The 62,500-nt window shown below is 47.8% G+C and overlaps 1 protein-coding gene across 2 annotated transcripts; it reads right to left on the reverse strand.

The window, feature by feature from the left end:
* Nucleotides 1-8,443: 8,443 nt before the first annotated feature.
* LOC119461416 (uncharacterized) lies at nt 8,444-34,889 on the reverse strand. Of its 2 annotated transcripts, none has more exons than XM_037722712.2 (7): nt 34,714-34,889; nt 17,883-17,960; nt 15,526-15,948; nt 13,405-13,701; nt 12,453-12,763; nt 11,144-11,371; nt 8,444-8,764 (listed from the first exon to the last, which is right to left on the reverse strand). In XM_037722712.2, exons 1-7 carry the CDS (start codon nt 34,726-34,728, stop codon nt 8,644-8,646), a joined length of 1,473 nt encoding a protein of 490 aa, XP_037578640.1. In that variant the 5' UTR covers nt 34,729-34,889; the 3' UTR covers nt 8,444-8,643. The 2 variants fall into 2 exon arrangements, with proteins under 2 accessions (XP_037578640.1, XP_037578639.1); XM_037722711.2 differs by having other exon boundaries at nt 15,526-15,990; nt 34,714-34,888.
* Between the last annotated feature and the right edge of the window lie 27,611 nt (nt 34,890-62,500).

Raw genomic sequence — 62,500 nt, forward strand, 5'->3', positions numbered from 1 at the left:
TCGTTGATGTATATATATATAAAGAACGCAGAAGTGAAATATTTCCTGTTATTGTCTTTATCTGTAAAACGCATATGCCTATGACGAGAGAAACGTGTAAACATTAGAATAATAATCGGTAAATTAGGGCAGCTATATGATGGTTAGCGTACCGAATTCTATATTATAATAAAATTCGTTTGATACCCACTCACCAATTCTAATAGACATGTTGTTATATCCAAGCGCATTGCGTATTCTGCCCAACCCAATTTTTCATGTTTAATCTCGAACAAATGTAATCTATAACTGTTTGCTCTTTTTTCTCCACTTAATGAATTTGGCGATTACTAAAACGTGCGTCAGGAATGAATGGAATCTATAAATTGGTAGCGATTGGACCTGCTTGGATTACCGCAGGAACATCTAATTGGACTAACGTTTGGTCTTCTCATCTATAACCGAGTGAACTGAATTTATCCACTGCCTACAACCTCAGCGATGCATTTCTTACTTAATAATAATGCTAGTTATCTTGAAGAATTATTGAAGAAACACTGTTACATAAAGGTGTTTTTCCGAGCGTGGAAGATGCCAGCGAATACACGCAAAATTACCGCGCTACTGGCCGCTTGAGGCCAGTAGCGCCCACAAACCTGCGCCCACAAAAGCAAGTTGCACTCAAAGCACAACAATAGCGGAGAACACAGTCGGCGATCGTCAAAATCTGATCAGCGGCGAAGCGCGTCGGCTTTTATACATGAGTCATCGAAGGTTCCAGAGTAATCCCTTGTGCCCACGTGGCTTCCAGAAAGTTATATATTATAGACAATTCACGTTGCTCCTACAATCAGATTACATAAACGTCAGGGACGACAGACAACGGATAGAAGCATCGATAACGTTCGAAAAACTTCCGATGCATAGAGGCGCTTCCTGCTCCGAGCGATAACAGTTAACATTTGTTAGCCGATGAAAAGCGGTCACCGGTGAAAGATAAACAAGTACACGTGGCAGTATTCCTGCAAAACGCAGAAAGCCCAAAATATCAACCAAAATTTCGCCCCACAGCAAGAAATAGGATTCGATGCTCCTGACATCAATAATTCGAGAGGTGTTGGCTATAATATGACAAAGTAAGGGCTTCCTGTGAGAGTGCTTTTGTATATAGTACAATGGCACTGTGGGTGTTTCATCTACAGCACACCCGAGAAAGTTTAGAACAGGGAGGCCAAATTGGCAAAGTATTCATACTGGTAAGACGTCACCGATTAGCTCTAGTTTTGTTCTGTTGTAATTTTCATGGTTGACTTTCTAAATGCCGTAAGAATTCGTGCGTCGATACTGCGGCGCATTTAATGGACAGGGTTTTCAAGGGGCAGCTATAGCTTTATATCCTCGCTTGTAAAGGTCGTACACTGACGTTGTTGATATGGCTACTCGTCTACGTAAGCCCAACATCCGTGCGTTACCGTGGACTGCTTACTTATACATCGTGACGCACCGAGACGTTTTCAATGGGAATCATTTTGCTAATGATCACATTTTTTCTCTTAACTTTTTCTGAAAGGTCAATAGAGTCGTGGAGCGAGGGTGCATACTTAATTGCTATTGGGAGAGATTTTCATGAAAGGTGAATACGTCAAGCACGAGACGAGTATTGTGTGACTCAAGCAGTGCCGATTAGGAAGAATAAATACCACAAAAACAAATCAATGCAAAGCATATGTGCCTGCGAGGCAGATAGGAGGTTTAACCTCAGTCAGATTTGTTTAGAGCTGATGCTTAAGCTTACTCTCGGGACAAGTCATTCAGGTTAAGAGAGGGCGATGACGGAAGTGGCAATGACATCTGCGACAATTTCATGAACTGATAAAAAAAGCGAAGAGAAATAGCACGAGTCTAAGAGTAAAATAACGCAAGTTGCTAACGAAACTAGCATTCCTCTCATTGTTTGCCTGAATCATTAGTCAGACACCAGTGAAAAGCGTCATCATGTCACATCAGCTTATTTCGCGTTCAGCTAATGCTGTCATACGTGAGGACGAAAGAAGAGGATGAGGAGGAAAGAAGCTGACCGCCTTTTTTGCAAGCACGAGCTCACGTGATGGTCAGACACCTCCCGTTCTAAGTAGTTACTAAGGCAATAGTAACGCCTGAGCAATGCGGATGTTACAGTACGACGAGGGAAGTGCGCTCTGTCTAGTCTGCGTCGCTTGAACGCTGTGGTCCCAGTAACTGAATCAAAACCTGCACTCCCATTCCACGTTATTCGTTACATGGTCGTTCACGCAGTTAACGTCATATTTATTACCAAAGTAAAAAAAAAACTCTTTGAAGTCTACTCAGCGCTAATGTGCCAGGAAGGGAAGAATATTCCACGTGGATGTCGTGGGAAGGTGTCGTGGGAAATATTGCTGATTAAAGCGGAAAACGATTGAAATGAAATGTGAGCGTTACCTGTTTGTGTTGCTTGCATCGAAATTGCCTTTTATTTTAAAAAAATCATCCTTACCAACGAAAGACTACATACAAACTCATATAACGCTCTTATATGAAGATATGTGCTTTCTGTTTTGGCCGCTTCAAGGCATTAGGTTGTGTAAACTTTCAAGACGGACATATGAACATTACGTAATTAATGTTTAGTGGATGAAGATAGCTGTGTCATATTCCCGAGCTTGGGTAAATTACATTGTATTCATATCTGCAAACAGCTGTGCAGAAGCCGCTCCTTAGTGGCTGATACAATTATTCTGACAGCACATTTAACAATTTCGATAAACGATCGAAGTAGGGGGCGTTGGTGAAATCACATGATTGTAATCCCTGTGTTTAATGACAGGGAAGAATTCTGTAGTAGCCAATACACAATTTTTTTATTAGCTGCTCTAAATATGGTGCCCAGTGTGTGTCGTGACAAGTGGACGGTTCTTCCTCGACATTTATTACTGCCAACTTGTTGGGTTTTTGTGTATTTGAGGAACAAGAGGCATGTATTAGGAGGGGTACATTGGTTTGAGGCAAATGCTATATACTTCGTCTTCGAGTTTAAAAGAACTTAGTTCCAAACACGTTAAGGTACTTTTCAGCTCACTTTCAGCAATGTATTCTCCTTTCTGTAGTGACTGAATATAAAAACATCATAGCTGTATAAATCGCGCATCAAATAGCAGGAAACTATCACAGTAATATACAGTGTCCCAACTATCATTCACCAAGATTTAAAAATATGCAAATGCCACATAGTTTGGGGAGAACCAAGGCAATCTTGTTTGCCGTCACTTGGAGATACTCAGATTATGTTTTGCATTCTACCTAATGACATATTTAGCCTTAATTAACTATTCATTTTCTCAAATATTATAATTATATGAAAAGTGTCGACGAGAAAATTATAGAGCCCCATGACGCTCGGTACGGTACGGCAGCTTTGCGACGCTCGGTACGTGCTACATAAAAGTGTTTTTCCGAGCGTGAAAGAAGCCAGCAAATACACGCAAAGGGTCTTAAGCGGCCAGTAGCGCGGTAATCTTGCGTGTATTCCCTGGCATCTTTCACGCTCGGAAAAACACTTTTATGTAACAGTGTTTCTTCAATAATTCTTCAAGATAGCTAGCCTTATTATTAAGTAAGAAATGCATCACTGAGGTTGTAGGCAGTGGATAAATTCAGTTCACTCGGTTATGTTGTATGTCTATCTATATAGATATAGACAGACATACAACAAACAGGATCTCCGGCTCCACTGCCCCCTCATCAATCGCCGCTCCTTCACCTTTACGCTAAGGCACTCGCAGTGCAGCGTCCCCTGTCATGTCTTCACACTTCATAACACATCTCCTATTCGCACGACACCAGTAGACCTTGTGTTTCCATATCTCTACGCTGATGTCCTTCTCACAAGATGAGGCACGTGCTGCTGTTACCACCACTGCTGTTACCGAAGTTTGAGACACACACGGTTACAACTGCGACCATCGGCGGAACAGTGGGCTCATGTTGTGGGCGGCGCGAACCTGTGATGTCAGTGCTTTAAATGCTATCAACTGCAGTGACGTTAACAACATTCGACATATTTGCATGATCCGTCGATGACCGAACACGTCCTCAGACGCTGCGCGAAACGCTCTCAAGCAGCGCGCGATGACGCTTAGAAATTCTAATTGAATGAGTAAAAATATGTCGCTCTTTTCTACACATGTTTGCTGTATTTTGTGGATTTTCTTGGAATCAAGGGCTCCGCAAAGGATTGCGTACTGCCTAATCTCTGTAAGAATTCCTCTAACCTCTCCTCGTTCTTTTATTCATGCAAGAGCGTAGCGATATTGGGAGTCCAGCGATAATGTAGTCATTGCCGACATTGCCAATATCACAATTATTCGCCTGACCAATCAATCAATCAATCATTAAAAATATTTTTCTCCACATAAGCTTTGTAGTTGTGATCAGGAATTTATCGTGATAATGAATGCGCGGTGGTTACGGCGAGAACCATGCGAAGACGTTCATACGGTATATAGATGTGGCCTATGTATGGGGTCCTGACGACACGTGGGAGGCCTGCGTAGGTGCACACGAAGTAATACATATATAGCCGCCTACGATAACATGACTTGAACATCAGCTTGGCAGGTCAATTGTACGGCGTGCAAATGCAGGCCATGCTCCAGGAAGCTTTATTCCAGGCAAAATATAAATAAACGGGCATGCAATTCATGGAAGCTTTGCTACATAATAGAGCCGCTGTCTGTGACTGCGATTTGGTTCCACCGTAGATGTGTATTGTTTCACGATGCATGGTTAACATTATGTGGTGTGAAGGATAACACGGCGTAGTGTAAACCTTCTGCTTGTCTGGTTTAGGTGGGAGCGACGTTGTGAACATTTCTCGTGTGCTGCTGACCTGCACTTTTTCTGCTCCTTTTTACACCGATTGTTGTGTGAACAAATAAAAGAAAGAAGAACTCCCATTTATATCGTTCGTTAGTTCGAGGCTGGCATCGTGGCACACTATAGACGATCTCGGTTGTTGTGGAGCCAAGATATTCCATACTTATTTTATATATATCATTGTCACCCCATCTGTCCAAAGCCAAGTTCCTTCAGAATTACACCATCGACTGTGCCGCAGAGTTCTTTGGGAATGCAATGTGAATCGCAATCACCTTACATTCCTTGCGCTCTTTATGTTCAACGAAGACAGTTGTTGGTAAGATTTTTAGCGTCAATAGACAAACACGTCTTCCATCCGTCCACTTTCGAAGCACGTTGAGGGAAATGCGTAATTTAGGCCATATGACACAATACGTATAATCGAACAATGAATTCACAAGCGCGCGTTTTTGTCGCGAAAGTCAGTGCGCAAAAAAATGAAAACCTACTTCGTGGCCTCCAAAGGTATATTATCCTACACAGCACAACAGCCGTGGACTACCTGTTGCGGAATGTCGGCAGAACCTGACAGAGTCATTATTACTGCATTGTAATTCCGGGAAACCGTTACAACAACACAATAATGGTCTGATGATGATAACTGCTTCCGAGCGGATGATGTACCTCTCTTAGCAGGACCACTGAATAATTTCCAGTACCTACACAGTTGTACGTCATTATAATTTATCGCATGTATTGGCACATAGTCAGATACAGTGGCATTTCCATTCCAGCCTTTCAGTAGCAGTGTCATTGAGTAAAGCCTATCGTCTCTATGCATGCGTAAATATGCACGTTGCCGATGCTTCGCTGTCTGATATACGTTGTCTGGCAGAGCAAATAAAATTATTGAATGGCAACGATGGGCTATTGTTGGAGCAAATGTAGAAGGGTGCTACCAACGTTGTTATATACTGGCTAAACTGGGCCCCTAGCTGGTTATCGTCCGCCACCTTATTAAGAATTTTGACACGACCTTCCATGCTGCCAAGGATAGTTCACTGAATTAGACAGTGGTGACGGTAGTTTTCAGGGATGCTGGGTACTCTTAAACGCAATTAACAAAGTCTCAGTGAAGAAGCACGGTTGTTGCAGTGGGTGGCAACAACCGTGCACGAGTACGCCAAGTCGTGCGGACTGAGCTGCGCTCCCTAGAAATTGGGGCTGCTCATGATCCAACGGGGAATATCAAAGACGGAGCTGCCGCCGAACGTGATCATCACCATCGACGGAACGGCCATCAAGCCAACAGAGCAGATTAGGATTCTCGGCCTACTGCTTCAGAGCGACGGGAAGGCACATGCCGCCGTCACAAAGATCAAGACCACAACCGAACGATACTTAGTGTGCTTCGTAGGGTATCTAACAGAGACCGCGGCCTTAAAGAGGATGATGTCATGCGCTTGGTACGCGCGTTCGTCGTGTCACGGGTTTCCTACTCCGCCCCGTATCTCTAGCTGACGAAAGCGAATAGGGACACCCTAAACACGATGCGTCGTAAGGCAACGAAGCAGGCACTGGGCATGCCCATATACTCGTCCACGCAAAGACTACTAGACATGGGCGCCCACAACACGGTGGAGGAGCTCATCGAAGCCCAACTCTCCAGTCAGTAAATCCGGCTCAGTCACACGGAACACGGACGAGCCGTCCTACGCAAGATAGGATGGCAGATCGAGCCAGTACCCATCAAGGCGGCCCTTTCAGAAGACTGGAAGACGACCATTCAGACCAACCCTCTTCCTCGTAACATGACGCCGGGCAAGGACGACGAGAGGCGCACCGCGCGGGCCAGAGCCATGGCCCGGAAGCTGGAAGATAACCCCAGGGTCCTCTACGCGGACGCCTCGCTCTGAAAACACAGTGACCGAGCAGCGGTGGTGTTTACGTCAAAAGACAGGCTGATCGTCAGCGCGTCCCTGAAGACAACAGACCCCACAGTTGCCGAAGAAGCGGCCGTGGCCCTCGCACTCGCACAGCCGAGCGTGGACACCGTGGTCACCGACTCAAAGACAGCCTACGGAAGCTTCCGCAGGGTGATAATCTCCTCCGAGGCCCGAGCCATTCTACCCAAGTGCAAGCCTCCGGGAAGAGCCATAGAGCTCGTGTGGGTCCCGGCTGACTCGCAGGTAGCAGGCAACACCATCGCCGACTACCATGCCCGAGAAATGTCAATCCGGGCCGAGCACGAGCCGGAAGAGCTACCGCACCCGGTTACCAGCTTTCGGGACATTACCCGGATGTACCGAGAGGAAAGGTGCAGACTGCCAGAACCGCAGCCCAAACTCACCAGGCAACCACAGACCATCCTGCGTCGAGCGCAGGCGGGGTTGCTTGCGCATCCCGTACTGATGAACCGCATGTACCCTGCGGAACACGATAAGCTCTGTCCTTTTTGCAAAAGGGAAAAGGGCACCCTGCCGCACATCTTGGCGGAGTGCACAGAACTCAAGACCCCCCCCCCCCCCCCTTTCTCCTCTTCCCGACGACACGCCCAATCCCCAACCCCTTGAGCGATGGGATACCTTGTTATCCAGCCCCGCCCTACCGATTCAGCTCGCACTGACGGACAGGGGCCAGGCGCTGCTGGGAACATATGGGTCCCGTAACTAGCGAACCACCCCGTCTGGTGCCTGCGTGCACCACCAATATATTTTGGGCCCAATAAAAGTTTATTCATCATCGTCATCTGCTTCCACTCGTGCATAAACCCCCTCGTGAGGAATGTGGCGGTGTGTGCGATAGGTTAATTATGTGTTGTCTCCTTCGCAAATACCGTTCACACTGTCCTCACGTGTCTCGACAGCATCGCTAACATCGTATTGCTTCTTGGAGACTGATATCCTGCGCTATTATGTAATTAAAGCTTTTACCTTTTACGGCGAAGATGTTGAGAAGGAACTTTAACTCGTGAGATCCGATCTAAATACATGAGAACGGATAAATTGTTTTTCTCGGCAACCCCCACCGAATCTGATGACGTTTGTTGCATCTAAAGGAAAATGTTAAATTAAAATATAATCGCGAATAAGGCAAATTGCACCGGTGCATACCAGCGCGTCCTGATGCGCCGTTTTATTCAGTCATCGTCGCCCCAGGGCACCCCGGTGCGCACCGGTGCGATTTGCCGAATTCGCCATAAGTAAGGTCATCGGGAGGCTTATTATTGTCGCTGACAAAGAACCTCGGCCAGAATTCACAAAAATTGTTATGCTAGAGTTGTTCGTAAGCAAGAATTTCAGCAAATCCGGATGCAATACATATTATTATCTAAGGCGGCCGGCCAATGGCAAACCGCACTTACGAAAGAAAAGCTTTGTGAATATGGCCGCTCGTCTTCAAGTCGGAAGCAGTGGTCTATGGCATTGAGGGGCTTTATGTACTATGTGGAAGCAGCAGCGCACACGGAGTTCGAAGGCAATATGACGACACACAGTCGCGTGTAGCACGCCGCGTCTCCCAAAATATGCAGCACTGGTGGTATGGTATAAAAAGTTCCACGGACAGCACACACACGGAGGACACACAATTGCGATGGAACACAGCTTGTAAGTACAGCGTTGCGAGTGTACATGACGGCTGTCCAACGACATAGAAGAAGCGTGTTTTCTTTTATTGACAAAGCTGTTGAAATAGGGAGGAAGGGTAGAGTAGGTATAGCTGCCTGGTTCGCGAGAGATCCTGCCTTGCCGAGTCGCCAGTCGGGGCCCTGCGTTAGTTCGAGGGCGCTCAGCCGTAGCTGGGCCTCTTGAAGTCGTACGTGTCGTCGTCGTCGTCTTGCAGGTCGTTCTTGGCGTAGCCTCCCTGGGATCGTGACGGGTAGACCGGCTCGGGCGCAGATTCAGCGGGCCTGCACGTGCCAGATGATTAGAGTTTAGCGCATACGTCGGAGCTCTAACTTGAAGCGGGGTCAAAGGAACGAGTTGAATGAACTTTGGCTGCATGGCAGCTAGATCATTCATTGGATGCGCAGATAAGGGAACGTTTTAACCGAGAGGTTGCATGCCAAGTCCTTGCGCGCCCAAACCATGGGAGATTTATCTTGTCCGTAAACGTAGCAGCCTTTTCGGAATACCAGGTTACCGGATCGGCATAATCGTTAAGGATGCAGTCCTTTCATGATTTTGCATAGACGAAAACGCTCACGCGATACAAAAATTATTCAAACGCAGTCTAGTTGGACAAATCGTTCTAAGGTGCCGCTACTGTAGCCCGGTAAGAAGTTTGCGAACAAGTTAAAGCTTTCTAGTGATATATATATATATATATATATATATATATATATATAATTTCCCGGTATCTTCGCGTTTTTCTGCCGTTTCTATGCAGGTAGACTTCACAAAAATGGCTGGGTTTAGTCACTGTTGAATTTCAAATCAGTGTGATCCTAATTTATTTATGCACCAGCCCTGAACAAAGGCTGTAAAAATACGCGACGTCATGAAGAGTTGTGCGGGAATGTGATCGCGGCGATACCACATTATCTCGCTTTTTCTCGTTCTCTCTTGCTTTCCAAACCTCCATTACCTGTAGGACGAGCATATAGGGAGCGTTTCATCCCTAATCAAATCATCTGTCTTGACCTACATTAGCTCTTTATAGTGGTTCGTAAAAAAAAGACAGAGACGACAGAACGCCCGATAACTATGCACGTTATGCTCAGTTATCAGTTTAATTAGCAAAACAATATTCTTGTTCTGTTTATTTGTGAACTCTAGGCACCATGCCTCGGTGCTTCTCGCATGGATTTATCAGCCAGAGGCCTCAATTTTGCGCCGCTAACTTGTACCCGTCAATCCTGTGAGATAGGGACCCCCCCCTGTGCGTCCTCAAAACGTCATTCTCTTGCCTGCTCTCGCAATATCTATTTTAAAATGCACCGGGACATCGTGCAGCTACAAAAAATCATAACTTACGAAGTGGATGTATCGCTTAACCGGGGCTCATCACATCCCCCGCAGAAAGTACGTCCTGACTCCTGAAGCATCGGGCGAAACCCCGAGTCCCCAAACGGACACCCCGAGTTCGATATAATCAATGTCCTGTTCGCTAAATGAAGGGATTATTTCACATATATGAGCACCGCTGAGTACGTTTCACGTGTTCGATATAGAGGTTAGTTCACTTTACTTTGGTTTGATATATTCGCATTCGCCCCTAATGGTTTATGTTGAACAGATCTTGAAGCGCACCGGAACACAGACTACAGCTTTTGTATTCAATAAAAAGTTTCAGATGTGAGCGAAGCGCTGCGCTGTCTGCTTTTCTGTAAAGTTTTGTATGTGTTCCGGTGCCCTTTAAGATGTCTTTAAAATCAACTTCAGCCAACTAGCCCGACTTGCCACCCTTGTGGTCCCAAGTAAGCGTCCGTGGCAATGCACGAGTAGATTTCAAACTTCTTTTTGTGTTGTTCAATTGGAAAGCACACCTGGGCGACAGTTTTGCTGTTCACAACTTGTTGGGTGTAAGAACACGGATTTGTCGGTAAGAGCAGACTTGCGGTATAACAGCTAAGGATAGCTTCACCAAAATCTTCCAATTACCAGCACTTCGAATACAGAGTATCTATGGCTCTCGATCGAAGTAGTGCGGACGGGGAATCTCTGGCGAAGACGAAGAATGGACAAGTTTGTGGCATCACGTTTACGTGAATTACCTGCTTGAGATACTTTTAATTTCCCCTTTGACGAGAGCTTATTCAGCACTAATTGAAATGGTTGACAGTGCTGCGTGTGATGTCTGCGGCTGCGAAGAGACCGCAGACAATCTGTCGGGCCACTTTTCCCTGTTTTGCATGCAAAGACAATCAATATTCAATGGATTGCGGCGACCAAACGATCATCCACTGACCGCACCGGCAGACGCTACTGAAACACCGTACGCGCTGCTCATCGGTCCAGAAGGCAGGGGAGGCACTTTTGCAAAACGACGGGCGAGTGCGAGCTTGTGCAAGCGTTTACAGCGCACATTATAACTGCCTCCTTTTTTCTTTTTTCTATATACTTCCCTGCTGCCCTTGATCCCAGCGTACGACAGCCAAATAAAAGATTTTCTGGTTAACATCCCCGCCTTCTCTTTTTCTGTTCACCAACACTGTTATATTCGCAAGGCCCAGGAGCGAGTGCGGCCAAAGGCGTTCAGGGGCATGGCGCGGTTGGCTTGGTCAAATCGACTATTAGCGCTGATATAGAGAGCGGCTACTCGACAAAGGGAGTCGTCTTCGTCTGACCTGTAGTAGTGCGGTCCCGAGGGCGGCGTCGACGGCTGCGCGTGCCGGTAATAAGGACCGGGCCGGCTGACCACTTCCTCCTGCCACGGGTAGGGGCCTCCGGGACCCCGGGAGATGCTCATCTTGTACGAGACGCCGATCGGGACGTCGCCCTTGGGACGCCACGGCTCCGACGGCTCGTTGTACGCGCGGTACGTCTTGTACGACGACTGGGTCCACGGTTCGTACCTGCGAAGGGCGACCGCGTTTAATTAAACTTATTTTTCCAGGATCTCGAGGTGAGAATGTCCGGTACGCACTGCCGTAGGACTTTTAAGATGTTTCTGTAATTCTAGGGCATGTTTAGTGCAACCAAAAAAAAATATATACTTTCCCTTGACACTCTCCGATCTTACACCATATATTTGCAGAATGGTACAAGCACCACAACAAGCATTAAGCAAACCCAATTGACTGCAAATTTATGTTATTTAAACTGAGATAAAAAAACAAAAAGAAAGAAAACACACGTCGGAAAAGATCGCGATGCAAGCTGCAATTCAGAACATGACAACGAATATTGTATCAGTTTCTTCTAAAATATTATTCTATCAAATTATTGTTTTTGGAAAATGAGAATATTTAAAGCAATTATTTCTTGGAGCGAACAGTCTGATCGATAAATGCTTCCGTTTGGTAGCGTAATCTTCTCGAAAGTAGATATACGCGAAATCAGTTTGATAATGACTACTTAACACATAAAAAGAAACGCTCTCCTGTCAGTATAAAACGCAATTGAAAGGACTTGCGATGGCAAAATCTGGTCTCCCTTGTACGTGGTGCCGCTGACGTTCGTCTTACTCATCCATTGCCACTTCATCTGCATTATGGCGAACTCCCACCATATAGCAAGGCGCAGAACTGCACACCGTCTTGAATCTCTTGCTTTCCGACGGCATGGTATTCTGGCGCCATGACCAGTTTTGCCACCGAGACTTCAGTGCGAACATTTGTGTCTATTTCCGCCTTTTCGTTTTTTTTTTCCTTGCACGATTTTACATGACACACGAGAGGCTTCAGAGAAGATGACACGAATCAATAGAAACAGTCAGTATATAAGTAGCGGTCGTAAGTAACATTTTTCTTAATTACAGATCTTGGAGGCACACATGACGCACCAGTGGCTTCAGACAAGACGCGTCAACAACCGGTGCAAACACTAAGTACAACGTGCTATCGCAATCAGGTAAAGGACAAAAAAGGGCGACTGATAAAGGTCGGCTTTCTAGTGACACTGCGTCGGTCGCAGGATGGTTAGACATATAGATACCTTGGTGCAACGTAGGGTCCCCTCCTGACCGAGTAGCTGACGTCCTGGCGTGTCTTGACGTACGAAGGAGGCTCCGGCCGCGGCTCGACGCGTGCCGTCACCTTAGGTCCGCAGTAGCCCGAGCACGAGGAGCCGCGGTACACGGGTCTGGAAGGCACGTACACTTCCTGCACGGCCGCAGGCCTGGGCGGCGTCGGCGGTGTGTCGTAGTACGTTGGCCGCGAAGGGGGCAGCACTTCCTCGCGTGCCGGCTGGTACGACACGCGGCGAGTCGGCGGCGGACGTCGGCGCGGAGGCTCCACCACCACGGCCTGCGCACACATCGGCATCATCGTGAGAAAAGGCGGTAGAGTGTAAGCGGGAATGAGAAGTGCAAAGAGCCCCACTTGGATCGCATATAGACCAAACTTATCGCGAACTTAGCGGGGCCTTCGGTGGTGTCGTGCTGAATGCGCTGGTTCTCGTCAGATCACTGAAGTTATGGGAACACTCCAATGAGCATTATGCGAACAGCGCGCGAGACAGGACAAGACGAGGTGGACGACAAAAGGCGCTTCCGCCTTGCCTTGGCGAATCTTCAGCGTTGTTTCCCTAGTAGGTGAACTTCAGACTGTTTAACCATTTGGCTCGAGGACTCCCGGAAACGGAGGCCACCGGGCAACGCCGAGTGATGGCTCCACCACCTGTCGCGGAATAACCCGTGTGTCCTGATTGAGAGAGGCATACATATTACTATACGTATGCCCGCTCCAGGAGGCGTTGCCCTCCACTCATTCATACTAAAAAATCCCGTTTTTGAGTAGTTTTCTTTGTCTCTCCACCTCTGAGTGATTCGATGTACGTACTACGTAAGTAACATTTTCCGGTTAACGGAGAATCTTGCGGTTGCTTAAGCAGATGAACTATACTAGGTGTCTTATATTCTTAGTTAAAGAAGAGACAGGGCACGTACCTGAGATGGAACGTAGTAGGTCTTTGGTGGAGATGGCGGAGGAACGTAGTAGGTCTTGGCAGGTTGCGGTGGAGGGACGTAGTAGGTCTTGGCTGGCTGCGGCGGATGCACATAGTAGGTCTTTACCGGTTCGGGTGGAGGCACGTGGTAGCTGTTGATGGGCTTTTTGACGACCACCTTGCGCACGTAGGTCCGCACGGGGGGTGGCTCGACGTACGTCGGCGGCTCGGGGGGTACGTAGGACACCCTGCGCGGCGGCGGCGTCACCACGACTTGCTGCACGGGGGGAGGGTACACCTGCGACGACGGGGATAGGGGAGGGTTGCAGTGACGTTGGCGTTAGAAATAACTTACCGCTCAACTGTCCGGTAGTATGCACACGACCCGTATCTTTAGCTTGTCCGCGTAAGTGTTACCAATTTACGAAGTACCGGGATACTGGAGACGAGACGAAGACGCGTGATCTGCAGTGTTGGTAGGGGCGCCGTCTTACGACGTTGAGTGGAACCAGAACGCATAATACTATTGTTGATAATGGATACGTTGAACTGAGCTGCTGGTGCAAAGGCGTCGGCAGCAACCTATTCACGATTGTAATGTGATTCTTTCAATTTCCACAGATGAGAAGAGCATAAAGCGCAGAAACTTTTCTAGCTTATTGTGGTTGAACGAACCACCACAAGGCGTGTTTACAAATGCTACTGCCGCCGTCCATGCCTCATTTGTTGCAATATTTCGTAAATTGCAATCAGTTACCGGGAAGGCTGTACAGAGTGGAGAACTGCCTGTTTCAAGAACTGCCCGGTAATGGTGGCTCAGGGGTTCTGGTGTTCTGATGTTTATTGCGAGGTCACGGGTCTGATTTCCCACCGAGATGGGCGTATTTTGTCGAGAACAGGATTCGGGATTTCTTGCGCGTCTACCCGTATACTTCGGCCCTCGGTAAAAGAAAATAACAAAGTCTTGGTAGTCAGAACTGATCGAATGTCTTGCAATAGCATGTTTCTCCTAAGGAAAGCGTTCCTTCAGAATATTTAACCCTGTGGATAAATTTGTATAGCAAGGACTTTTGTGCAGTTGCCGTGCTACGCTATAAGCAATGAAACTCATGAATAAAATCTGCCGATATCAAAGCTATAAGCACGCACGGGTATCTTCAAGTAACGGTGAGTTGCTGCAAAATGAAGATTTGCTATGTTCGCTCTACCAGTCTTCATTTTTTAGTGTTCTTACTTGCTTACTGTCACCGATTATCCCCAGAGAGAGTAATAGCTCTAAACAAAGCATTCGCGGTCATCAACCGACGCATTGCTCATTCGGATCTCCAATTTCACCATGCTGATAAGAATCGTGGAGAACTTGTTAAAATGGAAATATATTTCTCGCGAGGCGTCCACCGCACCCGACGTGAATTCGCCGCCGTGGCAGCTTCAGCTGTTAGAAGTTGCTCAAGGGCTCTACGATGTTACAATGCGGCCCCACAGGCCTAGGCGCAAGGCAAGGGCAAAATGTATCGCGGAGGTAACCGTACGTAGCTCAGCTCAGTACGCACGATGTCGTTTGTATTGAAAGCTTTATTGATGCAACGCACTTTTTTCCACTTGGACACTCCTAATGCTAACGCATCAATGAATAAAATTGACAGGGTCTCCTATGTTTTCCCTAAGACGACTTGAAGGCGAAAGCCCAAGTACCGATGCATTACAGACGGACACGTGACGTACACGTCCTCCTTAAATCACTTAGTCTACTTCGCTTAGTCATCCTCCGCTTAGTAATCCCCCTTAATTCGCTTAGTTTTACTTCGCCGAGCCATAGCTCTTAATTCGCTTACTCATCCTCTTAATTCGACTAGTCTAATTCGCTTAGTCATCCTCTTAAATCGCTTAGTCATTATATTGCCTTTAACTCGCCTGATCCATCCACTTGTTTCGCTTTATCGTCGGTTTTAATTCGCTTTATCAACCATATCTATCATTCATCTTGCTTGCTTACAGGGGTATGAGCCATTGATGATGATAGTTTTTGTACCTTCCGTGTTGTCAAGGCGTTTTCGCTCACAAAGACTTTGAAGGTCGACTGAACGACGAGCCTTAATAAGCTGCCGGCTGGATCTCTCACCTTGACAACCGGAGGAGGCACGATGACCTCCTCATGATGGACGGCCGGCGGTGGCACGTAGGCGGGCTTGCGTACTGGCGCCGGTATGACGACGGGCGGCGACGTCACCAGGATCTGGGTCTGGGCCGGAGGACCCGCCGGGGGCGGGGGGCTGCCGCAGACGCCCTTGATTGGTCCGCGCGGCACTCCCGCCGTGCCGGGCGCCGTGGAGCGGACGCTGACGTCGGCGGGGTCCTGGTTGTCGGTGCCCTGCTCGTTGGTGTCGACCCAGGCCCGGAACCCGTGCTCGTCGGCCACGTAGCAGACGACCCGCTGCGAGCCTTCGTCCGTGGCCAGCGTGTAGTGTCCCGAGACGCGGCCGTTGGCGTCGCGCGTCTCGTGCCGCGAGTGGCTGCCGTCGTGTCCGCCGGCGAAGTACGAGAACTGGTAGGGCATGGACGCCTGCTCGGTCAGGAACTGCCCGGGCTGGTGCGGCACACGCACGACGCAGGGGAGAGAGAGGGAAAAGACCACGCGCCTGGTTTCGGCTGCTCTTCTCGTACTGATATTCATCTTTCAGTAGCCGTCGGTTAGGGATTACAGTGGGGAGGTTTGGGTGCTGGTTACAGGCGGCAGTGTGATCTAGTGCAGGTATCGCGAGGCAAAGGGGAGAAGGGCGGTTAGTGGCACTTCTTTCTTGGTGCAGGGGTGAACTTTCGCGATACGCCCTAAACGCTACCTCTAATCGATCACCACCGCCGTGTGAGTTTTCAGCGTACGGATTGTAACAAGGCCTACCCTATAAGTCATTGACAAATCATTTACTGCAGAACATCCTCTGTCGGCTTCGAGCATACTCATGTCGAGCGCAGCTGTAGCTCGCGACAAAGCTGCCCGGTACAATCGTCCTTCTCGCATCTACGTTATGTGGTTGGGGTGGACGGGGATATCCGGGTGCGCAGCGTCAACCAATGCGTGTTACCTTTCGTTGATCACCGGTGAAAAGATTTCGCATAGACATTTACTTCGGTAGAGCAATTTTCTCATTGTGCTTGGATAGATAATGGTGTTGAATTCCACAGCTGAGAGAACGAAATTTGTGCACTGAGTGCTCATTTCTCTCTCTCTCTCCCTTTGTATCTGTACTCGGTTTATGGCGACACTGCGGTCAGCGCCGCAGCACGCGTACCTTTCTAATCGCAAGCAACTTTAACAGGTTGCGCATGCTATATGCATTAGAAAGGGCTGAGCCGTACTCCCTGCAGGGTTGCAGGAAATAGCGCCCCTTTCTTCACGATCACTCTCTCTCTCTCGTCCGATATATATATATATATATATATATATATATATATATATATATATATATATATTCATTAGCTTCTAAAGTTGATTGCGCACTAATTGCGCACCGATTAGCCATATTTAGGTCCACAATTATCAATCTCTCGCTAAGTTCAGTCCTGAACAAGCAACATGCCGTCATAACGCTTCCCATACGATCACTATGAACCAAGTTCGGGTGGATACAGATGGTCCCAAATAAATGCGAACATTATTGGTATGGGTCTCCTATACTGGTGTTAGGCAAAGAGGTTTATATCCGTGAAGTTATGCTCAAGTTATTTGTCACCTGTGAATGCATGCAAGCGTCTGTGCCCGACACCCTTCTGCTAGAAGCGGCTACGATGCTTGCCGCAGATAACTATACGTGCATACTCTGTTTGAGATCGGGGCTGACGTACCCTGGTGCACGAATAGCACATGCGTTTCCCGTGCAAATAGCAAAGCACTGCGGGACAGCGCTTATCCGCCTGACCTTTTCCTCCTTTCTGCGCTGTCTTTATACGAAAGCCAGGTACGTATATCCAAATTCGTCCAACTTTTCATCATATACCAGTGGTCATTTTCACACGAAAAACAGGATTCGAAGTTAAAAACACCGGTCAGGCATTTTCGCCGACGGTAATTGCAGTGCTTCACCAGAATCGCGATGTTGTTAGAGAGTAGGAGACGGTGGAAATGTTTCTTGAGGTGAGGTAGAGAATAAGCGGGGACAGGTAACAGGCTCTCGGAGGAGTGCGCAGAGGTCATGATGGGAATAGCTCGTTCATTTATCTACTGAAGAGCGGCGCAAACGCAATGCGTGTTCTTTTTTTTTTTTCTCTCAAATTTTGCACTAAAAAAAAAAATCGTGACTGAGAAAGACCTGCCTTATGGTACGCACGGTTACACCCCGCGTGTCTATCGCCTAATGCGACCTACCAAAAGTTAAGGCAGCTGAACGTCCGCACAAAGTGCGGCCTGTTCGTGATTTGGCGTAAGCGGGTGATTGGTGTGCGGGAATTGGCTTGGAAGGGTTGGAGTCACTATCCACTCACCGTGCTTCCATGATTGTTCTGGGCTGTCGCCGGCTCCAGACCGCTTTGCAGCAGCAGGAAAGCGGCCACGAGGATCAGCTGCAATGAAAACAAAGCTCGTCGCAGCCCCAAAATGTTCGAGCCCGTGTGTGTGTGCTGGGGGGGGGGGGGGGGGGGGAGCGAAGGAGGGGGAAGCATGATGCAGCTCAAGTGTGGCAACCCACAGCACGATGCTGCACCTTCACCTCTATGTTTATGCAAACAATAGCAGTTTTTACCATATTTCAAACATACAGACATGGTTACTTAGTCCTCGTGCGTGGAGGTCCTGTTTCTGGCATCTAACGGGGCAGTTGTTCACTAAAATTGATTTTTCACGTTCGTAACATACCCTAACCGTACTAAGAACCGACTTGCAAATGGATTATGCCCTTGATCGGCCTTAGAATCTTAGGAGATTAAGGGTGAGCATGTTATCCATGGGTCAAACTAGCACTACACGTGCAGAAATATTTACTGTGTACGAAGCTTTCTCCACACTGTTCAGGAGTGCTGCCGTATATACAGTCAAAATGTTTCAGTTACAAGTCATTTGGTATGCTCTAAGAGCTCGTACTATCCCAGCATCTTTATTATAGTATGCCGTTTGACTCGCTTATTCATTTCGTCGCAAAAAGAAAGTTTGATAATGCGGCGGAAATACAAGCGAGTTTTGTTGAACTCTATCTGCGCAGTGAAAGCATTTTAATGTTTTCCGTTGTATTCGGAATATTTTAACGTGTGAGCGTTTAAGCTTTGATCTCCGACGACATTCCAGAGCACCTGTAACTGAAGCCATCACTGGCAAACATTTACATTAAAAATTAATGCGGAAAAAAATTCGGTCAAGGATATCAATTCATCCGTGTGCCGTTGTTGCTTCGGTGGTGTGGTAATGTTAACAAAATCTAGCTAACTAGTTCGCCGCTCGTTTTCCTCCTTCGCTTTCTATTTTTTTCTGTCTTTTCTTCTTCATTTCTTACTTTCTTACTTTACCTCGCCTTGCCCTACGCACAGATTTTTTTTTTTACACAGTTCGGTCTCACATTGTTCAACACTGAAACGTGTTCTAAACACTGCACAGTTCGTATAGAACCTCCGGAACGAATCTGGGTGTATGAGTAAGCCCCTTGGATCCCCATATTTATCTCCGTCGCACGGCGAGCGCCTCGAATTTGGTGACGTGAGGTACCATACTATAGGGTCTATTGACCAGTCGCCTGGTCCCATGATCTCCTGCGGTTAAAAAGGATATTCTACATCTGCAGTCGCCGCCTCGGCCGGGATTGGCGCTGCCCAACACACCCAAGGCTTCTTTAGTATGCACAAGCACCCAAGAAAGCGGGGGAGGGGTCGCCTCGGCGGTAGCCTAATTGATACAACTACGCACGCGTAATGCGGAAAAAAGTGGGTTCGGCTCCAACGTGCGGCACGCCATCTTCTCGTCCACTCTCATTTCCCTCTACTTAATTATTTATGCATTTCACGTGAACTATAACAGTTAGCTCTCCCTGTGTTTTCTCTGACTTCATTGCCAGTCAATTCGTACAATTGTTGTGACTGACTTTATAATGGGCAGGTGCTTGAATCACTGTGAGCTTGTAACACGGCACGCTATACCACGACATGTCCCGTTGAGGCCCATCATCTGCAGTTTGTGCATTCACCTGCCTAGTTTACGAAACGAACATCATGGCACATTTTCGTTTTACTTCTAGAACGAGAATGGGCCTCGTGCGATTTCGTAAAATAGCGCTGAGTCTCAGGTGGGCGTTGGACATTGGACATTGTGTTACGACTGTGACTTTCACACGTCATTCTGTTTGTTTCGCCCCTCGACTGGCTGAGGGCGTCGTTCTGTAATGGCTTCGTTTTTGGCTTTGAGATTACTTGTATTTAGTACCTTCGCTGGTAATGCGCCTTGCTTTGGAATACACGTGGCAACGTATGCAGTCATTTATCGGACGAGTTTGTCAATGCGGACGCCATGCGTTTGTGTGGCGAAAAACGAATGGGCTTAAACTGTGTCGTAATCAAAGTCTTCGTACGCGACAGCTGTTGGAAGAAGTTATCAATGCAAGCCGAACGAGCACGACGCCCTCAGCCAGTCGAGGGGCGAAACAAACAGAATGACGTATGAAAGTCGCAGTCGTAACACAGTGTCCAATGATGTTAACGCCCACTTGAAATTCAGCGCTATTTTACGAAATCGCACGAGGCCCATTCTCGTGTATGCCTCCTATGTTGTGTCTCGTATCGTCCTAGAGTTTCATCTCGACCATCCCGTTTAGAATAAACAGAACAAGAAGATAGTAAGAAATAAATGAGGATGAATGAATAACGAAAAATTCAGCGACGATTTAACGGTGAATTTGAAAGAAATGCGTTAGCATTATGTCGCATCTCTTTTAATCCCCGGATCCATGAGTTAAGCGGCGTTCACCACATTGCGAAGTGTTGTTCAGGAGCTCACGCGACACACGTCCTACCTTTTCGAGGAGCGAAGTGCCACGGTGGTTCGGAGCAGACCGCCTTCCGCTTTCCCATCTCCTCTCCATCTCTACCACGTGACCGGCTTCCCGCACTTCACACGCATACACCTTTTTTCCACTCTGACATTCCTAATGCTAACATGGAGCGATGGTTGCAGTAAACATGAGATCGTCGTGGCCAACACAGCAATGTGGTAGCGTGCAGTTGCTATTGATACTGCGAAGTGTGTCTGAGCACTGCGTCACACCGATACATATTCAAACGCTCTCTTACGCGCTCTTCAACAACGTACGCGCGGACCCAATATGAACTCTTCCTCCGACATCCATTCTTTCTCACCACGATCGAAGCTTTCCGGCTGAGAACGCGAACTTTTAATTTCTCCTTCGCCGTAGCGTAATCTCGATATCGCTGTTCCTATACAGGTTGATTCCAAGCCGAGCAAAGAACGGCCGCTGGTGCAACTTACGTAATATGTACAGGTGTGACACGGGCCTATACATGTCTCTTTCTGTGAACCCCACTATATATATAGAGTGATACTCTTCTCGCCGTGCAAAAGAAGGCGTGAATGAACCGAAACCTTGAGCGTCACGGGCACCAGATAGATACATCGGGTGCGTACACCGTGTTGCGTGGGTCTCAGCGTCATCATCGCTGCGTCCTCTCCCGTAAGGGCCTTTTTGGGGGTCCCTCCATTCCGCGCCCTCGTGCTTCACACCCATACACCGGTCACACTTTACGCCCTTTTTTTCACTATAGGACGTGAGCTATTTAAAGCACTCTCCTTTCTCTCCTTTCTCACGCACACCTTCATCCATACAACCTCGTCACGCTTTTCAAGGACGCCGGAGCGGGGCTCCAAAGGTGTCCCGATCGTGGAGCTGCGATAAATAGCGACGCAGCGGGCTGCGGCAGCGCGGCGGCAAAGTGTGACCACCCCCCGACTACGCTCTGCGTCGTGGGCGAACACCGTGCCGTGCCGCTTCGCGTTCCCAGTGCGTGCGCTAGCGGCCGCGCGTACGCGGGTGTGTGGGTTCGTGAATCGTTAATCTGGGCCGGATGCGAGCGAGTGACGTCGTTGCAGCAGGCGACGCAGCGGCGGGACGCGGGAGTTGGCGAGAGTGGCGGAAGGAAAATAAGTCGCGGGGGTTTGAAAAAAGAGACGGATTGAAGTCGGCCGGGGTCTGCGACGGGAGACGGCGGTGGTGGCAGCCGGTGGTGTTCTTTCTCCCGAGCGCAACCCTTTCGCCCACGGTTGTAGTGCGTGGGGTCCGCACACAAACGACGACACTCGCGAATGCGGCTTTTGTCGCGAATCGCTTCGAATATTGCTGGTTCGGAGAGGCTTCCAGCCGTATTTCTTTACGTACGAGATCATGCATCACCTCGTTGATGTTGATGAGGATGGTAATAATAATAATAATAATAATAATAATAATAATAATAATAATAATAATAATAATAATAATAATAATAATAATAATAATAATAATAATAATAATAATAATAATAATAATAATGCTAACAATCTTTAAAACAAGTCCTAATGAGTCAGCTGTGCCTGTAAGCGCCGCCGGGCAGTGAATGTTTATGTCCAAATGCTCGTGTACAACCACACTGATAAGTATGACCTGTAAATCATTAAGAAGGCAGATGATTAATTATCAGACGCTTCTGACAAATGTCTTACCATGACAAATTGCTGACAAATGGCTTACCGTCTTACCATGGGTGTTAGATACCATGCCCTTCTGACGCCCATGGTAAGATGGCCTTCCATAGTATTAGGTGCTCTTTTGTTTTCTTTTGCTGTTCTATGGTGCTTCGGAGACTATTCAACGCCCGGAAAAAAACGTAGAATACAACTTCACGACACCGATGGGTGAAGTGTTTCTAAGCACGCGGTCGCATGTATTTTTAAGGCACAGTTTTCTCTTAAAACAAGCATTAAAATATTCACAAAACTGACACACATAAGCCAAAGGCATCTCTCCTTCTTCTCACCGTCGCCGTGAGGTTCCGTATAGAGTCCAACGGCGATGAAATCGTCGCCGCGCGCCGTATACGCTGTAAGTGCGAGTGAAAGGGCGCGAGGGACGCGCTCTTTCACGGGGAACGAACGCACGGCGGAGAGCAAACGCGCGTTCCCTGAAGGGCTGCAGAATTAGGCGTCTCTTTCCTCCTTTACAATCACCATATATATATAGAGAGAGAGAAAACGCGACTTCTTCCCTCGCGCGAAAGGCCGACACAGATATCACAATTCGGTGCATTGCATCTAAAAGTACATCTAAAGCGGTCTATATATATATATGTATATAATAAACCTAAGATAACCGCGAAGTTGTGCTTCTGATTTTTCTATATATATATATATATATATATATATATATATATATATATATATATATATTACACATAAATCTTAAAAAATTGTGTAAGTTGGAAATACAGCTTTTGCGGAACCCTTGAATGCAACTTAACGAGTTGACGTAAGCTATCAATTGATACAAATGATTTTGGGCGCTTTGAATGATCTAATGAATGCCGTTTACAAAACCACGATAGCTGTTCTTGATGCAGAGCTATAAACTTGCAAACTCCCTGCTATTTTTTTCGAACTTTCGAATTTCAGTAACTTCTTTTTAAAAATTGGGAGGACGCTTAAGCTTCGCTTTTAAGAGTGGAACGCGATAACATTCAAAGATCCCTGGCGGTTACTCATGGTTCCCGACGACTGCAGCTTATGCAACCGTAATGGTTACTGACAAACACTGGCGGCGAACGCTATGCACGTAGGCGAGCTTTCTGGTGGAAACGCGGCCCCTTGCGTGGGCCGATCCCGGAGATAGTGCACAACCGCGCCAAAGAAATTACATCATTTCAGGTTTCCGTATTAGGTTCGCACTTTTAATGCTTCAGTCTGAGATTTACCATAAAAGGCATGCGCGGTGGGTGTTTTGTTTCACGACATTTGTTTGTGGATGGTCATTCTCAAAATTCTGACGAATAGCTTTGCCAAGAATGCAAAGCAAGGTATGAGCAACATTAATGATATAATGCTGTGGCGTGGTTGGGAATTATTTTCTCGGCCGCGAGCGCCCATGCAGACTCCGATGCCGGATTTTCGGCGACACGGGGCCCTAAATTGAAATTTCACTTCCCACAGTGACTACAATTTAACTTTCTCTCTGAAACGCAACAGACCTCATTAAAGTTGGTCCAGGGGTTGCCTCTGAAAAGCGCTTCTGCGTTCTACATCTATTTGAATAGGCCACATCAGAGTTGGGTCTGAGCTAAAGCTTCCTCCTAAATGCGACGCTCACGGCTCAAAAACGACGGCAAAGGGTGTGAGCACTCTTAATAAAGTACTACAATAGCTTATCGGGAACGACCTCCAATGTGGAGCCGGTAGAACGGGATGGCAGAAACAAAAAATACATGTTAACGGCTAAAGAACTGCGCAAAGAAGGTGTTGTCTAGCCGGGTTACGGGTTTGCAAGATAACCTTTAAGTTTATCATCTTAATAATTACGTTTCGAAGGAAACAAAAATTGCATTTGAGGCATGAGCAGTGAAGCATTGACGGGCTCGAACTCCTAGGACGGTGCTCCGAACATACACGCAAGGGACATGTTGCCACGATGCAGCATGATACATGACTGCTAAAACAGCGCTTGCACGTAGGCTCCCTACTGCTGCGCAGCAAACAGCGCCCACAACGGTGGTGAAATGGTAACAATGGCAACGCTTATAGGGACGTTGCACCTAAAGATGGTGCTTGAGATGAGAACTCCGGAAAACCGTCGGTGTTAATAAGACGCCAGAGCCGATTGGATAACGTTAGCTTGACATTCACTGCTTATTTCGCTTGGAGAGCAGTGCATACACACAGCAGCTCGGCAGGAACTCTAGTGTGTTTATATAGTATGGGTGAGCACAACGCTGCTGCCCTGCTGGCTCCGGCACCGATGCGACTGAGCGTAGCGTTGAAGGTTCGTCGACTTCGCTTCATCGTTTTAGGGGCGAAGCTCCTTATAGCGGCACCCGTTCGTCCCCGTCGTAGTAGGTAGCCGCGTCTAGTTTTATGAATTGCTCAATAGATGGCGTTGTGTGTCCGTATATGTATGTATACCCATATATACATATATATGTATACGTATAGTATAACCGGAAGCCGACTTCCACTTCCGGTTCCGCTTCCGGTCCCGGAAGCCAGCTTCCGGCTTCCGGAGAACGCTTCCGGCGTTTTATGAAAAAAAAAATTCCGAAAGTTGTGTTCGTAGCGCGGAATCGAACCAGGGACCCCTCGCTTCCGTGCGCGCGGCATTAGCCCACTACGCCACGAAGCGCACATAGACACACGCACCACGATGGCAGTAAATACCCAACATTAACGAAAGGCCGCGTTTCTAGCGCGCTTCTAACGCGTTTGTGCTAGCGCGTTACGGCCCGTGTAAGAAGCTGGTGTAAGACGCTGTGGCCTCTCCGCCTTACCTTCAACGCGTTTCGAACGCGCTGCCCAAGGCGGTGGCAAGTCAAGTTCAAGTCGAGGAGCGTTTGTGAATACGGAGGGGTATAGTCTCTCAGCAGTCATGTGATGGCGTCGGCAAACGCGGTGCACGTTCCGGCATGTGTAAATGGCTGCGTAAGACGCTGTGGCCGCTCCCCCTTACTAGAGAGTACTACACGTTTCTAAGGCGTTTGTGCTAGCGTCCCCTTAAGCGGGAGGTCCGATGATTCCCTCCGGAGCTTCGCCCGCTCATCATCATTCACCCCGTGGATATGCTGTGATTTTTTTACAGCCAAGCGCGCTCCACTTCTCTGATGAACCTCTATCATGTAGTTCCAGGTGCAAGCCGTCCATGCACCGTTGAACGGTACAGCCCTACAACGTCGGCGCCTACGGCGCTTTGCGGCGAAGCTGTGTAGGATCCCGGGTCGCTGCTGGCCAGCGAGGCTTTGGACGATTAGCTTAGCCTGATTGACAGGGCACGCAGGATGGCGACGGCGAGCGGAGCCCTGAACTGAGCCCCGCCTACCGCAAGACCAAGAGCATCCGATCTTCGAGGACTCACCGCGAATCTTACTATCACTCAATAAAATTTTCCATCCATCCATCCGGGATTTCTTTGTATCTGTCGAAATGCACGCATTGTTTGGAATATAGGCTAGACAAATAACTGATAAGACAAGAACTGGGTGCGAAGTTCTTTTTTGGACTCGTTATGTTTTTGCTAAAAAAAGATTGAGTTTGGAAGTACGGGTGTAGGTGTGGTTAGAATGCCATGGAACTGCCTGGATATTGATGTATGCAAAAGTGCACAAGAACGCAAAAGTGTTGATCGCTCTGCTTGAAACATAGCCGATAACCGACAATTTATTCCCTTTGATATTTCTTTAGTTTGCGAGGTCAATAGACAAGGATTTAGACTGTATATCCTGCTGCTGCTGCTGCTACTACTACTACTACTACTACTACTACTACTAATAATAATAATAATAATAATAATAATAATAATAATAATAATAATAATAACCTTCTCCTCCTCCCCTGCTGCTCTCCCCTGTTTATTTCACGACACATCCGAGTGTGATCTTCATGTGTGTCTTGAGTGGTACTCTACAGTTGTGCTTCGCGCTGTTTTACTTCACCTCGTCTGTGTTTCTTCCTATTCCCATTTTGCTTCCCTTTCCTATCGCATATATATATATATATATATATATATATATATATATATATATATATATATATAGGGGGGGGAGTTGCTGTGTACCGCCAGGCGGAAGTTCCCCGCCTACCTTCAAGTCGTTTCTTTATTTTTACACATAATAATATTCGGATATCTGAGGCTGTGGTGCAGTGTCAACGAGGCGTGTTTATTTTTATTTTTTTACACCATTATCTGGCGTCTGCCTACGCATAGACCGCGTCAGTTCTCTCTGTGGCTCTTTTCCTGCCCGCTTGCCAAGATGGCGATTGCTCGCTAATGCGCGTTACTTCTTGCACGTGCAAACAAAATCTACCGCAACACAACAAGGTCACGCTTCCGTCGTTCCCAGGCAACTTGGCGAAACAGAACCAAAGCAAAAGCATACGGTGAGACCAGGCGACTGACTTCAGACTCGAGAGCCGGGCACGAAATAACGGCAAGCGCATAACGGCGGCCTCCTATTTGAAGGCGCGTTTCGCTCTCTCTCCTTCAATTTACCGGACCACGACCGCTGGACGACCTTGGCAGCGGCCCGCTGGTGGGTGACCAAATGGACGCTCCCGCACGCCTGCATCGGTCCCCTTCTAAATAACTCCGGACACTCCGGTGCTGCTATTCATGACTGCCCTATCTGGGTTATACATCACTGTTCGTGTCACGTAAAATCAACGGTTGCGTGATGATTGTCCAGATAAGCGTGATGTTGGGTGTCGAGTACGAGAGCGCGGGGAGGCAGCGGGTGAGCTGGAGCGAGTTTGAGCACCAGTGATTGGTCGGTGATGTGGTTACCAAGCAGGGCAAGCGAAGAAGGGGCGAAGGGGGTGATGCGTTTAATGCCGTGCGTCTCGGTATTGGTAGAGTCGGCGACACATGCTACTCGAAACACCAGTATAGCTCAGCTTCCTGATCTCGTATTCACAAAACTTCCTTACGCTAGAATGGTTCATAAGAGCGAATTCCCGCTTACTCTGACGCTGGCCATATTATTAGCGATGGCATCTGGCCAATTTCAAGCATCACTTACGAACCAAAGAAATTGTGAACTTGGACCCATTTTGGGAACTTCGACCACCGCTTGAACCGCCGACCTATAGTTGACAGGGTATTGCGGGTAGAGCACTGCACGGGCCGATTTTTGCGGCCCGGGCCCGGCCCGGGCCCGTTTTTACATTGGGTGGCCCGCCCGAGCCCGATCAAAACTTTTATGGCGAGACCCGGGCCCGGCCCGGGCCCGGAAATAATCTACGTTACCCGCCCGGCCCGGCCCGCCACCCCTTTACCCTAAGCCCGAGCCCGGCCCGAGCCCGGCTCGAGCCCGGCTCGAAACCAGCCCGAACCCGGCCCGAGTCCGAAAAATACATGTTTTTCAGAGTTGAGAAGCCCGAGAATAACTCGCAGAAAGCCCGAGCCCGGCCCGGGCCCGCGTCAAAAAACCTGAGCCCGGCCCGGGTCCGGGTCAAAAAGCACACGCCGTGCCCGAGCCCGGCCCGAGCCCGTGAAAAAACTGCTCTACCCGGCCCGACCCGGCCCACGGGCCGGGCCGGGCCCGGGCTTTCGGGTAAGCCCGAGCCCGTGCAGTGCTCTAATTGCGGGATTCTCGAGTATTCTCGGATGCTCGCAGAGTGCGAGATACCATTATCGACAGCCGCATCATGGAAGTCGCTGAACAAATACTATTTTTACCTCCTCTTCCCCCGTACCCCAGTGTAGGGTACGAAAACGGATTTACCGTTCTGGTTAATATCCCCATCTTTATCATTTCGTATTTTTCACACACACACACACACACACACACACACACACACACACACACACACACACACATATATATATATATATATATATATATATATATATATATATATATATACATATTTTATCGGGCGAGGAGGAAAGGATACGCAGCTAGCCTTTCCTCCTCTCTGGCTTGTCCAAGTCGGCGCGGCGCTGCTTGAATATGTGGCGGTATCCTAAAGGGTTGCAGAAAATAGCGCCTCTTCCTCTTCACAACCATTATCTCACTGCTGCCATCGCGTGCTGCGGCACAATTTGAAGATGTTTTAGCTCGTTCTCCGTGAAACTTGCGCGATTTTAGTTCACGCGAGGGCGTCGCAGAACCACAGTGTAGCCTTTCGGCGCCGCAGTAACAATAGTATGCAAATATTTCGCTTGGCTGCGCAAACATGCCAGGTGCATCATCAGCCGCGGTGTGTGTATGTGTTGTGACCTATTTTAGTTTCATCGGTTTTTACTCAACGCGGAAAGCCGGGGTCTGTAAATTGCCAGCGTGAATTGGTAAATATTCTCACTATCTCGTTGCTTGGCGTGGGAACTATAAAGTATAAGAGTGCTAGTGTACGGCCAACACAATGAAATCTCGAAACGTCTAAGCGTTAATTGTTACGAAAAACTGGTGTCAGCCACCGGCATCTTTATCACGCTTTTCAAGTCTAGTAGACTTAACCTCACTATGCGATGTCTACGTTAGCCTCCTTAATGAGGCCGATGGTGCGGCTCAACAAAGCGATCGGTGCGTTTTGGTAAATGCGGATGCTAAAAATAAGTTTGGTGCTTTGGCATGGCATGTTTGCCCTGCAAAGCAGTAATATCCAGAGCGATCGCGTAAGAACAGTCCGACGGCTATTTGTGAGGACACAGTTTCCGTAAAACGGGGGAGTACGTCGGAGAGGACGGATTGAACAAGGTCGAAAAAGAAGAAGGAAAAAAGTTATTTTCATTCTACTCATTCTCAAAAAAGAACAAAAAACAATAATAATAATAATAATAATAATAATAATAATAATAATAATAATAATAATAATAATAATAATAATAATAATAATAATAATAATAATAAACCATGCACTGGCTCAAGCCACAATAAGCCCTGGCATGGTCATGTCGCATGCTCGTACCATGCGTTATATTCATGGTGTCCCCACTATCATGCACCAAGATTAAAAAATATGCAGATGCCACGTAGCGGACAGAACTAAGGTAATATTGTTTTCCGTCGCTTGGAGCTACTCAGATTATTTTTGTTTGCATTGTGCCTAATGGCGTAATTAGTCTTGATTAATTAATCAACTCCTCAATTATTATACTTAGATTAAAAGTGCCAATTAGAAAATTGTAGAGCAACCTGAAAAACTCCCGATACAGCTTTCTCTTGCTCAATACGTGCTACATAATTTTTTTTTTCGAGCGTTAAAGAAGCCCGCGAGTGCACGCAAACTTGCCGCGCGACTGGCCACTCGAAGCACAGTCCATGTAATTGAGCAACAGGACAACAAGGTGAGAGCAGGAGCCAACGTATACGTCGCCTTGAAGGAGACAAGTCCACTTGTCGAAACGTTGGCTCCTGCTCGCCCCTTGTTCTCGTGTTGCTCATCGTCTTGAATTTCCATCTCCCGCATGCCCCGTCTATTCCATGTAATTATAATATACGAAAAGTTGGTAATGGAATACACCGGAGTACAACAACCGACGCCGATATAGGCCAGGGACCCGGATATGATATGACAACTTTCACCTGGTTTTACTCGTCGGGAAGAAACGTTACCGTACCGCCTGCCACAAGGACTTTCTTGCACGAAAGTTTACGCATTCGTAATTTAGGCTAGCCGATAGTGCCAACTGTAAAACATGTGGCACAGAAGAAACGATAGAACATCTCCTGATTGACCACCCAACTTTGAGAGGATTGCCCTTCGGACAGCTTTAGGACACTTAGACTACATGCCTTTCACAGGAAGAGATGATATTTGGACCGTGTCCCCGTGCATCTGCGATGTATAAAGCCACGAAAGCGATGCTACGGTTCTTGAAAAGCACCAGCCTCTATGACCGGTTGTGATGAATGCTTGACTGTGTGTGTATAGGGCAAAGTCCGAGCTTCTCTCTTCCTTCTCTTATTTATGTCTCCTTTTCCCTTTCCCCAATTGAAGGTAGCCTACTAGGCTACCTCCCTACTTTTACATTATGACCTCTCTCTCTGAGCGTGAAGTGAAGCGTGCAAGCGCTTCATCGGGCACCAGCTGAACCAATTTGGTCAAATTTGTTGCCATTTAAAAAAGGAGGCTGAAGTGTACGACTAGTGCAATAATTCGTTTTTTTTAAGTGTTTGTTTGGAATAAATTACCGAAAGTCGATACACATAGTGAAAAAAAAAAGGTTGAAAGTTTCTTACTGCACATAGCTCAGCACCAAACATAAAAATCGTACTTCTGCACACTATCTTTTGAATCTATACGTTGACGAAATATGGCGTATTAGTTTAGTTCTCGTGAAAGTGGTAAGTTGTTCGTGTAAATTTGGTAAACGTCCTACTCACAAATACTGGTATAATTCTGAGTACATGTCATTGGTTGATTCATTAGGTAATGTGTGTTGCGACCCTCGCAACACACATCGAAGCTGTTGCTCACTGCCTGCGACTGAGCACTGTATACATAAGTTTTGAACAACGCGTGTTACGGATAAAGAGTATACCGCAGGAATGCGTGAAATGACTTCCGCTGCGCGCAAAAGGGTAGCATCTATAGTTATTACGCCGCACAGTTAAAGTAATTGGCCGCAGCGCTGTTAACAAAAATCTCACAAAGAAACTGAGGGCCGCGTAACGATCGAGTGACACAATTGGAAATGGTACCCGTAAAGCTAAGTGCTAAAACGTCGATGGTGTGGATAAGAGAGAAATAACACCAGTGTAGCGCATATTCTAGTTGACATTAAGAGGAAGTAGTGGAATTGATCAAGTCGTGTAATTTGTAGAAAAGATAACTAGGAGCCTATTAGTGAAGCAGAATAGGTGGCAAGGGAGAAACAACGCACTCGAGGACGGCTGAGGATGGTCTAGTAAAAAAATGTCGCAGTTTCACCCGAAAGGAGAAGCATTAATTGCGATAGCAAATTAGTAGAGAGCTATATGGAGTGGGGATAGTAGTTTATCGGCTGCATAAACTTGGACACATTAGCTTACTAAATGAATTAAAAAGCGTGGCGTCAGCGCGCACAAGCAAACATGAATAGATCACACTCGATGACCGCAGACAACCACTGTCAAAGCGGTGGCGTGAACAAGCGCGGCCGCCGCAGCGAGGGAAGGTTCGTGTGGTCTATCGCTTCAACGGAAACTGAGCGGCGAAAGCACAGCGCATACAAAGGTCAGAGCCGTCTGGAGATCGCTCTCAAGATGCGGTGCGCGACAGCCCGCACCGGCGCAAAGTACGCAGTTGTTAGAAGAGTAGAAGCACCCCCTCCCCCTTTCTCCCACGCTGCCTTCCCGCTTTCATCCTTTCGCGTGGAAGATTGCGTCGCCAGTTCCCCTTGCGCCCGGTTGCAATATACGCATTTAGTGCCGCCGCACAGCGTCACCCCCTCCCTCTCTCCCATGCCGCCACGGCCTTTCGCGCAACGGAAGAAGTCGCGTTTGCTCACCGCCGTACGTTCGCTCTCCGTGTAAGAGCGCGTCCCCCGCGCACTTTCACTCGCACATACGGCGCGCGGCGACGATTTTATCGCCCTTCCACTTCATACGGAACCTCACGGCGGTGGCGGTGGCGACGACGACGGCAACGCCGGCGGAAGACCAGAAATCTGCTTGAAGGGTATACTTCCAATTTCGGCACCACGTATACACGAGGACCTTCGCGGCAAAGTCTCTTCGCCTCGTTTTGACGAGAACGAGCTGAACTGTAAGCCCGGCGTCGACGGCGAGCTGCGGCTTGTAATGCTCTCTGCACAGCAGGCTCCTGAGCCTGATGATGCCTAGTTGTAGCCGCTCACGTAGCTGTACGATTCGCTTCTTCAGCAGCGATTCGTACCTTGCGAGGAGACGCCATAACGTGTACCGAAGAGGTATCCAGAATACGTGGCGCACATCTCACATCCCTTGACTGGTGGCATGGTACGTTGTTGTTGTTGATGATCATGATCATGATTGTTTATTAGAATCTTCAAAACGGGCTGGTGACAAATAGTCACCTAGCTTGCTTGAGTAAACCACTTCCAGTTACATGCATCATGCAATTGCTATATGCAACGCGCATATCGGGCATGCTGCGTTTGCAGGCACCTTAACTAGATGGCACCACCATACTGGCGGAGGCTTCGGCAGCTCGGGATCGCGTTGATTGCGCGCCTCGTCTGAATCGCATCTCGACGTCTGCGCCTGCGCAAGCGGCGTTTGCAGGCACCTTACCTAGATGGCGCCACCATACTGGCGGAGGCTCGGGTCGTCTGCGCCTGCGCGCCTGCCTAGGGCGCGTTTATAGGGTATTTTCCCGCTGCCTGATAGTAAGCGCTTGCGTGGCTCAGTGGTAAAGTATCCGACTCCTGCGCAGCGGGCCTGGGTTCTTTCCTGGAGGGGATCGGGTACTTTTTCTCGCATTTCCGGCAATATCGGTTACCTTCACCGGCGGCGGCGGACACCATCGCGAACCGGAGTGGCTATTGGAATGAGTCCATAACAGCTTACGCTGTAAAAAGCAAGAAAGCGTAGGGAGGAGTCTGATGCGGCGAGACAATGGGCTATTACAGATCGATGGGAGGGACCGTCCTGCTGTGGATGTGAAAGAGTCTGACGATAATGATGAATCGAGGCAGCACCGTTACGACGTAAGTGGTCAAAGAAAGAAAAAAAAACGCCATGAGGTCGCGCAGACTCATATTTTCAAAGGAAATATTTTATTGTCAAGGAAATTATTAGGAGCACATTTGATTTGGCATGTATTTTTACATCGTACAACCCATTGTTTCCGTATGGATACTCTAATTTAGTCTCCGCCACCGAATCGCTAAGTAAATTCGGTGGTTTAAAATGAAGATCAGCGTTGGTTTTAAAGGAAAAAAAAGCCTCATTGCACGAAAGACAGTCTTGTGTGCTCTATGTGGGGAGGGGAGGGGGGCTTATTGCCGCAACTAAAAATTTCATCTACCAACTCAGCGATCTAATACAGTCATAGCCAGTGAACCGTTGTAGCACCACAGGAAAACACGGGAAAAGGAAATATGCAGTTTTGTTCGAACCGCGAAGCATTGAGAGCGATAGCAAGGTTTACAGCGTTGCGCTGGAGTTCCTCAGGCGGTGTCCTCAGAATATACGCGGTGGCGACATGCTGGTGCTGCATGTCACGCATGCAAACTTCTCTTGCGCATCAGAGACAGCGCCCTGGCAGCAATCAGGCGTCTCACAATGCTGACGCGATGAGGAGCGCCGCCGCTGTCGGTTCTGTTCAGCAGCACCGCTAGTGTTTGTGCCTACAACGCTCATTACAGCAGTGGGAGGCACACTGCGGTCTTGGCTGCGCTGCAGAGTCGATTGAGCGGAGCACGAGGACTTGACTTCCTCGTTTTTGCAGCCAAATGCACCGCGCGTCTCTCGGTTCCCTGGAGAGTTTTTAACCCTAGGCGTGCGGGTGACGCATGCGCCGTTGACGTCGTGACAGCATGACGACGACTAGACCGATGGCGCGAGTACACCTCGAGCGTCCATGTAATCGCCATCGCAAAAAAAGAAAAATGAACAAAGACAGAAAGGACGTAAAAACGAAAGTAGCTCGAGATGTGCGGCTTCAGCTCGGGAGTTCGTATAGAAATACGCGGGAAGGAAGAAGTCGTTTTTCTAGCCTACCTCTGCACCGGAAAATTGATGATATTTGTTGTATCTAAAAGAAAGAAATCAGAATCTAGTAAGTGTATTAACTTAATCTTCAAGTTGATGCCATCAATATGTTTAAAGAAATCCTTGAAAATAGCAAAATTTGAAAAAGCTCAAGCACGAAGTTTAAAACTTCGTAACTCTGCAGTAGAATATAATATCAGAATTTTGTAATCGGCACCTATTATTACACCTAAAGATGAAAAAAAAATGTATTGTATCCCACTCTCAAGTATGGCGCTAATTTGTGAGTAGAGCTTCTCCAAAACCTTCATTAGCATTTAACATTTTCGCGTAAGTTTTAAGTTCGTATATGGAATTTGACCTATTTAGACGCTCCAGCAGATGCACTTTACAGAACTTCGAATTATTATTTTTGGTGCTGAGTTAAGGATTTTCAAACTTCATGATTCTATCTTTTTGAAACTTACTGATTTTCGGCAATGTTTGTTAAAAAAAACCGAAGTCCTAAATTAAAATTCTGGAGCCGAATTCACAAAGGTTTTTGTTCGTAAGAAGGTTTTCTGATTGGTTGGCGGCCTTCAATAATGATATGTTTGCTGTCGCTACTGGACTGTTCTTGTTCTTACGAACTCTACTAGCGTAAGAAACTTTTGTGAATACGGGCCCTGATTCTTAGGCAAGTCCTCAGCTCTTGGCAGTGTCTTATTCTTCACCGTCGCGATCGACAACGGGACAATATTCGGGATTAATATTTGATGCAATCGTTCCGGAAAAACCCACCGAACCGTTTCGGAGAAACGATCGGAAATCATCGAATAAAAATGAAGGAATTGAATTGAAGGCATTGGAAATTATTGAAGCCGTATATGCATGGCAACGCGCAGGGAATCCCACGAGAATATTCGTCGAAGTGCATGTCTACAGGACCAGCGTCGCAACGGGCTATACATGGAGCCGGTGTCCCGGAATTACGACTCACCCTGTCTTCTCGCATGGTGGCCGTCGTTGCTCGTCGTCGATCGAGCCCCGCGCGCTTTCTGAAATCCTGCGCGCCGATCGTGCGCGCTGCCGTGGACTCGAGTGAGCCAGTCAGAGGAGTGTCTCTTGTCCCAACGGTCGCCCCGACGCCTTTGGGACACGCCAACACGCTCTGAGTCGGCGTCAAGAGCGCGGGCGTCCCCCCCGCCGCGCGCTCACGCTCCTTATACGAGAGTGGCCTTCGGTAGCAAAAGGTAAGGGGAGGGTCGGAAAACCACACTGAATCCTGCCTGCCTGTGCGAGTACACCACCCTCGCTCGGCCGCAACTACTGCCGTGTCATCGCGGCCGCGATGACGACGATTGTCGGGACGAATTCCCCGCCCGCCCGCAGACGTACACTTTCTCAAGTGCGGGCGTTTCCTCAGCGCTAATGGCAGTCTGAGGCTCCGCTCGTTAATTGGACTTGATGGGATTCCTGTTTCTGTTAACCTTCCTTCGCCTGACGACTTAATAGCCGGGCTTTCAGCGGTGCCGCCACGCAAACACAGGTAGAGCGAGAGTATAAGCGATTACCATAAGTGATTGGTTGATTAATACGGTCCTAATATTCCAAGAGATAACATTCCTAATATTGCAAGGCAATAAAATAGCCTCGTTACACCTTCAACGCCCCCTTTTCACAGTCACGCAGGCTACGTAATCACCTCAGCTTGACGCGCATCTTTGGCAATACGAACGCTTTTAACACATCCGCACTTCCACAAGCCATCCGCAGTGGAATGATCTTCCCGATGATATCGCCTGTGATAATAACCTTAGCACATTTCGCCAGAAGCTTGAGGTACATATTTTCTGTTAAATAGTGCTGTAACATGGTCTCGCCATTTAAGTTATTTTGTTTATTTTGCGATGTCTTGCGTTTTTGTTAGTTTTTGTTTTTTTCTTCACTTGCACTCAAATGCTCTTTTAGTGCTTATCTCGGAAACGTATTCTGTGGTGCAGCATTTTTTTTCTTCACTTGCATTGGAAACTTGTTTTACATTTTGCAATTTACTCTGTTGCGTTGCGTTTTGATGTTCACTTGCATTGTAACCCTGTTCTATACTAGTTTGCTGGTGCTTTCATTGTATTAAGTAAACCCCCTTACTGAATGCCCTTTGGGCCTGTAAGGTATTTTTAAATAAATAAAATAAATAAATAGATAGGGATAGCAATTAGATGGTAAAGGCTGTGAGGTTAACCGAAACTACCGGCTTGCCACGCACGTACACACACACATGCGCGCGAGCGGTTTTATGGTCACAACACACACAGATTTCAGGAGGCGCGCAATGGTTTTATTGTCATTGAGAAGAGCAGCAGTGCTGAAAACTCTTTCAGTGAGGATGTAGAGTTCTCAAACGATCCCTCCCCCATCCCCGCATACAGTGGTTGGCTGCCGATGTTATCGCGAGCAGTGCAGTGCGCTTCTGTCTGCATGCCAAATCGAGGACACTCACTGGTCCACTGCGCGATTGTTTCCGCTCAGCCATACACATCACACGCAGAGGCGCGAGCACTGCCACTGCAAAATGTGCATACATTTGTATATTTACGCATCCTGCGGGCCCTGTATATTTACGCACGCCATTGGCAGAACATATATAGGCGGTGACAGCCTAACAATTACAAACTAGCTCCTCCCAGAAAAACGTAGTGCTCCTGCCCTTTACTTTTGAAAGACAGCCGAGCACGCTGGGGTTCTCTCACAGCTTAATGAATCTGCTCTGCTAATGTGTATGCTAGACTAATTGGAAAATAAAAGCTAGTTGTTACAAGCTAAAATTCTAGTTATGGCTCGAGTGATATCAATATCACCCATAAAATTCGCCCTAGGCGTTCAGGTTACATCCTGAAACCAGTGACACAAAGACTAATCTGTACGAAAAAAAAAAACAGTTGCTTCAAACATGCAAAACCACTTGACGTCAGGGCAAATAAGCGAGCCTAATTGGCTGGCGCATCTATGCAAATTGTGTTCGAGTTGAAGAGGTTACATGCGCGTATAATCCCCAAAACTTAAGAACAGCGAATGCCCTTCCTAACCCTCTCCCGCCGCGTTTTCTTAAATTTTTTTTTCTCTTTAGCGCCAACAACGCTTTCTCTTTAGTGACCTCCCAACAGCTGTCCCAGTGACGTGCCTCGGTATACCCATTTTGTTACTTCAACAGCTGATTGTCGCTGTACCGTTTCATCTAATGTGACGTTCTCTGATTTGATAACTACGCTGGCACCATTCATGCTTACGTACCACGAACTAAAGAACGTGCCTACAGCATGCAGCGCTCTACGTACACGACTCTATTCATAGTTTTGCGAGAGTGGGCTTCGCCATGTGGTTGCCGGAATCGCGGCGAAGGCCACCTCCTACACGTGGCGTTGGTCTCGCATGCGCCATTCATGCTCGTTGGCGACACTCTCCGGGCACAACGGCGTGGCGTCAGAGCAGATCTTCACGCGGTCCATGTCCTTTTCCCGAATTTGACAGATTTGTTCACTAGGTCAGAGACAGAATTCTCACCGCTTTTGTCCAATAAACTTTCGTACGCACGTGACCCACTGCATGTTGAGTTTGAAAGCGACTTAATTCATTTTACATATTAAAGACAGCCGTCCTGCAATCCTGCAATTTCCTTTCTACAATGAATTATAAATCACATTTTCAGATTCAAAAAAAGTATTATAGCCTTCGACTTCGACTTCCAAACAAAGAAATAGGTGGGAAGTATTAGCGCGTATTCTAATGTTCAATTTTCACCATCGTACGGTCTTGGTATGGTTTAAAGCTGGAACTTGACACAGTGCATAGAACAGTCTGGACATATACAGCGTTATAAACATCGATATGGAGCCACAACTCGAATCTGCGATTTCATATATTTTGCAGCAGAGCACGTCAGCTTGTGAGAGTTCAGCAAATCATTGGGACGTACATTTGCACATACGCCCCGTTGAGCTTTTGGCGAGTGGCTGGTGTCGGCACCATCTATCCGCTGAAAGCTTTTTACGGCCCGAAGTGGCAGCTAGAGTGCCAATGGGACAGATGATCACCCTCACTCACGCATCGTTCACATTGAAAAAATTTAAAAAAAATTAAAGTTGCCAAAAGGGGGATGTTCTCGTTAACACCGGCGAATATAAGCGCGTGATATACCACGAATATCGCCCACCGAACAAGTTTTGGTCACCAACTCGAGTCCAGCTAACATGCGCTTCATGCCACTCTTCTTGTGGGCATTGAAGGGGATTATGAATCCGGGGGTCGTGTTTAGCCTCAGTTTCGTTTCTGTAACTTTCTGCGGGCGATTATACGCGTGGCTCTCATAATATAAGTCCTCATTCGAATGCTTTGTTCCGACAGGAAAAATTAGCGCATTGAATGCGTGCGTTAAGATCTGTAGTTCTCTGAACAATGCCCATGCGAACATACAGTTCAACGTAAATCATATGAAGGTGCATAAAGTGTCCTATTGAATTGAATTCTTAATTACACAGTACGTTTCTGCTCACCTATATGTTGTACCGAAATTTGCAATAATACGATATCGCCTGATTTTCTTTTTTCTTTCATGGTTTCGGAAAGGTATTTATTTTTATGAAACATACGCACTCGAAACGTTCTTTGCACTACATGCCCGAGCATGTACAGGGGCTTTGTCATTGCGAGCAACGTCCCCACGATAGTCTTGCTCAAACACAGGTTTTTACTCAGATAAAAACCACACATTTTCAGCATCACCCCGCTGTACTGCAGAAGGATATGCGCAGGACAAACGGAATCGTCAGCGTGTACTTCTGGGCTATGACGGGCTATCTCTATGCTGAGACGCTGTCTTCTCGCCTAAAGGAATGTAGACACCAAATTTAGCGGCCAAACTGACTACAGCCGAACCCCGATATATCGAATCTGAAGGCGAGCACAAAAAAAGTTCGATATATATGTTTTTCGATACATAAAAAAAAAACATCTTATATAGACATTTTCAAGGGGATTTTACTGCTGTTCGTTTTACACAATAATTTGTTATATGTAGGATCAATGTATCGGGGTTCGACTGCATAGCATAAGCTTTTCGTGCTTACGACAAACGCTTCCACGTAGTACGACTGACAGCACACGGCTAAAAGGTAATCTTTTTTTTTTTTTTTTTCAATTTTCAAGTCTCTAAATGAAGGATACATCCCTTCTCCGGACTGGTCGCGATAGCCGTCACGAAAGTGTCATTGTTGAGAGCAAAATAGTGTGACGTTAAAAACGCTGGTGGCGACGCGTTTTCAGAGCGCTTGCACGGCTACACGGCCGGGAGACGCAAGTGCGCCTCTTCCGCCTGGATCCCGGCGTCGGCGAACGTGGGTGCACGCGTGAAATTGAGAAGACGACGCATGCGTTTGCTGTCGTCAACGCTTCGGTGGTTCACGCGACCTCCGTAACGTTGGGTGAACTCAAGATTTGCGTCATGTTCAAAGGTTATTCACATCTGCTGGCGGGAATATTGAAGCGAGAAACGAAAGTGCAGTAGAAATTGCGCGATATTTCATCACTGAGGACACGATCATCGATATGTCTCGGTTGGTGTTGTGGCCCTGTATACGGATGCTGTGCATTACGCAAAAGCGAAAAACCGTCACCCCAGAATTTGGTGTCCGCACTCTCCTTATAACCTTTCGCCACGCATACCCTTTAAATCGTACCATTTTAATCAAAATAGTGGTCGTTTTGAGTATGCGGACTAGTACACGAGCACAGAGTGTGCAGTGACTATCGAGGAAAGCTGTTTTATCAGTTTAATTCTATACATAGTGACTTCTGAGATACACATTTTTTTAGAAACTAAGGAGGGGGAATAAACTTTATTTGTAGTAATGAGTCGATGTTGGAATCTTCCTAGGCGGGCGTTGTCCCTAGTCCCGGATGCCGTGGGCCGGAAAAAATAAGAGATTACGACAGAACTCGTCTCACAATGACTGTCATTGGTAAGGCGATTATCGCTCGATCAACGTGGCGATACACGGCGATTCTGAAGTCAAGTTTGCGCAACATCTGTAGTTGTCATTCTGAGACTTCCGTTCCTTCGGTTATATATACATGGCATAATTCGGTATCCTCCCGCGTGTTGCTACGACACTCGCTTGTCGTAGTATACACTAGAGCACGGCGGCATGGTGACGACTGTTTTGTGCCGACGCACTAATAACTACGGAATCGCAAAGGCGGTATGACAACACCGGCACGGTGACAATGAGATGGACATTCTTAAACAACGACATCGGTATAGCGAAGACCGCGTGACGACGACGCCGACGTGAGGACAATTGGATCACGACGAGTGTATGACGACTTTGGCCTGACGACGACGTGGCATGACGACAACCATATGGCGTAGCTGGAATGATGACGATGACACGACAAGGACTGCTTGCTAAGCCCTAAGTCGCGGGATCAAATCCCGGTCGCGATGACCTTATCTCGATGGAGGCGAAATGCAAAAATACCCGTGAGAGTGGATTGGGTGCGTAGTAATGAACCTCAGGTGGTCAAAATTAATCCAGAATACCCGACTGCGGCATGCCGCATAATCACATCGTTGTTTTGGCATGTATAAAGCCCCGGAATTTATTATACATGTTAATTTTTTACGTAGTTGTTTATATTGCGGCGTTGTATATGCTAGGGCAGTTATATATGTACCAACTATCTAAAACATTAGTACTATTGCAAAACGTTTGAAGACGTAGACGAGGAACGAGTGCACAATTGAACCTTCCGGCTCTCGACTGCTCGCCGGAGATGGCGCCTTAAAACGATTTAAACGCTCACTGACGTTAACAAACTTATGAACGTGTCGGAACGCTTCGGTAAACCTTTCTCGAATCCTATAGAAACAGACCTTTGGCGACCGGTCCCGGTCACGTGGGGGTTAGAGAAACCGCGCTGGTAGCGCAGACTGGCACTATACTTCCACTTTGTGTCTACTTTCCCTGTTCCTGTAGTATTCGCCATCCGTAGTGTCTCCGCGTTCGCCAAATTTGTTTCAGAAATCATATATAGTCACAAATTTTGCCTCTCGAAACAAGCGCTCGAAAATACAAAAAGCCCAGAAATTACTGATCATTTATTCATTCATTCATTCATTCATTCATTCATTCACTTGATGATTATTGATGTTATGAGACAAAGAAAAGCATCAAGACTCAAGATCTTGGCGCACCTGTTCACCATTTAGCCTCACCCGCCGCTGTAGCTCAGTGGCTAGGGCTATGGGGGTGACGTGCAGAGACGCTCGTTAAAAGTGCGCGTTAAGAAAACCACAGGTGGTCAAAATTAGTCCGTATTCCCCCACTATGGCGTAGTTCCTGATCAGATCGTGATTTTATCACGTAAAATCCCCGTTTCCCTCTGTCTCTCTCTATTCTTTATTTAGTCTCTCTCGGGGCATGCTTTCGTCAATACCCAAAGCTTTCCCCGCTCAATTAAACGCCCCCGCATGCGAGCCACTCTTACGACCGCATCAAAAGTTTGGAATCGCCGGAGTTTACCTCATTGAGCAGTATGTAAATAGTTTCCTTCCCCCTCCATCCCCTCACCCCACTGCTGACCGCCGTTCAGGTGGCAGCAGATGTAGTTAGGCCATTAAAGTGCGGTTGGCGCTAATTTTCTCACTTTCCTTTCCTTCGTGTTATGAGAAAAGCAAACAATCACAACTGCTACTTCAACGTGAAATCGGTTTCCTCGTCGCCGGTGTTGCAGCCGCACAGGAATACCGTTGCGGGGCGGACTGCATGGAATGGGAGAAGAATGGCGCGCGTGACGTCACCGCACGAACGTAACGCCCACCGCATCGCCTCTGCCTTTCGCCTTCTCCGGCGTACACACGCGTCTCGTTCCCTTTCTCTTTGTTTGTGTCGTTCGTGTTCTTGCCGTTCCGTTTCCGTCTCGCATCCTTTGTCGAGGCGTTTACGACGGCCGTGCTCGCGCTCGTTTCCTGCGTGGGAACGAGCCGCCACGGCGCGACTGTTTTTTTTTTTTTTTTTTCGTTTATACTTCTTCGCCGGGCGCGAGAGACCTTGTGATGACGTGTGGAATGACCCCACCCCACTCATTTGCATCTCTGGGTTTCTCGCTGCTCTCCCGAAAAAAAATAGGAAGAGAAAAAACAAGCAAACGACAGATGCGAGCAGCTGCAGAGATGGACGTTTTCCACTCGGAATTCCACTTCGTCGTAGTAGAACTCTGAGTTGCTTCCAAGGGGAGGCGAATGAATAATGATTCTTCCAACCCGCTCCTTGGGACGAGTTATTAATATTATTACTTTTTTCTTTTGACGTAGTGCAGACCCTGGGTGGGTCCAAGCTGGGCAGCCCCTTCAGGTGTCGTGTGCACAATTGGGCACGGTATCATAACGTATCACAAGCAAACAACACTTATGAAAATAACGATGCCTCATTTGTGTCGCATACGTATTATGAGGTTTGAGACACATCTGAATGAAGTTTTTCTTGCAAATTCTAATTAGGCGTAAAGATTCTTAGTGAAAGGAGTTGGAAGGTAGACTCTTGGGTGTTAGCTATATATCGGTGGGAGTATGGCGTCATTCAGTGGGTTCACTGCTTTCGCTGTTTCTGAGAATGCTGAATGGGCGCTCTCAAAGGACGCCGAACATGACATATTTCATTATCTCGTTATCTGACAGGGGATTGAGACAGCTGTTGCTCGTAGTTCACATTGCTTAAGCTTGACGAAACTCATCGATGAATCGAAACTTCTTCAATCCATTCTGAAACTGTACGATTTTCATGATTCTGAAGATACAAGAAACGTGATGAAACTAAAGTTCCCATAGACAGAATTATTTAGAACCCGAAGGGAGTAGACCACAAAATAAAATATAGACAACCTTGAAGCCAGGTCACAGAATGTGAAGATCTGACCATGGTACGTTTTTAAGCCGTTCTATGCTGTGGCCGTTCTTCAAAAAAAAAAAAAACAATTATTACTGACATTGAACTTGTGTAAACTGAAGGCTCTGATTACCCATCGGGATTCCCTTTCACTTCAACAAAATAAATAAATAAATAAATAAATAAATAAATAAATAAATAAATAAATAAATAAATAAATAAATAAATAAATAAATAAATAATGCGAAATCATGGACGATGATTGTAAATGCAGGCGAATATAGCTAGGCGAAAAGTTCTAGAAAGCTAGTCGCTTTATTAAATGGATGACGTGCTTGAATGAGTATATTTGATGTAATGAGTATATTTAGGTAGCGTTTGTTGTATCGATGCGTAGTTCCGCACAGAACAGAGCCGTTAAGCAGCAGTTCTCTAGCGATATAGTATAGGTGGCTATACAAATATAGGCCGTTACGTAATGTGTGTTGTCTCCAGTGGTACGAGTGCTGGCGTGGAAGGCTGGTGAAGGCTCCTTTCTCGTTGCCTTCGCGGGTGGAGTGGCAAGCGAAAGAAGAGGCGAGCTGTTCATTCCGACCACTCCACTAAAGCATCTAAACCGTCAGACGCCATGATGCTATCGTGCGACAGCACAGGCCTCTCAAAGGACCCGGATACAACGAATACCTTCGTTGCGCAAACAGTGTTCGCTGTATCAGAGTTTCGTTATAATTGGGCTAGCCCTAAAAACTGGCGATAAAGAACTGAACTAGGGGCAATAGGGACGCTTTAAGCCTTAAAGTGACGCATGCCGCGCTTATTGGTAGAACTCGGTGATTGACGTCTGTTAGATAGATAGTGTCCACCCGAAAATCACACCCAACAAATTTGTGAAACTGTTGACGGCGTCGTAGGGTCAAGCCGCTGGCGTCTACAAAATCCCTTTGCGTGAAAAGCGGTCGATATTCAGATAGTTGGAGGCCAATTTGTGATATCGTTAGTTCCCTAGTCGTTGTCACTCAAGCACTGCATATGCGTGAGTTGTCGCACCTCTCCGAAACTGCTTCGTCGGATATGCTGATATGTTCTGGGAGACACCTACGGCGTAGGCATAGGTAGTCGGCGACACCTGCATCGACCACCTTTGTCCTTAATGCTGAGTTGACGTCCTGCACTAGGTCTTCGTAGACATCTAACAGAAGCCTAATGCCAGCTATCCGAAAGTCGCTCTTGTATTCTTGCCGGCTTACGTAAGAGAGAGAGAGATGTCCTTGGCTTTAGCAATCATTACGTTACCACTGATGGGAACACCCAACGTGTTGGCGCTCATAAGCCATTTGATGGGGGCGTCTTCAACATTACGCAGCCTGACGTTATAACTGCTTCCAAAGTTAACAGTCGCCGTTTTCGCTTAATGTAGCGCCTTTTCTTTACGTCCCTGAAAGGTCGAGATCCTTGACTTTGCTACGCCCTTCACAGGCGTGGTTACGTGCGTGGTCTAACCACGGTGGCAGAAAAAAAAAGAAAGAAAGCTAATGTTTAAAATGATGCGCTGTATACTGGCTGGCTGTGTTGTGTGGTATGCGCCGTGCAGCCGTCTGACTTCCTCCCCGGTTCACCGAGACGCGGCGGCACCGCGATTCATTCCGTTCGTTGTAACCGAACTCAGCAGAGCACCGGGTCGTTATAAGTGGGCTCTTCTGTAATAGTTGGCGTTCGTCGAAGAAAGCACCCAACAACGCGTTTTCGCGAGGGCACGTGCCCTTTGCATCGGCGCCTTTGTAACGGTGGTTCAAATACGATCGCCACCGACCACCACAAAAAAAAAAAAAAAAAAATAAGCCAGTTCCACGCTTGTGAAATCTGATGAAACGGCGGAGTTCTGCAAGCGTGGGTGTGTAGCGTAGTTGGTATGAGGCTCGCCTTCGGACCATGAGTACCCGGGTTCAAATCCTGCCTCGGCAAGAAAGATTATGTTGTTCTTTCTCTCTCTCGCTTTCGCTCTCATTTTCTATTTCTCTCGCCCGTAAGAAGTTGTGTTACAATCATCGGTACAATGCGACCATACGGTTCCCATAAACGCATGTTCTGCCAGCGTAGGTGTATAACGCAGTGGTGTTGTGACGCTCGCCTTCGGACCGTTGTTGCCCGGGTTCGAATCCCGCCTCGCCAAGAAAGTTCCTTTTGTTTTCTTTATTTCTCTCGCTCTCCGTCTGTCTCTCTTTCTTTCTCTCTCTGCACCTCCTCTCCTCCTATGCTCTGCTTTCACTCTGTCCCAGCTTGGCGATGCTGCGCACGACAACGAGACAAACCTAGCGAGGTTTTAATATATCCGCTGTAAAACAGGCGAATAAGCCAAAGAAAGCTATTCGCTTTAGTATATTGAGTGTCGCGGCACACGACCACCTTATAGACGGCCTTGCCATGTTTGAGGGGTCCCGTTCTACGGTCCGAATTGAGTACAAAATGCATGAAAATTACCAAGGGAAAATATTCATGACGTGACAAGGAGAAGCGAAAAGAGCCTCCGAAAATTTGGGAGTTTTGACAGCGATAACGAGGTTTAGGAAGCATTCGTAGCGATTTCTCGGATGGCGTTCTCGCTATATGGGCGCGTGCGACGTGTTGGCGCGACGCAGCACGCCAAGGCAACTCCAACTCCTGCTGGTTGGAAGAAACAGTGACCTGGTAGGCATGTGCATCTCAGAATGCTGACGGGATGAGGAGCGCGCCGCACTTAGCCAATGCTGCATGGATGAGACCGACGGAGAACCGTCGGCATTAGTCAGCGCCCAGTGAAATATGAGATAATGCTAGTATGGCCTTTATTACTGTCCGTTCTACTCAAAGCAGTTGATGCACGCATCAGGCGCTCATCAGGAACATGCAGCAGCTCCACTAGCGGGCGCGCAACGCTCATGTAATGAAACGGTGTTGCATGTAGGCTCCCTAATATCAGCAGCGGAATGGTGGTCCTGGGTCCGCCACCAAGGCGAATGCGCGTAGCGTTGATGGTGCGCCCGCTTAGCTTCGTCGTATTTGCAGCCAAACGCTCTCCGCATCTCCGGAGCCCCTCTCTCCGCGCGAGAGCCGTGCATGCGCCATGAGCGGGAAAGCAAGAAAACGGCCCGGAGCAGCCATCTTTGCGGCTCAAGTTTCCGTACGACTACTGTTGCAATAACACCTAAAAGCAGAGAGATGCACATGTGGCAAAATGTCCATATTGCACACATTAATGTTTTAAAATATAGCAGCAGAAAGTATTTTCCATAAAGTTTCACGCAAACCGCAGGATTGCTAAGACGCATAGGAAAGGTACCATTCGGTACTACCATCTTTTGTAACCATCATGGTGTATCGAGCAAACAGCGCTGTGTTAGGCAAAATGATTTCTTTCTCATAATGTATAGAGAGGCGCGAACAGTCTGTATCCAGTAATTTCCCTAGAAGCACGTATCTTTTAAGATGCGATGAAATACGGAAGTGAGTATTGTGCCCAGGTGTGCAACTGTCGCGGCTAATAGGGTGCCTTATGAGTGCCATCCATGGATGACGGAAATAGAATTGAATTGAATAAAACTTTATTTGATTATGTACAGCGTGCGTTTTAGAAGAGCGTTGCTTGCGCTCCTCTCCGCTTGCATTTCATGCGCACCGGTGGCTGCATTGAACAAGCGCGTACCCCCAAAATACCAGCGAGACTCAGCTTCGCTGTAAAACGACAAAGAAACCAAGTAGATCGGCTTCGTAGCGGAACGTGAGCAGCGTTCTGGCATCACCTCCTATATTGGAGACGCGGGGGTGGCGTTGAGGAGTGTGGACGCACTCGCATCACGCTCCGCAATTTCTATGTTTTTCGTGTGGTCCAGTTCTTCTAACCTACGAAAAGTGCACCTCATCCGTTCCGGGAAGTCAAGCGGCAGCCAGGGAGGCCAGTTTTTTGGCCCTTGGACCATTCTTCACGGAAATACGACCAAGGGATTGCTACCTCCACAAGTGAGCCTGTGTAAGCCTACCGACGAGTAGCGAGCGGCGGCAGCCGCGACGCCGGCTGCGTCTCCGCCACCGCCGCGACGCCGACGCAGATGGCGTCTCAAACTCCTGCGCGTTGTGCGAAAAGCGGCTCAGTGGGGGGAGCCTCGACCAGCCATGATTCCAACACAGAAGAGCGCATGGATTTTGCGGACATCGGACCGCACCAGACGATGACCACCAAAACAGGGATAAGCCCAGCACCGTCCACCATCAACAACGGTGAGAATACGACCGACAAACGCATTCAAGACGCCCAAGAGGGATGGACCACGGTTGTGTCCATCAGGGAAAGAAAAATGCAACGGAGAGAACGTGCGCAGGAGCACCAGAAGAACGACTCTCCGAAGAACGCAGACAAGCCAAAGTTTCGCCCGAGACGCAACGGGAAGAAACTACCACCCTTACCAAAGGACGATTTCAAGGTGATTGTGAGACCGCATCAAGGACTCCCGCTTCGAGCAATTACAACTCCCGTGATGGCCCGTGCGATTATAGAGGCTTGCGATGAAAAGATCCAAGGTGAGCAGTTTCTGCTACGTATTAAGCCTGGATCGAACATTGTAATTGTCTCAACCCCAGAGAAGGAAGTCGCAAACACATTGCGCCAGATTACATCACTCAAGATAAATGGAAAACCCCATGCGGTGAAAGCGTATGTAGCTCTGGGGGACGGAGCAGTTCGGGGGGTAATCCACGGACTCACCCCACATACGCCATCAGACGTCCTTAAATCGAAAATCAGAGTGCGCACGCTAAATGTGGAAGTCGCTCACGCACGAATGCTGGGGGACAGTAAGAGTGCCGTCATTGTATTTTTCGGAAACCTAGTACCAAGATATGTGTACTACGAGGGAGGCGAAATGGCCTGCTATCCGTTTCGAAATACAGTGCAAGTCTGCAAAACATGTCAAAGGGTGGGTCACAGAACTGATGTGTGCCCACAACCTGAACTGTGTGTGTGTAGGATTTGTGGAACGGAAGATCCTGCAGACGGACATGAATGTAACCCGAAGTGTGCCTCATGTGGTGAAGCCCACCTAACGGGCGACCGAAGCTGCAGAAAGCGTCTAAAACAGGTTCGCCGACCAGAACCATCGTCCGGACGCCAAGCACGGATGCCATCAAAGGAACGTAGACTCAAGAGTAAACACAGGTGGTTCGAGTCGGAGGAAGAAGAGCAAGGGTATACTACGGAAGGATCCATTCCCTTCGACCAGGAAAATTTTCCGGAAGTACACCGTCAAGAAACCGGGCGGGGACCAGTGAAGTCCAAGCTGAAGAACGCAACACCTCAACACCCTCAGTCCAGGGAAACCATTGGCCAACCACAAATGGCGGCACCAAAGGTAAGCTGGGCACAAGTTGCAGCTCCCACTGCGCAACATCAGACCAATCACAAATCGGTAGCGGATCAGAAACTCATAGAAGAAAATCGATCACTAAAAGCCAGTCTGGCAGAATTGAAGAAAGAGATGGCTGCCCTTAAGCAAACAATACACGACCTCGCAAACAAAACAAAAGAAGCGTCTACAACACAGGTTATTAAACCCATACCAACACCAGAAGAGCCCATGGGCAAGCAGCTGGAAACAATCGCACATCAAGTACAGATAATGTTCGCAGAATTGCATGCTCTTAAGAGACACGTAGACGACTCGCTAAGTTCCATCAAAGTAACCACACGAAAACGCATTAATGATAGCCCAGGAGCTCCTAGCCGTCGCCCTAAAGTGATAGAGACGACGGATAGCGATAGTACCATTCATGGCTAACACGACACATAGAAACACTGAAAACCTTGAGGTATGGCAGTGGAATTGCCGTACGTTACGTAACAAACATGCTGCCCTTGCACAATATATACAGTCAGCGCCAGTCCTACCCGACATTATATGCCTACAAGAAATCGGGCAAATCACACAAAAACTAAAGGGATACGAGACATATTCCAATCCTGATTATCCTAGGGTCGCCACCTTTGCGAGAAAAGACCTGGCCCTCAGCGTCACGTATATGCCACAGCACGACACACAGCATCAAATACTAACGGTGTGGCCATGCAAAAGAAATAAAGCAAAGACGGTAATCGTAAATATATACAGTGCTCCTAGAGAGCGAGCACCATGCTTCGATACCCTAATAATTTATGCAATATCAGACATGGAGCGAAAAGACAAGCTGCTAGTGGTTGGTGACTTCAATGCACCACACTCCGCCTGGGGTTACAACAAAGACTCAGTGAAGGGAAAATCACTAGTCGAGACAACAGATCGATACGGGCTAGAACTCATCACAATAACGGGTTGTTACACACGTTTAGGCAACAGTGTAGCGGCGGATACAACCCCAGATCTAGCTTTCTCGAGCCATCCAGGGGAGACCCGGTGGACAAATTTGGAGGAAAATTTGGGTAGTGACCATAACATTATCTCGATAGGTCTCAATTCCCCAAAAATCCGTCGCTCCCTAGGGAGGGCTTGCATTACAGACTGGACTGTATATCGAGATAAACAAGAGCAGCTCATATTCACAGAAGATATTGAAACCTGGGTGGAACAAATACGCGAAACGCACGGAAGATCAACGAGGGAGATCGCTACAACATCGGATATAACAGCGGTAGACAGCCGCCTCATACATTTATGGGAAGCACGCAGAAGCCTGACGAGACGATGGAAAAGACAAAGATTGAATAGAAAGCTTAAAATACGCATAGCACAACTAACACAGGAGGCTAATGCTTATGCACAAACACTAGAAAACAATAATTGGCACCAATTCTGTGAATCTCTACATGGAACCCTACACACAAAAAAGACATGGGCCATTTTGAGAAGCATGATAGATCCTGCAAATACAAAAACAGCGACGAACCGAGCTCTTCGATTACTTGAATGCGAATTTCGAGACGCTGACACACATCTCCTAGACACCCTAGAAGACATATATATAGGAGCAAAATCCACGCAAAATGATGATACTCCCACATATTCAGGAAGGAGCAATGAGGAGCTAGATGCCTCTATATCGGTGGCAGAGGTTTTCGCGGCAGCGCAAACTTTCAAGAAAAATACGGCGCCTGGACCGGACAAAATAACAAACGCCATGATTCGCAATCTTAGCCTCAATGCTTTGACAGGGCTAACAGATCTCTTTAACAAACATGTATGGACTGAAGGAGGTCAAATCCCACAGGCATGGAGGCATGCAGAGATAATTCTAATACCGAAACCAGGGAAACCGAGGGACATAAAAAATCTCCGACCCATATCCCTTACCTCATGTCTGGGTAAGCTTTTTGAAAAGGTTATACAGATGAGACTCACTAGGTACATAGAAAACAGCAACCTTTTCCCGGAAACTATGTTCGGCTTTAGACAGCATATGTCGGTACAGGACGTGTTTCTCCTGCTCAAAGAAGAAATATTAAACCCAGAGAGAGGAAATGCAGACAGATTCATAGTGGCATTAGATATCAAAAAAGCTTTCGATACCATCTCGCACGAGAGCATTTTAACGGAACTATCGAACATGCACTGCGGACAGCGGACTTATGAATACATAAAATCCTTTCTAGACGAACGCACAGCCACGATAGGGCTAGGATCCACCCGCTCAGGCGTTCTACAGACCCCCAAAAGAGGAACGCCGCAAGGTTCAATTCTTTCGCCGCTTCTCTTTAATATAGGGTTGAAAGGGCTAGCAGTGAAACTACAACGGATCCCAAACTTAGGACATGCGATTTACGCGGACGACGTAACTCTCTGGACCGCAAAGGGATCTTTAGGGGAACGTCAGGAAACCCTCCAGAAGGCAATTAGCATTGTAGAGGAACATGTGGCAAAAGCTGGTATGAGTTGCGCCCCGGAGAAGTCCGAACTAATCCGAGTAAGAGCGCCTTATACACGAAAGGACGATAGACTTCCGATAAAGCTTGCTCTTGGAGGTCAAACAATAAAGGAGGTATCTAAAGCTCGTATACTCGGACTATGGATACAGGAAAATGGAGCAGTAGGGCACACGATCGCAAATCTCCGGAAAACCGTTAACAGTGTGTCTAGGATGATAAACAGAGTAGCAAGAAACAGAAAAGGCTTCAAGGAAGAAGAGACGATAAGGCTCGTGCAGGCATTTATCATAAGCCGTGTAACCTTCGGCCTTCCTTTCCAAAAAGTATCAAACTCAGAGGAAACTAAAATAAACGCCCTGATACGCACAGCTTATAAGGCGGCGCTTGGTCTACCGATCAGCACTAGCACGACCTTTTTGAAGCAATGGGTATTAGCAACACTTTTGAGGAACTCGTGGCTGCAACACTGATCGCACAACGAGAAAGGCTCAATGCCACGGAGCAAGGTCGAACACTTCTCCGTCGATTAGGTTATCCACTCAGACCGGCACATTGCAACGACCAAACAGAACTCCTCCCACCGGACATACGAGCTAAGATCTCGGTGTCCCCAATCCCTAAAAACATGAGCGAGAAATACCACAGACAACGGCGCCTTGCACGGGCCAGGACACTCGAACGCAGGTTTGGTAGAAATCCGGAGGTTTATTACACGGACGCGTGTAAACAAGATAGCAAAACTTTCACTGTGGTAGCCACAAACGCTCAAACTACTATTTCCGCGACAGTCAGGACAGAGTCAGTGGCCACAGCAGAGGCTACCGCGGTGGCTCTGGCTATACGTGACGCTGAATATAGAGCACGTTCTGCTTTAATACTAACCGACTCGCAGTCGGCATGTCGCCTTTTCATGACAGGCACCCTGCCCAAACTCGCAATGAAAATCCTAGGAAGAAATCTCACGGAACACCACGCTATTACGTGGTGTCCGGCGCACGCCGGAGTGACGGGTAACGAGAGGGCGGACCGCCTCGCTCGAGAATATAGCATCCGAGCGACGGAACGCACTCTCGTAGAATCTCCGATCACAATAAAAGATATCTTGGAGGCACAGAGACGAGGAAGGCAACGGTATAGCTTTCCAGACCCATCCTTGGACTCAGCGCAAATGCGGGACTGGCGCCGACTACAAACCCGTACATACCCACACCTAATCCTACTACACCACATACACCCCACCCGGTACCCCAACACTTGCCCTTGGTGCGGGGGGCGGCCATCTCTTGACCATATCACATGGTCGTGCCAGAATCGGCCACAAGAAATCCAATCACCCCTTTTGGGGCAAAACTGCAAAAGTAGGCAGTGGGAGGTGTGGCTAGCCAGCACGGTGCGGGAGGACCAACTGGCCCTTCTCGACCAAGCCCGGCGTGCCGCTATCGCCAGTGGGGCCCTGGACTGAGGGACCCACCCACTGGACCTGGATTTAATTCTTTTTTTTAATAAACGTTATACTACTACTACTACTACTACCTCCTATATTTTTTCAGTGCCAGTGCAATCGCTCGCTCCGCAATGGGAGCCGTTAGTTCGCCTTAGTTCAGTGAGTTGCCACGATGTGACGCTACCCAGAGGCTACGGCTAAAATTCCTATATAAGAAAAGTACCGCCATCCTTTGATCAACGACGCTTCTTTCTCTCCTGTATCTCCGATTGGACGATGATAGCGCGCGCTTTTCGCTTCTTTATATTTTGTTTTATTTTTCGCCCTAGAGCCATGTTGAAAGTCCTCTGCGCAGCCGCAGTCGCCGGCGGCGGCGGCGGCGCGCGCACGGCCTGAAAGCTTCAACGTAGAGTTTCTAGGTGCGCCACCGTCGACTTGGCTTTCGCAAGCAAAAAGTAAAGAAAAAAGCAAGCGCTTTAAGAGAGCAGGCGGCGGAGGAAAGAGTAGATGGCGGTACTTTTCTTATATAGGGACTTTAGCTACGGCTAGGGTTACTATATATGGCTAGCACAGGGAGCCATATCGGGAGCTATATACAGTAACTCTAGGTACGACTGCTTGCGTCACGCATGCCTCTGAGCGAGTGCCGCTGCCGTTCCGGAGGAGATGCGGTAGACGCTTCAGGCGTCTGTCAGGATTATTTCCTCCGATTCCTGTCGTGAGGCACCACCCAGAGGGTACTCCACCCACGACCGTAAAGCAGGCGCGAGCGCTAGCCGACGGGGGAGAGTAAGAAAGGGCGATCAGAGAGGGGGGTGAACTGTTGGAAAGGCCGCATCTGGCTGGCACTGAAAAAAAGTTGTCGCAGTTTCACCTGAAAGGCGAAGCATCAATTGCGATAGCAAATTTGTAGAGAGCTATACGGAGTAAATGATATTAGCTTTATCAGCTGTATAAACTTGGACATGCAGTAGCACCGGCAACACGCAGAACTGGTGTCGACGCCATCGGCGTTTTCCCCGCGTTCGCTCAAAATGCGTGCGGCGTTGGTGACTGTTGCCGGAGCCTCTGATATAAATAGGCACTTGGTGCCGCAGTTAAACGTCGCCTCCCTTCCCTCCCCCTCCCCCCCTCTCCCCCATGGCCTTTCGCACGTCGGAAGAAGGCACGTTTGCTCTACATATATGATGATTGTAAAGGAGGAAAGAGACGCCTATACTTCTGCAGCCCTTAAGCGAGCACGGCGAAGAACGCGCGTTTGTTCTCCGCCGTGCGTTCACTCCCCGTGAAAGCGCGCGCCCCTCGCGCCCTTTCACTCGAGCGTTCGGCGCGCGGCGGCGATTTCATCTCCATTGACGTCATACGGAACCTCACGGCGACGGCGACGGCGACGCCGACGGCAGAAATCTGCTTTAGAGTGTCCATATAATTGCTATCGCAATAAAATGTTGCAGTGGCTTAGCTCGGCTATGCCAGGATATACGTAGCGTTAGCAAGGTTCAGCTGATTATTCTTAGCTTTCCTGGTTGTCTAGATTGTCAAGGATTAGCTTGATTGTCATGCTTACTGCTGCTCCAATGACACACACAAACGCCAGTCAGAAGCGCAGCGGTTCAGCGCAGTGTCAGACGGCGACTGCACAGCGAGCGCGCGCCGGCGCCAGTGCGTCCACCACGGCTACGACGTCACTCCTCTGGAATGCGCGGACCGGCGGCGGTGTGTCGCGCGCGGCGGCGGCGGAGTGCGCGAGAGGTGCCGGCTCCGGTGGCACCGGTGCGCAAGCCGTGTGACATCACTGATCCTTGCGCATGCGCAGCACGGCTCTTGATGTGCCGCGCGAAACGGGCTTGGCTAGGCCAGTGTAGCTAACGCTACAAAAAAAAAAAAGTGGTGGGGTTTAGCTTTGGTTAACCCTGGTTGATAGCGAAAGCTTCACTGCCCTGGCTAGGTCCATTGTCGAGCTGTGGCGGAGGTGTGGTTTCGCAATGATATACAGACATGTTTGCAACCAATGCAGTGTTTATTCATATTTTTTATGACTATGCAGACACTGCGGTGATCAGTAAAGTAGTGAGACTTGGTTGCAACTCGCAGCTGGGCCCAACTCTACTCGGGCAACGGCGGTAAGGTCTCCTTTCAGGGCTCCGTAAAGGCCTAAATATAGTCCGACGTAGCGTGAACGCACGCACACGTTATGTCACGTTGGTGAGAATAACAGCGGCTATAGGTCGACCGATGGTTCGACGTACTGGCGCCGCAAACGTAACCGGACGCGCGGCCAATGCGCTCCGATGCAACCGGCGTCTGATGACGCTCGCCCGCGTGCCGATAACGTCGGACTATAAACGCGCCTTAATGCTCTCTTGTGGTTTGACCTCTAGCTCTCAAGGTGAAAACTGTTGAGTCGCCGACGGCTGCCCGAGATACCGTAATGCAGCTTTCGCTTCAAAAGTAACATTGCATTCGAATGAGAATGTCAAGTGATTTAATGAATGTCACTTGAGCGCGCAGGCTTTCGCCTTCACCCTCTTTGGCGTATGCTAAAGTGACTGTCAATTTTTTTGTTTCGCACTTTTAATATTCAGTTTGAGAATATTTAACATAAAAGGCACGCGCTGCCGGTGTTTTGTTTCATGAGGCTGTCATACTCAAATATCCGAGGAATAAGTTTGTAAATAATGGAAGACAAAGTGTGAGAAACGATAACGTCGGACTATAAACGCACCTTAATACTCTCTTGTGGTTCGACTTCTAGCTCTCAAGGTTAAAACTGTTGAGTAGCCGACGGCTGCCCGAGGTAGCGTAATAAAGCTTTCGCTTCAAAAATAGAGGCGCTGGTTCTGTGTTCCGCTGCTGGTGTGAGCGTTGTGCGCACGCGCATTAGTTACTGTGTGCAAATTGTTAGGATACACCGGTCTGTGCGGAGCTGCAGATGTAAAGGGGTTGAAAAAAAAAGCATGTTGAAAACTTCAGAATTTTTTTTCGATTTTTTTTCAGCCTCGATAAAATTGAAAAGTAAAAACGTGTAATGTCACAGAATACAGAACCTGCAAGGGAAATTAGTGAAAGTTTGGGAGTCTGCGAGAAATAAAACTTCATTATTGCGTTAGCAATTATATGGACACTCCAAGCGGATTTCTACCGTCGTCGTCGACGTCACCATGAGGTTCTGTATAAAGTCCAAGGGCGATAAAATGGTCGCCGCGTGCCGTATGCTGTATACGCGCGCTTTCACAGAGAGCGAACGCACGGCGGAGAGCAAACGCGACGTCTTCCGTCGTGCGAACGGCCGTGTGGGGATGGGAGGGAGGGAGGGAGGGGAGGTGACGTTTAGCTGCGGCATCAAATGTATATCCTGCTACTGGGAGCAAGGGGAACTGGCGACTTAATCTCCCACGCGAAAGGAGGAAAGCGGGAAGGCAACATGGGAGGGTTGCGGCTTCTACTCTGCCAGCAACTGCGTACTTGTACTTGGCGCGGCTGCGGGCTGTCGCGCGCACCGTATCTTGAAAGCGATCTCCACACGGCTCTTACCTTTGAATGCGCTGTGCTTTCGCCGCTGACGCGGATAGACCACACGAATCTTCACTCGCTGCTGCAGCCGCGCTTGCCCACGCCAGCGTTTTGACAGTGGTTGTCTGTGGTCATCGAGTGTGACCTATTCATTTTTGCTTGTGCGTGCTGACACCATGCTTGTTAATTCAGTTAGTAAGCGACGGCGTCCAAGTTTATGCAGCCGATAAAACTACTATCCCAACTCCGTATAGCTCTCTACTAATTTGCTATTGCAATTCATGTTCCGGCGTTCGGGCGAAACTCCGACTTTTTGAGTCCGTGATGTGGTCCGGGGGCGGCGCGGGTTGGGAGACTAACCCCCCCGACTCCCCTTCCTCAGACGACGGCCAGTCCTTGCTTTCTGGCGGTGTCTTCGGCCATCCGGACGGCCCAGAGCTGCCCTTTTGGGTCCAAGCTGACCAGCAAAGTCTCCCACTGCTCGGCCGTAGTTATGATGCGTGTGGTGTTAATGCGGTGGGTGTTGGTGGGTGAAGCTTTGGGGCATGCCCAGATGATGTGATCGAGGTCAGCGCGGGCCTCGCAGGCTTTGCAGAGGGGGTAGTATGCAACGGGGTAAATGCGTGTGTATAGCATGGGGTTTGGGAAAGTTTGCATCTGAAGTAGTCGCCAAGTGGTGGATTGCGATTTATTCAGTGTTTTGTGTGCTGGGGGGTAGCGTAACCGCTCTCTGCGGTAGTGGAGGAAGATTTCTCTGAATGTGACCATTCGGTCGCGTGACCGCGATGCAGAACAGAAGGCTCGTCAGGATCGGAAGACGCAGGTGAAGGATGATGCGCCCGGTGTGCGAGAGCTCAGGCGGCATCGTGGGCGGTTTCGTTTCCAGCCAGACCCGAGTGAGAAGGGGCCCAGATTTGTCTTGAGGGGGGAGTGCCGGAGAGTATCTTCTGTGCTTGTGGTGCTATCAGTCCTCTTGTGTAGCAGCGAATGGCCGTTTTTTAATCGCTGATGATGCAGTGTGAATTGGTAGAGGTGTAGGGCCAAAGCGATGGCGGTTTCCTCTCCTTCTTCGGGTTGAGTAGTGAGTATTGATGCGGCCGCGGCGAGGCGGTACTGCGAGCCCGCGACTACGCGGCGACCGCCATGGCGTTCTGGTGGGAGTACTCATATTCCGTGGTGTTCACGTAAGGCTACGTCTGCGGCTTAGTCGTAGCGCTTTGTAGCTGTTTAGCTCTGTCTGCACGTCACTCCTGACTGTGTTATTGTCGAATATTACGAGGCGGCATTACTAGCTGCGACGCACCTGGATCTATCCTTGGGGTGGCAAGGACTTCAGCCAACCACTTGAGACCACTTGCCTGTCGCGTACTGCAGATTCCCCCTTTTTCTGTGGCATGTGAAAGAAGCAGGCTCGAGTTTGGAAATGTGCACACCAGGCTACGCAACATGCTCGCAGGGGATCGCGTGCAAAAACTTGTGTACGTGCACTTGAACTTCAATGTCCGGAAGACTTCGTCGGCTGCCCAGCGAAGCGTTCACGCATCAAGCGGAAATGAAGGCGACTGATTGATACAAATGCCGGTCTTGACGCTTTGATGTGAAATGAATGCCTTGGCGTGAAATCACGCCTTGATTCTGAACCCGGAAGCGCTACTGGGACTTTTGTGATGCAATAATGTAACAATTACATTCTTTTCAGTGTTAAAGAAATAAATGTGCCGGGTTTTGAATAGCTCTGTGCACAATCGTCTTTTTTTTAATTTTTTGTGTTTTCTGAAAAACAAAACACGAAAGAAACCAGTTTTTTTTTCACACGCCTCAAAATTTCAGGAAATTTTAGATCTCTATGCGGAGCGTACCGTAAACGCTCTCATAAAACTGTCATACCGCGTTTAAAGGGCCCATGCAACACTTGTTAACATGATAAACATTCGGCAGTTTCGCCCAATGAGCTAAGCATTGACAGTGATAGCAAGGATTGGTACGGCGCTTGAGCACCTCGAACCATGCATGTTCCAACTATACACAGGTGCGTCATGTTGGCTCGACGCGGCACCGAAGCGACTCATATAACTCCTCGCACAGAAGGCAACTCCTGCTGGGCCCTAGAGCTTCATACAATAACCACTAGAGGGAACCCTGGCGCTGCGATCGCTCGGCCACCATTTGAATGATGGGAAGTACATGGATTTATCTGACCTTCGTGCTTGCAGATTCAGACGCTCCTGTGGCTTCATTTATTACGCCCTTTATCTGCCTTCATTGTCTTAAATATCAGAGCAATGTATACTTTTCTAAGTGCAGAATACTCGGCGAACGCACACAATCGCTTCTAATTTCCGCGGTTCAGCTTGTCGAGGTGGCCAAATCGAAACGCGCCAAGCGTCTCAACGTGCTGACTAGCCCGCGAGAAATTCATAAGGGCGTTCTATGCCGCTTGTGGATACATGCGTTCGTGGCGTAATTTTTAATAATGCATTGTTAAACATTCCCGAATATTAACGGGATAGCGCAAAGCCAGTTCCGGGAGTCTGTTCCCTCGAATGTATGTTTTTGTGTAATTGTGCTGTTCAATGTGGCAATATAGGAAAGAAAAAGCGTTCGTGGCGTAATGGTTTCAATGTCGGGCTTGTGTACTACAGGTCCTGTGTTCGAGTCCTGCCGTAGGACACCTTTAATAATGTTCATTTAATTACTTTATGACGCAGTACTTCGTTGAAGATGAAGCGTTGACAAAAGTCACGGAGCCGTTTTAAGCCAGAAGGACGCAGCTTTCGGGAAAATCGGTGCACTTCCCATGATTCCCATGCTGGCAGAACCGCCCCCATGGCAGCTCCCGTAGACACAAGCGGCAGACTTCCCAGACTTCCCTCTAGTAAATATTGTATGAAACTGCGTCCCACTACGAAGGCGTGATGAGTGCCGTCAGTGGCACTGCAGGCGTCGTGCACCTCCATTGTGCACGAAATCAGAGCGGTGACAAGGAAGCTGCTTGCGGCAGTCAGATCCGCGTTAGCGTGTCGTTTACTGCCTCTTCCGCTAAGAACAATGCATATGCACAACACCTCAGCCGGATCGTTAGTGTGATGATAGTGTCCGTGAGCTCACGCCAGTAGCGGAAGGCGGAATGGGTGCCCGTTCTCCGCCAACGAGGCGACTAGAGCGTCTCTGGAGGGACTCGCTCTAACCCTCCACGCATACGCTGTAGGCGGGGCTGTGCAGCAAAGGCGGCAGATGGCATGAATGCAGTAAGCGAAATGTATACAATGTTTCGTAGTAGCCGTAGGTGCGAAAGAATATGCGTGTAATTGCGTTATTCGACATTCACTCGGGTAGAGATAACACGATTTGTTTTGATGTAGCTACACTGCGCAGAAATTTTCGGGTGCTTAAGTTGTTAAATCCTAAATAGCTTTTGTGTACTGCTGTTGAACCCGGATATATCGAACTCATATAGAACGAATAATTGTGTATATCGAATAGCTGTAAGATCTCCTTGAAAATCCCATGCAAATGTATAGGGTTGGTTGGTGCACGCGTATATAGAATGCTCGTTCACCAGCACATTCGATATATCGAACGTGCACAAAGAATTGCACTTCTTTGTGCACTCGGAGGTCTTCTGGGACCTGCAGGTGGAGAAGACTATGTGCAGTCAGTTGAGCCGTGTGGGTCGTGTGTACTAAAGTCCCTAGATATTTTAGGGGCGAAGCTCCTTAGGGTGTGGGTCTGTCCCTCCTCTGTAGTAGTAGTAGTAGTAGTCGTAGTAGGTAGCCACGTCTACATTATGAAAAAAAAATTCCGAAAGTTGTGTCCGTAGCGCGGAATCGAACGAGGGACCCCTCGCTTCCGAACGCGCGGCGCTAACCACTACGCCACGAAGCTTTTTTTTTTTTTTTTCTTTATTGCCACATTGAACAGCACAATTACACAAAAACATACATTCGAGGGAACAGACTCCTGGAACTGGCTTCGCGCTATCTCGTTAATATTCGGGCATGTTTAACATGCCCGAATATTAACGGGGAGCCATTAACGGGGAGCCAACTCTTGGGAGCAATTCAGGCTCTGGGGTTTGAAACTGGTACACAGTAATAATTCTATTAATGCTTTCCTTGAAATATAGCCGTATCGGTTTCGCGTCTATGTCAGCGTTCCGCACTGCCATCCTAGATCGCCAAATGCTGTGCAGGCCCAGGAGCATAATGAGGTCAAATGGAATACCATCCTCATGTTCAACTGGCAAAAATCGTATACCGAATGAGTCTACAGGTAGGTCTTTCTTGAGAGTACGTTGTAAGATGTCCCAGAAGAAAAATGCTTCCCTACAGTCTATAGGAATACTGTAGGGAAGTCCCCTTAAGCGGGAGATGGTGCAGTTATAATGAAGGGCGCTGTTATAAAATAGTAATGACGTCACATATGACGCGTGTCATTGGTGGAAGTCAATCGTTCGATTTAGTGCGGCGAGACTGGGCGAATTACACGGAAGATTCACGGTTTACCGATGATTCCCTCCGGAGCTTCGCCCACTCATCATCATTCACCCCGTGGATATGCGGTGCTTTTTTTTTTTTTTTGCTTTCTTTAAGTAGCGACAAGCATTGAAGCACCGCCGACGAATCTCATTGGTCGGCGCTTATTTCGGCGGCCATGTTCTTCCTAACGCTGTCCCTCGCGGTCATTTTCATGCTGCTGCGAGCAAACTTGAGGGCCGGCTGAAGACACGTTATGTTTCTGTGCGTGTTTATCTTTTTAATCTTTTCCGTGTGCGAAAGATTTTCTGCAGTCGGCGCGAGCGCAGCTAGAAACGCGGCAGGCGTCGTATTGCGCGACCGCAATACAACGCGGCAGGCGTCGCCGTAAAGACAACTTTCGCGTTCGGCCTCGACAGTGCAGTACTAAGCCGCTTTTGGATTCGTATTTGACTATCTGGCCTCATGCCCGAGACTTACATTTGACTCATGCGGCGCAGAAGCGGCCGTTGACCGTCGGAAGCAATCTACGCAGGTACGCCTCTTCAGGAGGTTAGGAAGAACATGGCTGCCGACGGAGGTAGATGTCGCTACTTAAAACAGAGCAGAACGGCTAGAGACAGAGCAGAACATCTAAGGACTTTAGTGTGTACAGTCAATAGAGCCCCATCGAGCTGTTCGGCTAGCCCGCGTGCTACCTCGAACGTCAATATTTCTTCTTTACGATTTTCGTGGTGTCATGGTGTGGGTGGATTGACTATTCGTACGTTCCTTTTCCGCAAGCGATGACCGCTGCTGGTGTAAAGAAAAGAATCAAATTGGACTTTCCAATGAAGTTGAAAGAGATCCAGCAATTTTTTAGCAAGCAAATAAAGTGTGCTTGCTTTTTTTTTTTTTTTCCTTCAGAGTTGCGTGCATTAACTTAGCAGCCCTCGGACGCACCAATCGGTAAGCCGCCGTTTGCCTCAGGGCGTGTTGTTTTATATATCGAATTACTTATATATCAAACGTTTTTGATATATAGGTACAGTCGAACTCGATATATCCGAGTTCGACTGTACCTATACGAAGTACAGCCGAAGTCGATATATCCGAGTTCGACTGTATTTCGATCAGATAATGTAATGCACTTGTGAAGAAGTTAGCAGGTCACTAAAATGATTGATTATTCATTCTATACGAGATTCGGGCTGAATAGTTTGCAAGAAACCTTTGAAAGCTTTCACATAAGAAACCGATAATTCACTTACCACAAACGAGATTGAGGTAGCGAAATAGTACTGTATTCATGTAACGCCTATTTCGTGCAGCAGTTCATTTCTATTATATAGGGACATTCTACATCAAACGACGAGCGCGCAGCTCCAACTTCTACAATTTCTTCTTTTTTAATTGTGGGTAATTAGTAGGCTTACAAAAATGCACTATACCAAAATATTTCGAACGAAAAAAAAATGTCTCCCTGGGCGCCAGTTGAATTGTATTATTTCAAACAAAACATTGTATGGGAGAAAATATCGAAAAAAAAAACTTCATTAAGAACCTGCAAATTTCGTCTCAATAACTTAGAAGAATTTTTTTTTTACTGAGCACTCTCCGTTGGAGGGCCAACTTTTATAATGCTGGCCAAAGAGCTACTTTGGGGCATTTTCGAGTATTCCTTTAAACTTTACATTTATCCACGGTTTCTATGTTAACTACTATTGATGGTGTTCTGTCCAAATAATTAACTGAAATATTTTAGTATGCAACAACCGCAAGATGTGCGAGAAAGGCATTGAAATTTATAATTGTGTCATGTTTTCAGTGGTATAATTCGTATGCAGGTGTTCCAACTAAAAATTTGAAAGGTTATGTATTTCATAGGACACCACATAATTCTATTCTGAAAGCCTAATCACAGTAATTTTTGTTTAACAGAGACAAAAAAATTCTTCAAGTTTGGTACCGACTCAATACCGTGCTAGCAGCGTAGTATATAGCAATATTGGCGAATGTTTTGTTTAGAGCGGAGTGCAATCCCAATATTGCTAGCTATTGCGGGACTTTCAAGAAAGAAAGAAAATAATGAATTTTACAAGCCAAAACTACGATCTGATTATGAGGCACCGAGTCGTAGTGGGGGACTCCGAAATAATTTGGACCACCTAGGGTTGTTTAAAGGTGCATTTAAATCTAAGTAAACGGGTGTACTCGCATTTCGCATAGAAATGCAGCCGCCGTGGCCGGGACTTCAAGAAAGAACAGCCAAGTCATTATATGTGCTTGGTTTAGAGAGAAAATACAGCCGCAGTATTGCTAACTTACGTTAAACTAGCATTTAAACCAGCCTGTTAAAATGGGCCAATTGCGAGGTGCGCAAGTGGGTGTATTGACGTTACGTTGTCAGTTCTTTCCCAGTTGGGGCGATACCGTCTCCATTTCATCATCACTGACTGGCAATAGACAACGGGCCCGACCACGCAAACTGCCCCGTTCTAGGGGCAACGAAGTCTTTTGTGCAAATAAAGTCTTGTTCTTCTTCTTCTTCACCG

Source organism: Dermacentor silvarum, chromosome 8 (assembly GCF_013339745.2).
Source record: "Dermacentor silvarum isolate Dsil-2018 chromosome 8, BIME_Dsil_1.4, whole genome shotgun sequence".
NCBI lineage: Eukaryota > Metazoa > Arthropoda > Arachnida > Ixodida > Ixodidae > Dermacentor > Dermacentor silvarum.

Coding starts and splice junctions, on each gene's coding strand:
- LOC119461416 (XM_037722711.2), bottom strand. Junction 12,764..13,404: donor CCTACTACGTTCCATCTCAG/GTACGTGCCCTG, acceptor ATGTGTGCGCAG/GCCGTGGTGGTGGAGCCTCC. Junction 11,372..12,452: donor GGACCCTACGTTGCACCAAG/GTATCTATATGT, acceptor CGCCCTTCGCAG/GTACGAACCGTGGACCCAGT.